The sequence below is a fragment of the Meles meles genome, chromosome 5 (assembly GCF_922984935.1).
Source record: "Meles meles chromosome 5, mMelMel3.1 paternal haplotype, whole genome shotgun sequence".
Lineage (NCBI taxonomy): Eukaryota > Metazoa > Chordata > Mammalia > Carnivora > Mustelidae > Meles > Meles meles.
Genome location: NC_060070.1, coordinates 43205541 through 43277629, shown reverse-complemented (window position 1 = coordinate 43277629; position 72089 = coordinate 43205541). Strand labels below are relative to the sequence as shown.

The 72089-nt window shown below is 39.1% G+C and overlaps 1 protein-coding gene across 1 annotated transcript; it reads right to left on the bottom strand.

The window, feature by feature from the left end:
• Positions 1–23583: 23583 nt before the first annotated feature.
• On the bottom strand, positions 23584–47877 carry CNR1 (cannabinoid receptor 1). Its single transcript, XM_046006620.1, has 2 exons — positions 47314–47877; positions 23584–29644 (listed from the first exon to the last, which is right to left on the bottom strand). The coding sequence occupies exon 2, from the start codon at positions 29579–29581 to the stop codon at positions 28163–28165; it is 1419 nt and encodes a 472-aa protein (XP_045862576.1). The 5' UTR covers positions 29582–29644; positions 47314–47877; the 3' UTR covers positions 23584–28162.
• Between the last annotated feature and the right edge of the window lie 24212 nt (positions 47878–72089).

Sequence of the window (72089 nt, the reverse complement as noted above, 5' to 3'; positions counted from 1 at the left end):
TTCCCAAAGTCCGTCAAAGCCCAGTTTCCAAGAGTCTGTGAGAGTTACCCTTTTGAATCTGCCCAAGTGACAGACAGCCGCCCAGTGACACTGACAAGATTTCCTATCTTCATGGTTCATTTATCAGAAACCCTGTAGCCGATGTCAAAAAGGTTACTGCCTATGTTCTCCTCTAGGATTTTGATAGATTCCTGCCTCACGCTGAGGTCTTTTATCCATTTCGAGTTTATCTTTGTGTATGGTGTGAGAGAATGGTCAAGTTTCATTCTTTTATACATAGCTGTCCAATTTTTCCCCCAGCACCATTTAGTGAAGAGACTATCTTTTCTCCACTGGATAATTCTTCCTGTTTTGTCAAAGATTATTTGACCATAGAGTTGTGGGTCCATGTCTAAGCTCTCTACTCTGTTCCACTGTTTATGATTTGTTTTTATTCCAGTACCACGTTGTCTTGGTGATCACAGCTTTGTAGTAAAGCTTGAAATCAGGCAACGTGATACCCCCAGCTTTGTTTTTCTTTTTCAACATTGCCTTAGCAACTTGGGGTCTTTTCTGGCTTCCTACAAATTTTAAGATTATTTATTCCAGCACTTTGAAAAATGCTGGTGGAATTTTGATCAGGATGGCATTGAAAGTGTAGATTGCTCTGGGCAGTAATCAGAATTCCTGTCCATTTCATTCAGGTGCTGGGCAAAAGGTAGAAAAACTCCATTTTGAAAAATAGCTGTTAACCAGTTCTTCCTGACTCCTTTGGATCCCAATTCACCCCAGAACACAGTCCATGCAGGGCAGCACGTAGAACTGGTATACACATCTGTCATTCTCCAAGGGGGAGGTTTTCAGATCCTTTGAACCAGAAAAACAATCATCTGTATCATTTTTTTAAAAAAATATGGTTCTCAAACATATGTTCCTGTGTAACGTGTATACCTTTTTCATTTGTGATCATTTTACCAGTAGTCAGACCTATCGTAATACACAGTTTTATAGCACCCTCCACTCAGGAATCTCATTGCACTTTATAAACAGTAGCTAATTGGAAAGGGATTGCTGGGTATTTATTTAATAATACAGTTGTATCTCCTGTTTTAACAAAATGTTCAGTTCTTTACTATTTATTGTCAGTGTAATTTCCTCCACATAATACGAATTAATGAGGAGAGAAAAAAGCAAATTTGTTTTTCATTAGTTACTAATTTAAGGATTTCCAAACTGATTAATCAGAGTTCTTCCAGCCCATCCCCCTGGTTCCCATGCACTCAACTGATCAACCATTTTTCTTCCTAACAATCTCGTTTGTAGTTCAGTATTTGTTTTGAGCCCTTAACCCATGCAATTTCCCATTTTATCCATCAGCATTTCTCACAGGTGTCTTTCTCTCCCTCACAACCCATGTGCACAGGACACAAACACGTACACACCCTTTCTCATTTCTCTAGCAACTTCGTCTTCTTTACCATCTGGTCTCTCTAAGTTAGGCCTTTCTTCTTCCACCCCCCCCCCTTTTTTTACTACCTTTGAATTTAACTCTGTGGCCTCAGGGCTATATCTTTCAATTTGGAGTTATTTCCAAATACCCACACAGACAGAGATGATAGCTTTCTGCTGCTGGGGAGATTATTAGCTGCTCATACAACTTTATCACAGAATTTCTTTGTGTCTGACAGTTGCTTATAAAATTTATATTTTTCCCCAAATTCTCAAACAGCATGCCTATCATTGTCCTGTGTCTTCTCCTTTATTGGGCCCACAGGCAAAATCCAATTATTAATTGTAAAATAAGTAGCTCTCCAGCAAAGAGAGACCCTCTTTCCTTTTAGAGGAGCTTCCCAGCAGTGTTGTCGTTATGCGTGTGTGACCTGTGGAGTTGTAAATGGTCTCTTGCTTAGAAGGGTCCTGTGGCTGATTTAATGCTTTGTTATACCAGTTCTTAATAACATTTTAGTAAGGGGACATGCATTTTTATTTTGTGTCAGGCATCATAGTTACGTAGTCAGTCCTATTTCCACAGTATTTGTTTCTTACTTCAATTTATAGGTCCTGGAACCCCATGTAAAGCCAGTGGGGTTGGGCTGGCCCTTTGGCATTTGTTAGTATCAAGGAAGAGGTCACAACAGGCTTCTCTCATGAGTAGGAAATTTCCCCCATCACGTTTATCTCCACTGAGAGAATCTCCTCTGAGTCTCCTAGGTCATGTGGTGACTTTTACCCCAATGAATTCTTCTCCCCTGTCTTAGAGCTCAGTTTTTCTCCTCCTAGGATTCCTTGTCTGAACTTTTTCTCATCCTCTTGAACCTTCATCATGAAGCGATTCATCCTAATCAGGTGACTGGGGGGTGACCCAACTCCATCATTCAATGGCAGAGACACAGAATCTGGTATTTAAGATCCTCTAGACCTGAAGTCTGAGCTCAGATATTCAGCCCATTCTGAAAAGAGGCTTTCCTGATAGTGAGTAAAACGCTATCTAGAAGCAACAACCTACAAAAGGAGGGCTGAAGGGAAAAGAGAGAAATGAGCACTTTGAAAGAAAGGGATGGGAGGACAATAAAAGGACCAATAGGAATAAAAAAAAAAACTGGTTTAAGAAAGAGGTGCAGGTTCATCACTTATGAAGATATATGCAAACAAGATGCAAAATGAAATGAAAGGGGACAAGGAAGGTCTCCCCATGAGTATAAAACTGATTGAAATGTCAGCTATCATATGTACATAAGGGCCTATTGTGAAGGAAAAGCTGAGACTCTGCTGGAAAACAAATCTGACAAGAACTAGAACATGTCTTTCTCTTTTAGACACACACACCACTACCACGACAATGGCAATCATGACAGTATTATTCTATTTTACCTGACTTGTTCCTTTAGGTAGCTGCTCTTAAAGATCAAGGGCTTTATCTTTTTTGCTTTTGCTTAGGCACTGCCATTTGTTAGTATCCAGTAGTTGGTGGGTATTTTCAAAATTCTAGCTCATTTATGGCCCCCCTTTTCAGTGCATTGTGCATTGACAATGACATTCAATGTAGATTCAATAAGATTTGAAGAGTAACAAGCGTAGAACACACTGCTTGGATTCAAATTCCCATCTGGCTGTTGCCAGCTCTGTAGCCTTGGACATAGAGCTAAACTTCTCTGTGCTTCAGTTGCTTTATGTGTAGATGGGTTCTTGAGAGGATTAGATGAGTTAATATACATAAAGCCCTTAGCATGCCTCATACTAAGTACTCAATAAATGTCAGCTATTACTATTGTGGTTGACTTTCCTCTCTGCCTTGTGAGAAAGCAGAGCTGGACTATGCAAAGTTTTTAGTGAGGCTCCACTCTCTGGAGCTCTGGAGCCACATTCCCTGCTCCAGCCAAGGCATAGAATCCTCCCAGGGTTCCATAGCATTCTCATCTCTCATGGAAGAAGCAAGGCTTGATCTGAAAGTACAGCTCAGGGTCTTCTTCCTTCTCTTTCACCTCCTAGGCAAAGATGATATATCCCATGTTTATTTCCTGAAGAAATTTGCCAGAAAGAATGTTTTGATCACATATCTAGAGCAGATCACAGAAATACAGTTGTGCTGTATGGATAATGTCTTTCTAGATACTGATAAAGCTCATGCAATGGTGAATGAGACGGCTAGATGAGGATGATATATCGAATGCATAAGTAAGAACAAAACATATTACACTTGGGGAAAACCTCTCAGCGAAACCAGTGGGACCAAGTAGTAGAAATACTAACATAATGGTTAGGACTATAGCACCTGAAGAAAGGCAGTCACCTTTCTCTCCACATCTCTACAGCCCCTGCAAAGCAATAACATCCGAATAATTATGCAATAAAATATTTAGAATATATTATTTAGTTCAACCTGCAAACACAATGATAGACCTTGGCATTTCCATTGCTTATAGTTTCTTTGTGGAAAGATTTCACCCCATTAGGTGACAGCTGTCCTTGATACTAAAAAAACATTCAATCTTTCTTCTTTTTTTTTTTTTTCCAGATGCAAACGAGGAACATTTGTGACTTGCTTTCATAGTGTCTAAAGCACTTGGGTTTTTAATTGATTATTTTTTAGAACAGTCAAGCTTGCCATTGGAGAATTCTTTGAATTTTCAAACAAAGCCCAATGCCACAGAAACCCTGCAGAGCCCCTGAATAAAGGAACATTATACCCTGAAGAAAGCATTTGATTTCTGGAACAGCCGTGCTAACATTCATCAACATCCTTCACTGCCCCCAGTAGATGCACATAAGTGAACTCCTGGTAGACAAGATTGTCATGTTCTGCAACCTTCTACTTCTGTCTACACAAGTACCAAGTTCTCAGACTGCATCTACTGACCAGAGACAGAGACCCCACAAATAAGTCAAATTATCAGAAGGCAATAGCTCTCTGTACAGGAGCCAAATGATTAGAAAAACAGCCTTTATGTGCCAAGCTGATTTATTTAACATCTTCCAGGTGAAGGATCTATGTGAAAACATTGAGGAGATTATGATGGCAAGATAGAATCATCTAAGTCACCTTTGTCCCTTGAACACAGTGCAATGTCTACAGTTGAATTGCCAATTGCTTAATCTAAGCTTTTTGAGTGCTTTTCACTGGTAAAAATAATAATAATGATAATGGGTTAAAAGAATAGCTTCCTATCCTAACATGTCTTCAGATCTCAGCTGGGTGACCCTTTCATTCTTTTTGGTGCAGCAGCCCATAAGCATGAAAGGACAATAGCGATATAACATGTTAGAAGAATGTCTTTAATCCAGCGTGCTATGACACTAATGGAATACATCTCAGACGTGGTAATATTAAGCTATTTGCATTAACTCTCCCTTGTTGCTGGCAATCACACTGTGACAAGTGTCATCTTCAACAAGAAGATAACCTTAAACATTCCATTTTGGCACAAACATCTTTTACTAGCAATAAGTAATCCCAGAAAAACAAGTGCTTCTACATAAATTTCCCTTGCATACACTGACCTAGGGTAAGGAAACGACAAAGGCTGACTAATTAACAAGATGTTTTGAAGCCAATACTCAAGAGTGCCTACCCTTCTGATTTCCATTTGTAAATATTTTATTTTTGCTTGTAATGAAATTTGGAGCTAGTGAGACTTTTGATTGGCTTTAGTAGGTTTTTTCGGGGGAATGGAGGGGAACAGAATTTCCCTCAATCTAGTATGAGGATCTGACGTTTGCTCTTAATTTATTCAGAAAGTGAAATAAAATGTTTGGTGTAGGACTTATGTATACATTTGCACTATTTATTCTATCAGTATTTCCTTGGTGTTCAAAGACTAAAGGAGTTTGATCTCTCTTCCTGTATGGAAGATGGGACTGGGGCCCTTTGAAATCCAGCTAACAGAGTATTTCTTATTGTCACTTGAGATCTGAGACAAAAAATTTCCAGAACATGCTTCCAAAGGGATTGTCAAACAGGACCAACATAAACAGTCAGAGGCAACTCACTTAATGCAAACAAGTCTAAACAAACAAACAAACAAATAAAAAAGCTAAGCTGCAAAGCCAAACATTTCAGGAACCAAGAAGATTCAGTGAAAGAAAAGATTTGAAGTAGAAGATGGTAGGTGACCCAAGTGATTTCTCTTATTTAAGATTCTGATCCTTATTCTTGCTTTTTTAGGGGGTACATATGGCTCCTGGGCTGGCTGTGTTGGAAGAGGCCAATTCCAAGTGACCATGATTGTTTTCCACGTGCAGGCTTTGTTATTTTAACATGGGACCCAAACATCTCAGAACATACTGAATTTGGAGATAGTTTTCATCCCATGGAGAGCCTACAGTATAATGATACAGGTCAACAAAGACAGACAAGGTACATAATTTTTATAATAGGCATATCATTCTTGTGTAGATCCATAGGTCTTCAAATCATTCTCTTGCAATTTTTTTTTATTTTTTTTTATTTTTTACTTTTATTTATTTATTTGACAGAGAGAGATCACAAGTAGGCAGAGAGGCAGGCAGAGAGAGTGAGAGGGAAGCAGGCTCCCTTCAGAGCAGAGAGCCTGACGTGGGACTCGATCCCAGGACCCTGAGATCATGACCTGAGTCAAAGGCAGCGGCTTAAACCACTGAGCCACCCAGGCGCCCCCCATTCTCTTGCAATTTAAATTTGATCTATCTTCCTACTTTCCTCCATTCACTGGCGGAAGAATGATGTGTGAGCATATAAGGATGGAGTTGAAACAGAAAGATGTATGGTGGAGATGAACATTTCACTGTGATTAGGGAAGGGAGAATGATTCCTATGGACAAAGAATGCTTTGGATAAATTTACAGGTTTGAGAGACAGCTTAGAAGATACCTGAGTTGGAAATATTATTTAGTATATTTGAGAATGGTAGATATCCATAAAAATATTCAGGAGAAATGATGGATGTGGGAGAGAGGAGTGGAGCCCACAAGAAGAGCAAGTTGGTGGTATTCTTAGGACTGCCTGCTAAAAGGCTACCTTTGTCTTTACTAGGTATTGATTTAATTCTTGGACCTTACTATTAGGTTAAAACTAGAAGACCTGAGTTTTTCAAACTGGTGAGACAACTTATTATCTGTGAGTACTTAGGTAAACCTCTTATTTATTTATTTATTTATTTATTTATTTATTTATTTAAATTCAATTAGTTAACGTATAGTACATCCTTAGTTGCTGGTGTAGTGTTCAATGACTTATCAGTTGTGTATAACACCCAGTACTCATTACTATATGTGCCCTCCTTAATGCTCATCATCCAGTTACCACATCCCCCACTCACCTTCCCTTCTGCAACTCTCAGTTTGTTTCCCAGAGTCAAGAGTCTTTCATGGTGTGTCTCCATCTCTGATTTCTTCCCATTTTGTTTTCTCTCCCTTCCCCTATGATCTTCTGCAGTATTTCTTGTTCCACATATGAGTGAAATCATATGATTGTTGTCTTTCTTTGCTTCACTTATTTCATTTAGCATAATACCCTACAGTTCTATCCATGTTGATGTAAATCATAGGTCTGATGGCTGAGTAATATTCTTTGTATACATGAACCAGATCTTCTTTATACAATCATCTGTTGAAGGACATCTTGTCTCCTTCCACAGTTTGGCTGTTGTGGACACTGCTGCTATGAACATTGGGCTTCATGTGCCCTTTCTTTTCACTACATCTGTATCTTTGGAGTAAATACCCAGTAGTGCAATTGCTGGGTTATAGGATAGCTGCTTTTTTTTAACTTCTTGAGGGACCTCCATACTGTTTTCTAGAGTGGCTATACCACCTTGCATTCCCACCAACAGAGTAAGAACATTTCGCTTTTCTCCACATCATCACCCACATTTTTTGTGTCCTGCCTTGTTAATTTTTGACATTCTAACTGGTATAAGGTGATATCTTATTATGGTTTCCCTGGTGACAAGTGATGTGGAGCATTTTTTCATGTGTCTGTTGGCCTTTTGTATGGTTTGTTTGGAGAAATGTCTGTTCATGTCTTCTGTCCATTTCTTGCCTTGATTATTTAGTTTTTTTTGTGTTGAGTTTGAGAAGCTCTTTATAGATCTTGGATACCAGTCCTTTGTCTGATATGTCCTTTGCAAACATCTTCTCCCATTTCATAGGTTGTCTTTTAGTTTTGTTGACTGTTTCCTTGGCTCCAGAAGATTTTTATCTTATGAAGTCCCAATAATTCATTTTTGCTTTTTAATTCATTTTTGCTTTTATTTCCCTTGCCTTTAGAGACATGTCTTGCAAGAAGTTGCTGTGGCCAAGGTCGAAAAGGTTACTGTCTGCATTCTCCTTTAGGGTTTTTGATGGATTCCTATCTCACATTGAGGTCTTTCATCTATTTTGAGTCTATTTTTGTATATGGTATAAGAAAATGGTCTAGTTTCATTCTTCTTCATGTGGCTGTCCAGTTTTCCCAGCATCTTTTATTGAAGAGACTGTCTTTTTTCCTTGGCTATTCTTTCCAGCTTTGTCAAAGATTAGTTGACTATAGAGTTGAGAGTCCATTTCTGGGGTCTCTATTCTGTTCCATTGGTCTATGTGTTTTTGTTTTTGCAGCAGTATCATGCTTTCTTGATAATCACAGCTTTGTAATAGAGCTTGAACTCAGGCATTGTGATGCCCCAGCTTTCGTATTCTTTTCCAACATTCCCCTGGTGATTCAGGGTTTTTTCTGGTTCCATACAAACTTTAGGATTGTTTGTCCTTCTGTGAAAAAAGTTGATGATAGTTTGATAGGGATTGCATTGAATGTATAGATTGCTCTAGGTAGCATAGACATTTTAACAATATTTGTTCTTCCAATTCATGAGCATGGAATGTTTTTCCATCACTTTGTGCCTTCTTGAATTTCTTTCATAAGTATTCTGTAGTTTTTAGAGTACAGATCCTTTGTCTCTTTGATTAAGTTTATTCCCAGGTAGTTTATGGTTTTTGGTGAGATTATAAATGGGATAGATCCTTAATTTCTCTTTCTTCAGTCACATTGTTAGTGTATAGAAATGCAACTGATTACTGTGCATTTATTTTGTATCCTGCCATATTGCTGAATTCCCATATGAGTTCTAGCAATGGGGTGGGAGGGAGCAGAGGGGAGTCTTCTCGGTTTTCCACATAAAGTATCATGTCATCTACAAAGAGTGAGAGTTTGACTTCTTCTTTGTCATTTGAATGTCTTTTATTTATTTTTGTTGTCTGATTGCTGAGGCTGGGACTTACAGTACTATGTTGAACAACAGTGGTGAGAGTGGGCATCCCTGACCATTTCAATCTACAGAGTCCTCTAGTGTGAGAGGGCCTACAGCCTAGCTCATCTTTCCTGGGAGGTTTTAGATGGATCACATGAAAAAAGATATGAAAGCATTCTGAAAATCTGAAGTGGGACTTTTAACCACATGGAAGACTGAGAAGACAAGGATGCAAATTCAAGTACTAAAAAAAAATTTCTCAATCAATTATTTAGTACACACTCAAAGAATGAAAAGCAAATCCAAAATGGCAGAAATGAAGACAGAAACCAAAACCAGAGCAGTAGGTAGGAGCTGATGTCACTTGCCCAAGGATGTTTCAAATCAGGTATGTAGTTAGAGACTAGAGATTGGGGCCCAGAGACATAGCTTTGTATCTGTGTAAGGTTAGAGGCTGAAAAACAACTCTGTGCATAGAGCTTGAAGTATTAAAAAGCAGCCCTATTTGTCAAGAGATCTAGAAAAATTTTTCCTACCAGCTCAGAAAGACAGAAATAAAGCTTACTATTTATCCAAGGCCTCAGGGAAGGGGAAAGAGTTGCTTATGAGAAATTTAAAGCCACATGTGGGTTGTGCCAAATGTAGGTGTAGTCTGAATTTATTCTACTAGGGTGGTACAGAAAACTTAAACCATGAAATTAGCATTAGAAACTGATTTTGGACTATCAAATGACTTGAAATCCCCAGTGAAAACACAACCGAAAGGACTCAAAAGTGTTTTATTTTTTTCTCCCACATTCAGAGCAATCAGGATCTCCAGGGAAAAATAGGCTCTGCAGAAGATGAGTTCACAAATTAAAAAATTACAAACCACATGAGGAAATGAGTCACCATGAAGGAGAATCATGACATAAAAACAAATGAAAACTAGCTACCCAAGTCTTGAACATAATAAATTTTAGATGACAAAGATTTTGAAAGAATTAAATAAAACTTCTGGAAATGAAAGTAGAGATTAAAATTTTTTTTAAGATTTTATTTATTTATTTGACAGACAGAGATCACAAGTAGGCAGAGAGGCAGGCAGAGAGAAAGGAGGAAACAGGCTCCCCGCTGAGCAGAGAGCCTGATGTGGGGCTCGATCCCAGGACCCTGGAATCATGACCTGAGCTTTAACCCACTGAGCCACCCAGGTGCCCATGAGATTAAAAATTTTTAATGCTAAAAAAGAATAAGTATTAATGTGATGAGAGGTTAGATATCAAAAATAGATGTTTTTATTTTATACTGTAATGATAAATATTATGAGAATAAGGGAACTTTATGTAATGTTTATTAATATCCACTATGAAGACTTATATTAAGTTCTGAAGATACCAAAAACAGTTAAGATTCAGTCTTTGACCTTGCAGAGGTCCGATTCTAGGGAAGACCACAACAATGCAGAAAAAGCAATAAAATGTTAGAGATGAATAAGTTACAAAGCGGGTATAAAGGAGGCAGTGCTCAAGTCTATCTGTTGGGTTTGGGCAGTCAGGAAAGTTTTGTAGCATTGGAGATAACTGAGTTGAGTAGCAAAAGACAGATGGATGTTTCCCAGACTCATGAAGAGGGAAAACCACTAAAAGCAAAAGGTGCATGCTAAAACAACATGGCATGTCTGGGTTACTGGGTGTAAAGATAAAGGAAAGGGTAGACAGGTAAACAGAGGAAGATCATGAATAGCATATGGTGATTTTTACAGAAAGTTACGGGGAAAGCACAATGATAAGTAATTGGGAACCTGGAGTCAGACTTCCTGGCTTAAATCTTGGGCATAGAATTTACTGTAATGTAACCTGTCTCAAATTACTTATTATCTCTATATTTCAGTTTCTTCAATTGTAAAATAGGAGAGAATAATGTAAAATCTTCAAATAATCATTGTCATAATTAAATGAGATTATGTATGTCAATACTTGGCACAGTTTGTAGGCTGTTTTAATGGACATTAGTCTTAGTTATTATAATTCCCATCCTTATTAAGATAGGGTTTTGAAAGATAGATGGAAGCAAAAAATAAAGTCATAAATATCATGTCATTTATTCAGTCTATAGATATTTGAGACACTGTGGAATAAACTAGAATTATTGTAATGAACAAGACAGACTTTGCTCCTTCCCTCAAGATAATTACATTCTAAATGGGAGGACAAATATTATAAAGATGCAGAGAGATATTAAAGTATTAAAAGGAGGCAGAAAAAAAATGATCGTCGCAATTAGCATCACCTGGGAACTTGTTATAAATACCATTTTTCAGATTCTATTCCAGACCTACTGAATTGAAAACTCTATGAGTAAATCCCAGCAATCTGCATTTGAACAAATACTCCAGATGACTCTGATGCAAGCTAAAGTTTGAGAATTGCACAAGGCTTTTATTACAAGTTTAATGGAGGGAGTTCTTTAATGCAGTTTAAAACACCCCAACACCACCTGGAATGAAGCCATTGAAAATTACTTGACTCCACATACTCTTACGGTGCCTTCAGCTTTTCATGTTTTTTTTCTGTTGAGTAATGTAGGCTAAAAGACCTTGTTTTTTAAATTGAATCTTGGTAAAATCTTAAGAAAGAAATCAATAGCTAATTACAGTCTGTTTGATTTCTCCTCTTCACTACCCTCAGGGGGATAGACTATGGGCCTTTTGCCTCCAGCAAGCGGTTCCATGTTCATCCAAAGGGGCAAAAAGAGGTCCCTACCCAAAGATCAGGAGTGAGCGCCAACAGTACACACAGGCTGATTCTGCCAAGAATACATTCTGAGGATCGTGCCCACCGTCCAGCTACTTACCTGTACTTAAAGTACTTATACCTACTAAGGAAAGTAGATTCAGTTAATTGCAGAGTATTTAATTTTATGATTAGGTGGGCATACAAATTGATACAATACTACCTGTGGTCTTCTTTTTGTCCATCCCTTCTGAATAATACTCAACTTTTATCTCGAATATATGTTGAAGAAATATTTAATGAAGATTCATTAGAAGGAATGTCAAGGGGCAACTGGGTGGCTAAACATCTGACACTTGCTTTCAGCTCAGGGTCCTGGGATCAAGCCCTGCATCTGCTTGAGGATCATCTCCCTCTCTCACTGCTCCTTCCCCATTCTCTAAAGCAATCTATCAATCAGTCAATCTTTAAAAAAAAAATTTAAGGGATACCAAATGGTTAACTTGCCCAGGGCTACCACAAGTCCAAGTCAGGCCAGATTAAATGGACAATTGTAGGTCACAACTTGCTGACAGACAGACTGGTGATGTGTTCTTGGTCCATCTCTGGGACTGTCCACCTCAAAGGAAAGTCAAGCTGCTGACCTCACTGAAAGTTTAAGCGAGAGTTTCCCATAAACACAGTATCTTTGAGGCTGAATCTAATCTAGAGGTAACCGTCATCCCTATAGTTTGTTCATAAGTTTTTGTTTGGCACTTGGAGGATGTTTTCCTATAGATACCTTGTTATCCGTAGTTATTAGGTAACCAGATCAAACCATGCTGTGCCTGCAGAAGAGCATTAATGGTGCTGCTTTTAACAGACATAATCACTATCTGTAAAGGACAAAGAAGAATGCACTTGGATGCCAAGAATACATCTCTCTTCCTAATAATAAGGTCACTGAAAGCAGCGTTTGGTTACATAGCATTGGACCAGAGGAAGGGTAGAGGAGAAAGGACGATGTATTCCTTCAATAAGGGTGTAGTACTTTTTACACTTCTACCTCTCTATAGTGGATGAAAATGCTTGATATCAAACATCAGAAGGCCTCTCTGAGTGTTCTACACTGGGGACTGCAGGCATTTTGATGGGTGGGCAGAGGTGGAGGAGTAGATCAAGCTCCAGGTCATTTTAAAATCAAGGGGTGGGGGGTGCTGCTTGTTTGGCAGCATTTGAAAGTGGTCCTAAAGTCAATTCCCAAGTGGAGACATTGACCTTTTCTTCAGATGAAGGACAAGAAAGTGACTGACAGCTGGAAAATCTTTTGTACGTATAGCTGGAATGTTGGAAATCAATATGGGATCCCTAATATTCTAATGTAAATTCGGTAGCATGCCTGGAGTTTGTTTTAGAACCAATCCATGATAAAAGTGCTCCCGATGACACTTTGCCATGAGGAATAGAGGATTTCACAGGTCCAAGGTCCCCCTTGGTATCTGACCAAGGTTAGATCATGTAGGGGGAAACAAAGGTAGGGACTGTTTGCTGCAAAGCCAAAAAATACCTCATGACACAGTGGCACTCATTGAGGTAGAAAGCGTCTTTCTCAACAGATGTTTCAGAATGGGAAACTCGTGATTTGAGGGAACAGATGTTGAAGATAATAAGGAAAGATGAGAATGATTAATTTTCAAGCTTCAAATGGTTGACTAATTGCCCTTTATGTATGCTTCCTATGAGCTCTCAAAATGGGACAAATGGAGAAAACTGGAGGCAGAGAGAGATTAAATGACTTGGCCAAGGTACCACAAAGTGGTAGAGCTGGGTTGTGAACCCATGCACTCTGATTCCAGAATCTCTACCCTTAATCAGCTAAACTTCCGTAAGTTTAACTGTCTCTGAGTCTCTGAATTTATGAACAAGAAGACATAGCAGCTTTGTGCAGTCAAACCTCCCGCAGGTGGAGGATGCTCTGTATTCTAAATGTTGCACTTAACCTTGGTTATTTGGCAAAGTCAGATATGCCTGCAGTGAGTTAGAGGGAATTTTTGATGCTTTAGTTTAATTTGGAATAATTCCGTTGGACTCTATTTCTCCTCACTTCTCTCTGCTTATTTTCTCTACCTTACCATCACTGCATCTTTTAAAGAGGATATTAATTCCCAAACCTACTGTGTATTTGTACATGACTTTAAAACGAAAGAATTCTCAGGTGATTCTAGTATCTATGTTTGTAAATGGCAGTATCTACATCTGCGAATGGCAGGTAATGACTATTGCCTGATGGGTTTTTAAAAAGCAATTTGTTTGTAAGTGACTTCTGACTCCTTGGGTCAAAGAATTATATAAATTAAAACAGAAATGAAAGATTCTTCATAACACCAGTTATTACTGGGAAAAAGAAGAACGTGCCTTCAATAAGAACCAGAGAGATCAAAGGGCAAATGCATTCAATTGAGTGAAACTAATAAATTATTGGAAAACACTTCTCAAGTAGAAGAAAATGCCATTACATGAACAACAGCTTTATTACTAACTTTAAAAGAATACAGAACTTCTCATATTGTAGCCTATCAAAATCATCTTTCAACCATTTTTATTTAGAAACAATGACTTACTACAATGTTTATATAGAAACTGAAATTCCCAGGGCAGAATAAGCACTTATTTCATTGATGGAACTCTGGAAGCCTTAAAGGCATTAGATTGAGATGGTGTAAGCAGCTCTTGGCCTTCTCACAAATGAGATCAAGACGTTCCCAGGAGAATTACAAGGAGAACGGATGTCTGATCTGAAGGGGAAGTTGACAATAGATCAGAATCTACATAGTAGACATATATTATTTAAAGCTTGGGCTTTATATAGTATCATAGATTTTAAGCTCTCCTCCCTAAGAACCAGAACCATATGGCTTTTAAATCTGACTAGCGACATCCTAACAATTGGTAAAGAAAAGCCCTCTCATTTCATATTCAGACAGATTAAAAGAATCGAAGACTTCTTGCTACCCTTTGGTTGTTCAAAGCTTTTCACCTTCCTCCAAATACTTCATGCTCCAAAAGTCCCTGTCCTATATAATTACCAAGTTAAATCTCAGCTTCCTGAAGTCAGACATTTCCAGCCAATGTGCCAGAAATAGATTACAAGTATGTTGAATGATTGTTTCTTTCTTCAGTCCTTAGGGTGGCTGGGAAGGGTGTCAGAGCAGTAGTTTCCAACCATGAGTTGCTTTGGCAATCGACTCTAGCATAATTAATATACAAATATTTTCTCTGCATGAAGTGACATTTTCTTTAAGTTGTTAAAGAACTGTCCTGAGTATTGCAGAAAGATGCTCTTATTATGAGGTTATCTAAAACTGATTTAGGAACCTTCTGGAATAGTGCCTTGTACCTAGTAGGTGAAGTAAAAATGCTTATTTTAAAAAAATACATACAATTGAAGCTATTATTTAAAAACGTTTACACTAAGGTATGAATGACTGATAAGTTCAATACAACATGAGGACATTTGCAATCTAATAAAGGATCTTGTTAATCTGAACTCATTTCTAATTGAGAAACCACAGTTTCTCCTCCCCTAGCAACCGCTCATTGCCCCCAGCTATGGGGTCAGCATTCTCCAACCATTCCCTGCCTTGCAAACTAGTCTCACACAATGTGAAATGCACAGAATCAATATTGTTTCTTAGCAGGAAGTCTTGTGTCACTTATACCTCTCTATCCTAACACTGTTCCAAGTGACTTCATATCTCACGGGGCTTGGTAAAAATAGCATTTTTGGAGGGAGAAGTGAATGTTGACAAAAACTTAACAGATATTGTAAATCAAGGAATCATAGATCCATGACTGCAGGGGATTGCTTACGTACCAACAATTATCACAGAAGCACATAACCTCTTAAGGGCTTCGAGTTAGTTTCCCAGCATAGGCAACAGATTTGCACAAGTGTTTGTTGAGTGGATAACATATAAATCAACAAATAATCAAATTCTGGCTGGTTCATGACAACTATTGTTAAGGAACAGAGTAAAACAATTTGGTCTTTGCATAGTGCTCGTGTCTAGCTAAAAAGTTAAAAACAATGTAGCAATCAGCAATTATACCAAAACATCATAATGTGATATTTGAGAGCTGGGAATCATGGTACAGTCCTGTTTTGGAAAGTCAAATGTACAAGTTTTTCAATCTATGTTCTCAAAATGAATTCCCAAAATTAGATCTAAAATTGGTACTGAAATAAATACTAGTATCAGTTACATAGAGAAGTTTCAAGTGTGCCTGTAAATCTACAGAGAATCATCTATATATATATATATTTTTATTTTCAGTGCCTTCAGTTTTTTGCATATATATTATCTCTGGGAAAAAATATCTATAGCAAAGAGTTTGACTTTATATATGAATTCTGTGCACAGATTAGCTGCTCCTGAGTCACCCAGGAGGCTCTGGGGAGAGCTAGGTGGCACTGAATTTGATCATAGACGACAGAGTCATATTTTAAGAAGAATTCTCCCAGCAATGCAGCCACATAGCAGAGGTTTGCCACTTTTCTCTTCAGTGTTGGCTGCAAACAGCACACTCCCCTTCAGGCTGTCAGCGCTCTTGGAGTAAGGTAAGGAAGGTGAAACAGAACAAAGGGATTGGACCCTACCAGATGCTCGTGTAAGACACAGACCCATCTGACATTACTTGCACTGCTAGCTCATTTCTTAAACCCTCCCCCAGACAAGACCTTCTGTGAGTATACCGCTTCACCGACTCCAGGTGTAGCTACAGCGATGATGCCATTTAATCAGAATTCTAAGCCATCGGCCCTACAAGGAGCTGGGAGAGGACTGCCATGGCCTCATACGTGGGGCAGGGAAGAAGTACAGCCAAGGGCAAACTCAGCTGTTACGTCAGGCCTTGCAACTGGCTCGCATCCCTTCCACTGCAGAATGGAGCCCCTCTGAGTCTCTGCAGCTTTGGGGGGCCTCTGTGGGAGGAGGCAGCGCGATGCCCGTGGCCATTCTGGAGAGCTGTGGGAGAGGGTCCGGGGTACCACCCTAGGCCTAGGTGCTTAGTCTTCTTGGCATCCAGTGGACATGGACAAATTCATTGCTAAATGGAAGCAAAATCCCCTCTGGCTTGCTTTTGGCTTGTTTATGGTCTTTCCCTTGTTATTTAGGAGCTAATTAGGCAGTCTGCCCAGTGTCTCTGCTCCCAAGCCGGGTGCTGCCTGCTCTCTGACCATTTCCCTGCCTGCTATTTCTGTCAGCACACAGAGGTCAGCGAGAGAAGGCATCAGACTTTAATAGGCCTCCTCTCCCACTTGTTAGCATCAGTGGAAACATGTTTTCAGAATGTTTCATATTTGGCTATTGAGGATTTGGGCATTTGGGGATTATTTATGGATTTCATTACTCACTTTATTCCATTCACTCTTACTGTGAAGAGCCGGGGCTTGTCTATATCCTGAACACAATTTTAAATTTTTGGCGGGGTCTTCTGCCCTGAAGAACCGCGCACGTTCATCTCATCAATCAATCCGTGGCAAACAATGGTGGGTTACCGAATACAGAAGGAAGCCAAGAAGCGCTTGTGTGGAATGAGAAGGTAGGATGGGTGGAAAAGTGTTAAACTGTAGGAACATCTCCCTCTTAACAATAGAGTTCTATCTGAAAAGTTCTTTCAAATACATTTCTAAACATGCAGTTACGTTCTAAACCCATCAGAGGAGTTGACAACTCAAGGCACACCCTGTTATGGGCTCTTTCCCAGGTGCAAAGTATTTTAGGGAGGAAATAATTCCTTCCCCATTCATCGTTTTTATGAATATGAATTTGAATATATTGAGTTGTCTTCAAACAGCTGTGTAGCTCAGTCTGCCAAGACGCTTTTCATTGACTACCTGGTAGATGAACAGACTCATTCTTAAGATGAGGAGTGCTTATTGTAAATTGGACATGGGTTTTTAATTGGCCACACCTGATTAGGTTCCTACACTTCTTGTACACTCATTCTCTCTATATAGGAAAAAAGCAAATGGGTCTGTTCATACAGCCAGGTTTAGAAGCTTCTGCTTTATGTAATGTTTAATCTATTAGTTATTGTGCTTCTGTATACTTGGGTTGTATTTGTTTTTAAGTCTCTAAATCTAATATCTTTGCAAACACTTTAATCAGTTGCCTACCGAGTTTTCATTTAGACCCAACAAGTTGGAGTAAGCTCATTTTCATTTATAAATTTCCTTCTCTTTTCTGCGGTTTGTACCTCTTCTTTGCTCTTCTATCCCTAGACAAAAGCTAGTGATTTTAGTTCCCATTTTCCAGATGATTGCTCTGTCTCTGTCTTTGCTGTCGTTTGTGCAGATGGCTTCAGATTTCCAGCACAAATGTATAGTACCATGAAAAATAAGCCAAAAAAATAATTGCAAGTGTTTAAGTATCGTAAAGCTGATTTTGCCTACAGTTTTAGTTTCTCTTGGCCCACTGCCTGACATCCATTAGGTATACTCGGAATATTCTAACCCTGGACACAAAGGCAGGGATTTCCTTTTTAGACTGGTTGTAGTATTTACTGTCAGAGATGATAGCAACAAGAAGAATGGCATCAAGCCTGGCCAAGGCTCTTGGTTCATGACTGTTCCCTGGCTTTGGTATTCATTCTTATCCCTCCACCTAAGATGAGAAATCATATCTTGGCTACCTGCCTAATCCCCTTATAAGCAGGCCTGGTTCTTCTCCACCCTTAAGAAGGCTAGCTGTTTGCCCTTTAGAAGAGGAGAGCTGTAGAAGCTGATGCCATTGGTAAGCACTGCCTTTTTTTTTTTTTTTTTAAATTATGTTGAACCTTTGGTAAGCACTGCCTTTTAACCACAGCACTGTCTGTTTCTAGCTTCAGACTACCAAGGGCAGTCTGTTAGCATGCTCACCAAGACTCAAGAATTTTCTGTTCTACTGCAAGCATCTCCTGAGGCCACCTTGTTAAAGGATTTAATTTCATAATCAGTTTCCCAGAATCAATATTTCTTTTCCTATTTCCCTTTGCTTGGACATAATGTGATTAGAATAAAGAGCTCTCATGCTTTGGGACTTAGCAGAATTGTTGCTAAAGAAAACACTGTCCAGCAGTCCTCCTCCCACATGTGAATTCTGCTATTCCCCTTTCCACGTGGGCATCGCAATGGCCATGAGGGCTAGGGACCTCAGCCAAGCAGTCTTGGAATTGGGGCTCTTGGGAACCATACGTGCCCCATGTTCTTGAGGGGCCACTAGAAGGGGCAACATGTACCAGGATCTATGTTGCTCCATATCTTCTGTAACAGGCACATGTCCCATCTTGCTCATCTCTGTGTGGAGACATTCTTTGGGAGATGGTGGCCTTGTGCAGTAGGTGTGACATATTCTGGGTCATTCAAAGAAATATTTGGATTTATCTAATTTCAGTGAAGAGTGCTAAAATTCATCAGGGTTTTCCCTCTGTTAGGAAACAAAGGGCATTCTATAAGGCTTTTCTCTGATTCCTCAATCAGTGGGAAGAGATTAATACTTGAAAATATTTGCATCAGATGACCAAGTAAGACAAATTGCCCATAACCACCCAGGTGAGAAAGATTGGAATTTAACAGACAAGCAATCAGAGGCTGAATTAGATGGCTAAAGGGTCTCCATTCCTTTCTAGAATAATCAGAGATTTGAATGAGGCACAAACCAGAAAAATTATTGTTATAAAAAAGAAAGAAAGAAAAGAAAAAGTATGGCAAGCCATGTGCCCCTTTAAAAAGACACAAAATTTCTTTGTATGGATTTTGTGAATATATGTATTGTAAGATCTTTACAAAAACTATGAAATAAGCAATTAATTTGGGAAATGATTAATGCCAGAATATTTTAGAGCTTTATGCCCTCCCCACAGCATAATTCAAAAACTGTTTTTAGTTCTTTTCCTTCCCTTTATAAACTCAAATTCTTAATTGAAAAGCCATCAGTGTTGCTCAGTATGAATGAGATAATTACACTTGGGTCAGGTGTAGGGTTCGGTTGCTTTGAAAGGTTTTAAAAGATTCTCTGTCTTAGTTCTTATCTATTTGTTCCCTGAAGGATTTCTGTATCTCCTTGGGCAAACCAGGCAGAAGCAGCAGCAATAATCTTATTTACAAAGGGGGCAGGAGGGCAGAAGATTGGAGGCCTCAAGGGCTGGTGTTCAATACCATCTCTGTCATCCTGAGATCAGAGGGTTTGCCCCAGCCCAGGTGAATAATGACCAGCAACACTTTGTGACTGATGACTGCTCTGTTTCGCCAGCTAATTGATATCCCTCAGTTCCTAGTGAATAATGCTCTTTCTAGCAGTGACAGTAATGTCATCGGGAAGGAAAATATGTGGCCAGCTAATGGGGAAACAGGATATTGACCCCCCCACCACCACCATCACTGGGTGCTCTACTGGGCCAAGCATGAAGTGATACTCCTACATACATATACAGAGCTTTGTAAAAAATCTCTTTGAATATGCAGAATTAGGGAGAAGTTTTCCTAAACATTGACCTTTATTGCCTAATATTATAAATCTGTTCAGGCCCCTGAAAATCACAGTGAAGTGCATCAAGAAAAATAAATCTCTTAAGTATTTATGGCCCTTGGTGATTGGGCCCCTGGCCCTCATCCTTATTACTCTCCTATGGGTGCCATGTCCTGGGCACATGAGACTGTGTATCATTCTCTGGACATATCATGTTCTCTTAAATCTCTCACCTGCCTCCCCCACCCCACCACTTTTTCTCTCGTATAACATTCCTTATCTCCATCTTTTCTATAACATTCTTTATCTTGCCCTTCCTCTTTCCCTGGATAGCTCCCACTTTGTCTTCAATATTCAGCTTCAGTATTCAATATTCCTAAGTCAGTTACTTGTGCCCTTTCTGCTTTCCCATAGCCTCCTCTATTTTAGCACTGACCACATTGCATTGAGATTACCTGTTTAAGTGTTCACCTTCTTTCATTAGATGTTAAGTAATTTGATGACTTATCATGAAGGCATAGCATTTTAACCATAGCATTGTTGCTTGAAGTGAACAGAATACATTTACAGTACAGTTTGCTAGATGGAAATTGCCCTGGAACTATCAATTCAGTAATGTAGTAACTGAGCAAATCCGAACTCTACCACTTAATAGTTGGATGACCTTGTGCAGATTGCCGTCTGTCAAATGGGAATCATGATACCTCACAGTCTGGTTAAGAGGTTTAAATGAGGGGCGCCTGGGTGGCTCAGTGGATTAAGCCGCTGCCTTCGGCTCAGGTCATGATCTCAGGGTCCTGAGATCGAGCCCCGCATCGGGCTCTCTGCTCCGCAGGGAGCCTGCTTCCTCCTCTCTCTCTGTCTGCCTCTCTGCCTACTTGTAATCTCTCTCTCTGTCAAATAAATAAATAAAATCTTAAAAAAAAAAAAAAAAGTAACCCTATTAAAAAAAAAAAAAAAAAAAAAAAAAAAAAAGAGGTTTAAATGAGATGATGCACCTCATAATAAGTGGGATACATGCTAACTATTATTATCTGTGCCAGGTTCAAGGTAGGTTCTCAGTAAACACTTGCTACCTTAAAGTTTACAATTTTAACAAGTCACATTTCATTGACTGATAGAGCATTATTTCCTAAATGCCTTGTTCTACATATAAGTTAAAAATAAAGCAAGGGTTTTTTTTTTTTTAATTGAAAGAATTAAAATGAAAACTTTGCTCAAGGAAGTGACCAAAGAGCTAGAGAAATCACTATTGTCAGTGGGATAAGGAATATATTTGTAGCACCCAGATCTGGGGATAAAATAAATCAAACCTCTCCTCAGCTACTGTTTCAGGTTCCCAAAGTGAATGATGAATCTTACTAGGCAAGTAATAAAGAACACAAATTTAATTTATTTTGACATCCCGATTTAAACAAGTTCTTGAATTGCTGCCATCTGGAGAATGAGGAAGGAAAAGGCAAGAGCCACACACTTTATTTCATCCCATGCTCCTTTGCAATGTGGTGAGATGGAAAGATCCAGAATTTAGAACCAAAAGACCTGGGTTTGAGCTCCAGAGAATCAACATGCTACTAACTACCGATTTGAGTTTGAGCAAGATACTTGACTTCCGGGTCCTATGTGTGTGAAAATGCCCTGCAAAACAATAGAACTTTGAGTATTATTTTTACTAAGCATTCTTGTAAGTAATGGTGATGCTCCTCAACTCTGCATTTTCTAGAACATGGGAAGTCTACAATAAATACTTGTGGACTATATGGCTTTAAATGAATAATAAATGAATGATTGGAGTCACTGTGGTCTGATAAAGACACTATGGGCTTTGGAATCAAGAACACCTGGGTTCTAACCTTGGCAATGTGGTATTTGCCTCATTCAGTTTTTATCTCACCTATATTATAAGACTAATAATATATACATCATAAAGTTGCTTGAGGATTAAATAATATGTATATTGTATATATGTATATATATACATAATATATGTGTATGTAGGTACATAAGTGTATTATATATGTGCACATATATATGTAGTGCTAATGTAAAGTGCTAACACAATGGAGCTCTTTTATTCCTGATTTTTAGCTCAAGGACTAGTGTAGACATTAACTGAGTCACTAAGATAAAATGAATGCTCTGAACATGGACTAATGCTAATACTTTATGTTATACTATATACTATATATATACATGTATAGCCTTCACAGTTTTCAAATCTCTTCAAGACATCTGATATCATCGGATGCTACTGATATTTTCAGAGCTGGCATTTTTACTGCTGAGAAAAGCAGATCAGAAATGATAGCTTATCCAAGGCCAAATGACTAGATAGTGACTGATCCAGAACTACATGCTGGGCCTCATAATTTCTTCCCCAGTGTTCTTTGTAGCATAAGAGCTGCTTTGTCAGTCAAAACTGGGTATCTTTGAGATTTGCCAGATTCTCATATCGGTCAAAATGTTGTATACCAGATAAGGAATATTTGAACATTTTCAAATGGATCAAGTTTACCTAAGGATGTTAGGAATTCTAATATTGTAATTATGGAGTGGGTTTTTTTTGTTTGTTTGTTTTTGAGAGAGACACAGAGAGTGGGGAGAGGGGCAGTGGGAGAGAGAGAGAGAGAGAACCCCAAGCAGACTCTATGCCCAGTGCAGAGTCCATCATGGGGCTTCATTCCACAACCCTGAGATCATGACCTAAGCAGAAACCAAGAGTTAGACACTTAACTGTGCCACCCAGGCACCACACTAATATTATTATTCTTAAACAACTGAAGTGCTATGTAAGTCATCTGTTTCTTAGTGGTAAGAGAAAAGTTATTTATTTGCTCTACAAATATTTGAACACCCACGTTCAAAGCAATGAATAAGCTGCTGTGGTCAACACTGGGGAGTCTCAGAATCTCTTTTTTCTATTAATCCAAATCTGCAGCTCTATTATTTTAATTAATTCCTCACTCCATTTCATTCCTTTCTGCCATTCTCTTTTCTTTTGAATAAGTCACAAGGAACCATGTCTCCCATAATCCTATATATCTATTCCTTAATATTATCAGAAACTTCTGAAAAACAGCAGCGCAATGACCTGTACTTCTAGATGTTCATAGACCTATCCTTCTTCACATTTCATCGCCTCCTAAACTAATCAGATATGTACACTCCAAATTTCCCTCACCAGCATTCAGGGACAGGGAATTGAAGAACAATAATAATATGTATTGTCCACTTTCTGTGTTCCAGTGTGGGGCCAAAAACTTCACATGCATCACCTTCAATCCAGGAGAAACTCTTACAGAACATTCTAGAGGTAAGGCTGGAATTTTTCCAGCTGGAACCATCCAAGGGGGCACCGTGGAGCCTCTTGCATACCTCGCTTACTTTTTTGTTCCTGTATCATTCTAAATGCATATTTCACTATCGATGGCAACACTATTATTGATGGGGGATCAGTTTTGAGTTTTGCTACATGAAGATACTGAAATAAGTACCTTATGACAATCAAGTCCCAATGTAAAACTTAAGAACACATGGCATTTGCTTTTTTGGTAGAAGCATTCAGCTTATGCAGTTAACCACAGTGTTTACTAAAACAGACAGAATGATAAATTTTTACTTTGTCATTAAAATAAAAAGATAATCTATTTTCAAATATTTGCCAATTTATTATTTGAAAAATTTAAAATGTTCATTCAAAATTAACTGCAAATGTACTTTCAGATAATAATAATGTGTAAACTTCATTATAATAGCTTTTTTTACTTCATCATAAGATTTCCAAACTATTTTTTCTTCTTCAAATAAAAATTGTGTCTTTATAAGTTATATTGAAAAGTAATTCTCTCTCTCACATAGATCAGAATGTGTTTATGAATTTCTCAGATTTATATATTTTGCTAAATCTGATAAGTTCTGATTTCATTACACATTGTCAACAGTACATTTGTTTTAATTTACTGCAAAATCACTAAACCCCTTAATGAAATAATGTTTTAAAAAAGCATGGCAGGCTTTTGTTCTTTATTATATAAATGATGACTTTATGCATGTTTTTCCTATGTTAAAAATGACTACATTAATCCAATCTGTCCTCATTTCTCAAAGTCCTAAGTGCTTTTTGGGAACAAATCAGTTGTTCAACAATCTTTCAGAACTTAAATCCTGACTGTTTTAATGTTAGACTGTGAAATAAGGCAGAATTCAAAGGCATTTTATGTTCTTCATGAGAATCTAGAATTTTTATTGGATTCCAGGTAACTTTGGACAATAGACATGATGGGATGTTTTCTCTTGGAATAAATAACAATTTAATTATATCATCGAAATAAAATATAGTGTGGGCTTAATACATTGTAAATATTACGAAAGTACTACTTTGCTCTAGTAATTTAATGACTGAAGCTACATTGAATAACAATCTTACTAGTACTTGTGTACAAAGTATTATACATATTACTAACGAAGATATTACGGCGGTTGCAAAGGTGTTACCAGCTCAATGGACATCTAACGATACCATATTCTTCTAAGAGGAAAAGTAATAATGTTAGATTTACAGACAGTAAAGAGTTCTGTTTCCCAGTTGAAACATCGGAAATAAGAATCCAGATAATCTGGCATCTTGATTCATACTATCACAAGAAAAGGTTTCCTCTCTTGGGGACTCGGATCCCCAGCAAGCCTAGTACACTAAGTTTACGTGAAGATAGGTTGTAGGATGCCACAGCAATGTAAAGAAACCCTTCTATCTGAAAAGTACTGATTTGTAGGCCACTGCTTAAATGTCTGACTTTTTTTTTAAACCTATTTACATACATTCAGCCCCAATCAGTAGATAAAATGTTTTGTCTATATTACAATAGGCATTGTTAACATTTCTTCAGAAGGCCAATGCAAGACAATTGTTAATAGCCATTGCCCAGCATTTAGGAGATTTTAAAATATTATACAAATATACAGTTAGATTGTGAGAAATCTAATTTTGCACATGGTATCGGTGGCCTCTTTTACAGATGTGGGATGGCAGAAATGAGTCAACAGGACAGTAACTAGAGTGCTACTCATCCAGGGCCTAATTCTCATCTGATGGTTGGGCCTGGTTCCTGCAACGTGGGTTTAGGCAGCCAAAATTCCTTGACACTTAATGCCAGATAGACTTGACTCAACGTGGTGGGGAGGTTTGGGTATCATCTCAAGTGTAGGTGTATGTCTGCAGCTTCTCCCAGATCCATGTTTCTTTTCCATAAATCTACATAATGGAAAATCAGGGTTTCTTGTAAACAGCCCTCTTTGTCTAAATGAAACTATTGGTGTAGGACTGAAAGATTCATCATTACTCTGAAGAAATTGAATAGGTTAGGAATTTGGCCCTTTCTGAAGACATATGTGATAGTGAAATGCACGGTCAGGACAAATATCTTACCCTCAGAGGAACGTAGGTAAGTCTGAAGTCAGACCTTACAAGACTTATTTGAAATTTAAATTATATTTAAGTTAATGGGCCTAATTAAGGGACTAGGTAATGAATGATACTGATGAATGGTAATTCTAATAAGTATACTCATTAGGGAGAACATTTGAGTCTCTTGGGTTGGGAAATGATATTAAAAGCATCAAAGTGAATCAAACTAATTGAAGAGTTTTAAAATGAAGGTAGTGTAACACATATGTGATGGTATTTCACAGATATTTCTTAGAATATCAATAAGCACCAAGTTTAGTGCCGTCAGCCCCATTGTCCCTTAATTTGTTATATATGATTCAGATCTTTGAAAGCACAACACACTATAAAATCTACATTGCATACACACAGATACAGTTTCAAAAATGAATCCTGGAATTTTTCTACAAATAATGAGAATATCGTCTTCACCAGGTCTTCATAGCTGTGAGCAGAGAGTTGGTGCTGCCTGGTGAGCTCTGAGATGTGTGGATTAATATTTGGGATAATGCGGGACAAAAGAATGGCAGTTCTTCAGTGGAACCAGACCTTGGTGAGTTTTTGGAAACAATCTTTTTTCTTTCTCCTAAAGAGAGCTTATTCATCCTCCAGCACGCTGAGCCCTCCCCTGCATATCACAGAGAGATAAAGTCAGGCAACCAGCAGGCAGATTTGAGCTGTCTGTACAGACAGTTAAATCCATCCCAGCTTAGCCCACAGGCCACATTCAGCTGCAGACCATACACTGCCACAAAAGGACAATGCCCCAATAGACTGCTCATCTATCTAGAGAGCTAGAAATCACGAGATAAATGCTAGCTCTCCACTTTAATTCACGCTAGTCAGGTCCCTGGGTCCTGTAGGAGCCATGCTTTATCTGTATAAGAAGACTATTTGTAAGTAAAATTGGTCAGGGTCAAGTGACTTCTGAAGCAATATTAATGCTTACCGGGAAAAGGGCCTTGTTCTGAGCACCCATGGCACCATTAAGGAGTATGAGGCTGGGGCACAAGGAGAAAGGAAGCCATGCTCAACCTATACTTTAGCAGATCTTGCTTACCAGGAAAAGAGGAGAGGCCTACTTTTTAGCCTAAACCTACCCAATCAAAGCCAGGTCCTGGGCTGTCACCAAGGGCATCTGGGTAAAGCATAGAAGCAGCCGTATGTCATCCAGGCCTCAATCGCAAGGGTGTCTGCTCTTCACTGCCTTTTTCTGTCTCACCCACCTGCTGTCTGCCCGGCCTCCTTAGCCACGAGGACCCGACTGGGTAGTCCTCCTTTAGCAGGCGGGGTCCATTGCTACTTAGACGCAATCACACTGCTCCATGCTCCAACAACAAATGTCATCATGGATTTCTTTAGAACCGCTTCCCTTTTGATGATTTACCTCCCCGTAGACCTGGTAGACCTTAGGTGCTCAGAAACCAAGACACTCATTTCCCAACACTGACATGGCAAATACAGACCTTCACTTGCATGTTTGTCATTGATCATTCCTTGGTAGACACGAGTCTTAAGAAATATCTAAAGGTCAGTTTAGTAGTACTTGACCCAATCCCTTGGCGGGGGGGAGGGGAGGAATTTTATGAATGTTTATGGTATTTTTACCAACCAGCTTTCATAAAGAACTCAATTTTAGAAACTGAATTCATGTGCAAGTATGCAGCAAGTGGTACGATTTACACTTGGTCACAGTTTTCTCACTTTAGGACACGACTGTAACAGTTACAGGATAGAAACACACACACATTTATAGTCACACTCACGCACAGTATAATTTTACTGATCCAGACAATACTTCTTTTCAGTTAAGAAAAAATGAAGACTCATTTGGCCACCCAGGCATGAAATCTACTGAAACCTGGAATATAAGAATGCAGTACTCTTCAAGTAAACAGCAATTGCACAGTGATAACAATATACATTAAGATTGACACATGCTGTCTTAAGAGGTCTAGTAATAGCTAAAGACTAAAGAAAGTCAGAGATGTCAGCCGGAAAAGTCAATATGCCTTCTCTCTTCCATTCTGCTTGTTAATCCATCACCCAACAGAACAGCCATAGTCCAGAAGATAATAAATGTCCATGTATGAAAATGCAGGGCTAACAAATGTTTGTCAGTGAATTCTGCTCAATGCTCTGGATAGTCTTCAGATTCTTCTTGTTGTGTTAACAGAAAAATAAACCTTTATGAGTATCGCAGTGTCAAATTTAAATAGATTGGAAAAAAATATTAAGGTTTTCAAGTCACGGGCAATACTTTTTTTAAAAAAGTGGTCTCACTGGTATATATCCGCCGTTTGTGTCCCATTGTTCTCATGAAAATCTACTTTCCAGTTTTGCTGAACGAGACGAATATAAATAACACACAGTAAACACGGATCCACATGTCACATGACACGACACATTTTACAAAAGAGCTCTACTTTAGTACTGTAACTTGTAAAAATGGACATCTCTGATACTTATGGACAAATACATTTCACATTATAACGAGAGTTGTGGTTACAAAGGCATTACTCATTTGATGGTGTTTTCCTATGGGTCCTTAGACTTCAGACCATGTAGCCGCCTGTGTCTCTTCCATTTCGCTGAGACCCTGAAGAAGCTTCGCTCACATCAGCAGCTGGCTTTCTTCACTCTAAACCCCGGAAGAACTGAGTTTCGGTACCTACACTGTCGAAACGCTACAAAACTAAGAACCGATCCTGGTGACAGTCCCCTTTCACTGAGCATGGTCAACTTAAAAAAATATAACCGATGAGACGACAGACTCTTCTAGATTTTAAGCGTTAAAAAAAAATGAATTTCTTTTCCTGTGCTGCCAGGAAGGTGTCAGGCTCACAGAGCCTCGGCAGACGTGTCTGTGGACACAGACATGGTCACCTTGGCAATCTTGACCGTGCTCTTGATGCAGCTCTCTGCGGCCCTGTGAACACTGGCCGCGTTGTTGGCATGCTTGTGTAGGCAGTCCGAGTCCCCCATGCTGTTGTCAAGAGGCTGAGCGGTGCCTTCACACGAGGGGAACATACTCCGGAAAGCATGTCTCAGGTCCTTGCTCCTCAGAGCGTAGATGATGGGGTTCACGGTGGAATTCAGCAGGCAGAGCATACTGCAGAACGCAAATACTGTCTTAATGAGCTTGTTCATCTTCCCAAAGACGTCGTACACCATAATCGCAAGCAGAGGGCCCCAGCAGATGATCAAGACCACGAGGATCAGGACCAGGGTCTTGGCCAGCCGAATGTCCATGCGGGCTTGGTCGGGCCGTGTCACCTGCACCTTGCCATCCTCGGACGTGTGGATGATGATGCTCTTCTGGGTCCCGCGCTGAATCATGCGGACTGCGTGGCTATGAGCCTTCCAGAGAATATACATGTATGCATACACGATGAACAGCAGCAGCACGCTGGTGACCCCGATCCAGAACATCAGGTAGGTTTCGTCAATCAGCGGGAAAATGTCTGAGCAAACGGACTGCAGCTTCTTGCAGTTCCAGCCCAGGAGAGGCAGCACGGCAATCACAATCGCGATGGTCCACATCAGGCAGAACGCCACCACGGCCTTGGGCCTGGTGACGATCCTCTTATAGGCCAAGGGCCTGTGAATAGATATGTACCTGTCAATGGCCGTGAGGAACAGGCTGCCTACGGAGGCCGTGAAGGAGGCGGTGACCCCACCCAGTTTGAAGAGAAACACATTGGGGCTGTCTTTGCGGTGGAACACGTGGAAGTCAACAAAGCTGTAGACGAAAATGACGCTCCCCAGGAGGTCGGCCACAGCCAGGCTGCCGATGAAGTGGTAAGAGGGCCGGCAGCGGAGGCTGCGAGAATGAAGGATGACACACAGCACCAGCAGATTCTCCAGAACCGTGAAGGTGCCCAGCGTGAGGGACAAGACGGCGATGGCCAATTGCTGGCTGGGGTTCAGAATCATGAAGCACTCCATGTCCATGAAGTTCTCCCCACACTGGATGTTCTCCTCATTCTCCTTGTAGGATGAAAGGGACTTGTTGTAAAATTCGGTAATGTTCACCTGGTCTGCCGGGACCAACTGGGCGTTGTCTCCGGCAGTCATCTTTTCTTGGAAGGGACTTCCCTGAAAGGAAGTTAAAGGAAATTTCTGTGGGAAGTACCCTAATTTGGATGCCATGTCACCTTTGATATCTTCGTAGTGAATGTCATTGGAGCCCACGTAGAGGAGGTCTGTTGTGATGGTGCGGAAGGTGGTATCGGCAAGGCCATCTAGGATAGACTTCATAACCTCCGTCTTGGATCAGGCCAAACTCAAAAGTACTGAGAAAGAGACCCGCAGCAGGGAGTCCTAACAGGAGGGAAAACAAAAAAGCTCAATGGTGAAAAGCCTGGGAGAATCATAATAATGTTTTAAAAACTGACTGTAAACATCCCAAACGTGTACCATCATGGTATTTTATTCCTGTCTCTGAGCCTAGATAAAATCCTTGTCACCTTCAGTCAACAAAATGAGTCAGTCAGTCACAGAAAAGCTACCCAGAGTTGGCGATGTGGAGGCGCCCACTAGAAACACATTTCTTTCATTACTGAAGCTGTCTGGATTTAAGTCACTGTGTGATCCTGCACGGACCTCCAGGGTCTGACAGTCAAGCAGAAGGAAGTGTGTCTTGGGCGTGGCACGCAATTCATAGTTGCGTTAGGAAATGTCTACCACTGGCTTCTACCATCACAGACACACAGCAGCCTAATGCTGGTAGGGACAGGATAGAGCAACATGTCACACAACTACTGCTCTTCAAGACTTTATCACCTTGTCACACAGGTAAGACTGAATGTACAGCACAACCAAAGAATGAGGCGGTATGGAATCAGAGACTGTGTGCAGCCTGTCTGCTGAATGTGAAGGGGGAGGAAGACACTTCTGAGAACCAGAGGAACGGACGGCCATGGGGGAAGATCTGGATGCTGGTCTGTCTCTGTCAGGCAAGTCTCCTTCCCCAGGGGAGACATTTGGACCAACCCATGGCTGAGGTGAACTTTGAACATGTCTACACCAACCAAGAAAAATGTCACGAAGGGTAAACTTGCACTGAGGCTCCTGGGCAGACCAAGATCCTGAACACTGGGAAGCCGTGATGAAGGAGAGCGTTTCCTGACAGTGTCCCTCATGAGCGGTGCGGTGACACAAGCATGCTGGGAGACAGGAAGCAGGCCTCAATGCTGTGTCATCTAGGCTTCCGTGTAGATGGCACCGGAAATAAGGATAACTGAGAAAAGGGGGCCAAATTTTAAGAGCTCTTCAATTCTAAGATAAACAATTTGGTGTTTGTTTCAGAATAAACAGCCAGGCAATTGATTTTACTACTTATAAATTCTTTTTAAAATGCAGCTATTAGGCTCTTTCACTTATAATGGTATTAGAATTACTAAGTGGTACCTATAACAATTTTAAAATAACCATAAAAACTAACATTTTATTTCCTAGTTATATTTTTCTTTTTTAATAATTTTTTTGAAAGATTTTATTTATTTGACAGGCAGAGATCACAAGAAGGCAGAGAAACAGGAGAGTGAGGAGGAAGCAGGTTCCCCGCTGAGCAGAGAGCCCGATGTGGGGCTCGATCCCAGGACCCTGGGAGAATGACCTGAGCCAAAGGCAGCGGCTTTAACCCACTGAAACACCCAGGCGCCCTATTTTTCTTTTTTTAAAAAAAATATTATCACACTGTATGGGGGGGCAGTGGGATAGTTATTATCTTGGAACAAATGAAAATGTTCTGAGTTCTCCTGCTAAAATACAGAAATCCTACCTACCTGAAGTTATGATTCAGTCATTCATTCATTCATTCGACAAATTATGGAGGACCCAGTATGTGCCAGGCTCTGTGGTAGGTAAGCACTAGGGGCTGGGCGTGTACGGTACCAAGCAAGCGTCCCTATCAAATGGAGTACACAGTGTGGCAGAAGACAGACAGCTGACCCCGTAATTATGATGAAGTGTGGTGACAGCTGTGACTGGAGATACACCAGACACTGTTGAGGGCAGCCAGCCTTGGGGGGCTGAAGGAGGCTTCCCCAAGGACAAGATGTCTATGCCAAGAGTATGTAGGATTAGTGAGTGGAGACAGAACATGGAGGCAAAGATGAAAAATTTAAATGAATACCTTAAGTATCACAATGCAGGTTTTTTTTCCCCCTTCTGCTTATTTAGTAACTGGAATAGGGACAAGGTACTGAACGTGGTCCCCCTTTCTATACCCTACTATCCCTGGGTCCAGGCTGTCTTCCGAGTCAACTCCACTCTCTGCAAATTTACATTTGCTAAACAACTCCGTTTACATATGAAAGTTTTCATCCACCATCTGAAGGACACAGGAAATAGCCACAATTTGTGAGAGAGCTATTCATGATCCTGGCATATCCTCACATACAACTTTGGCCTCTCAACTCCCACCGGTACTCCAACATAGAGCTCCCTGGCCCTGCTGTTCTTTGGGTCACACCTGCACACCTTCCTCCTTCCCTCTGAGCCTCGCTCTGTCAGAAATAGGCATTTCCAAGATCTCTGCTCCACTGATCTTCCAAGGCCTGGTGCCAAACTTACCTCCATTTCTGATATCCCCTTGGCCAGCCCTTCCCACCAGGCAGAACTAATTCCCCCAGTTTTCCCCTCTATTACAGGGCTCACTGTATCATTTAATCATGAGCTTACATATTTACTTCAATAACTAAAAAGTGGTTTCCAAGCACAGGAATGGTATCTTTTTTTCTTCTGTGTTTCACCAGCCTGATAACATGATAGCAGAGAAGAAAGAGAGGGCTAGTCTCCCTTAGAAATGTTCACATGAACCTAAGAGGTGGCAGCTGAATTTTATTAACTGGTGCATAAAAGCAGTGATTTAATAATACTTATTTGCCTTTTCTAAAAATCAGAGGAGAGAAACGTAATTAATTCAATGGGTATTTGGCCTGAAAACTGAAACTGGGAGCCAGTCCAGGACCTCCTTCCCAAGTCCGCTTATTTCAAGTAACTAACTTGTCCTTCACATTTCCCAATTAAAAATGAACTTATTTGAAATTTTGATCATTTATATGCATATATTACATCCAAATGATTCCAAATTCAAAAGGAACAGAAGGATATACAGCAAACTCAGTCTCTCCCATCCCCATGTCTCAACCATCCAGTTTTCCTCTCCAGTGGCAAGAAGATCCTTGCTACTCTTTCTAGAGATATTCCATGCATATTCAAACAAATATATGAATTCTTTCTTTATTTTCTTTTTAACAAATACTAATATACCATACGTACTCTTCTGCACCTTGCTTTTCCATTTAAAAGTATGCATGAAGACAATTCCCCATTGGTCCACAAAACCTCTCCTCATTTAGCAGGTGCCTTAAGTATCCGTTAGATGAGTGTGACCAGCCTCCTTCTGGTGCAGGTTTACATTGTTTATCATCTCTTGCTGTTACAAATAGTGCTACAGCAAATTACCTTCAGTCCTGTCTTTTTTCACATTTCTTATGGAATTATGACTAATCATATTAGCTGCCCGATCTCATACTTTGAACGCCCTGAACGCCTCTTCTTTCTTGGCCCCTATAATCAAGCAGACCCCAAAGTCTTCTTGATTTTCCCTTTTTATGCACTAAGGGAGAGCTTATTATGTGTAGGCAGCCTCCTGAGCCTCTTATGTCTATGGAACTGTTTATTTTTCACAATGGCCCTATGAGGTGGGTGCCGCTATTATCCCCATTTCACAGATGAAAGGCACAGGGAGGGTAAGGAATTCACCATTCACACAGCTAGTAGGTAGCCAAGCCAGAACAAACCCAGATGTTCTGGTTCTAGAGCAGTGCTGTCTAATAAAAATGTAAAGCCACATATGCAATTTTAAAGTTTCTGCTACCTAGGTAAAAAAGAAATGGTAAAAAGTGAAATTAATTTTAATGATATATTTTATTTAACTCAGTGTATCCAAAATATTATTAGTTCGACACGTGGTACTAGCCACATTTGAAGTTTTTAATAGCTACATGCTGCTAGTGGCTAACATGCTGGGGTCCAAAGCTGCTTTTAACCTTAACGAGCCATCATCCCTTTAACCTGAGCCAAGGATGCTATTATCTCCCTTCTTTTCCCCACTGATTCCAACCAGTCAAAACACTAGTAATGGGGAAAACATTGGATTAGGAGTTAGCAGACCAAGATTATTATGGGACTTGTACTTGGGCAAGGAGTTAATGTCGATAAGCCTCAGTATTTCATCTGCAAAATGGGGATGAGGAGGAGGATGATATGGCCTAAGTCATACAATTGTTCTAAAAATTAAATGAAAAAAAAAAAAAGCAGATCACGTACTTAACATAGTGTCTGGCACAAAATTAAAGTCTTCAGTAAATATGAGTTGTTCATCATTACCTAGTACTATGATTCTTGCCATATATTGTTTTGAGATAGCACACTGCCTTATTAGATCATAGGCTGCTTATTCAATTTTTATTTTTGTCTCAGCACTTAAAGCATGAAGGAAATAGAAGATGCACCCGTGGGTGCATTTGTGGAGGAGGAAATGTTATGGGAGGTCTATATAGAATGATATAATTCCAGGAGACCAGAGACCTCACACATATTCTATCATCAAATTGTCATGACAACTTTATTAGGTGCTTATTTATTAATCCCCATTTCACAGAAAGGAAATGGAGATCATCAGATGTTAATGCAAATTGTCCAGAAGATGAAGAGTTTGTAGCTGACAGACTCCAGACTCTCAGATTCCAGACTCCAGAATTTTTGCTCTTGGACTTTATGCACGGTTTTAGGAATTAACAGTAACTAGAATAAAGCCATTTTGCTTTCTGTATTATATTCAAGCCTTCTAGCTTCTTACAAATCCAAATTAAGGCATTTTGTCAATAGTAATTAAGAGTAGCTCCTACTAAATCGCTATTTCCTATGCCAGTCCATCTAGGTAAATCTGCCTATTGGTATGGCCTCAAAGATTAAAGTTTTAGTATCTGGAAGAGCTACAAAGCTTCTTCAGTGAAGACAAAGGATCACACATCTTTTTTCAGCAACGCAAACCTATGTGTGCCTGAGATTTATTCTACATTAAGGTTACCACCTCTGTGATCACAGTTTCCCACTTAAATGCAACCAAGCACTTTCATTAAAACAAAGTCACTTGTTAACTCTGAGCTGGAGCATGGTATGGTTATGAAATATAGACTAATTTCTGTTCAGTATCAGCCAACTTTAATTAAGGAATACAGTTTTAAAGTGTACATGGGTTTTGTGCAGTTCAAGGATTTTAGTAATGTCAAAGTACCACGGTGCGTAGGCAATTTTACCAGTTAACAGGATCGTGGCGCGAAAGCAGTCCTCTGCATTTCAGTAATTCTTTCCTTTATTTCTACCTTTGGATTATTACAGTAATTTTCACCTGATTATTTTTTGCACTGAGAGTTTTCTTTGAGAGTTCATTAGTAATACGGTTTAGGCTTTGGGGGATGCAGCTGCCATTAATTTTGTTTTTGTTTGCTACTGGGAAAATCATAATTGGAAATTTCTAGCAAGATGCGTAGATGCACCTATTAAAGAAGCAGTTGGTTTTTATTACTGTTAGAGTAAAACAATGACTGAATGACATTTAAGGGGATTTTCCTAGAATTCTATTTCTAAAAATATAAACAACTTATTCTAGTAATTTAAACTATAAATCATATCTTTAGAAAAATAAAAATATTTTAATGTGTTGAATCTATTATTTAAAAAAAAGAAACTTCAAATTTTTGAAATGATATTACCTGTTTGTCCGTCTCACTAAATGCACAATTGTCTCTCCATTTACTACCCCTAAACTTATATAAATCGCAACTATGGTAACACATCAAAGAAACGTTCTGGGTACATCACCAGCATGAAGCGTTCTAAAGTCACCTAGAGTCAACATCTTTGCTTCTATGACCATTGAGGGTATAATTATTAATTATAATATATATTATATATTATATATATAATATATAATATATATATTTATATATATTATTATTATATATAATATATATATTATTATATATAATTATAATATATATAATTAATATATAATATATATTAATTATAATTATAATAATGATTAAGATGAGCATTGAGTGACAAAACAAGACTTCAAATAAAGTCTTTTCTATATCAATATGATCAACAGCAGGTTATTTTAGTCTTCACTGCCCTACTGAAGACATTCTTTGTTTTAGAGAGATATTTCAGTAAGTTAGATATTTATCACTCTTGTACTGGAGTAAAAATCCTTGCGGTTCTGGACTCTGCAAGCCTCTCTGGGTATCTCTGCAGGATGTCATGACTAGTTGGGCCAAAAACCCTCTAGAAGCCTCAGAAGAATCAGTGCTCCTGATATACTCATAGACTGTCTCAACACCGCTCCCCCGCCCCCCCCACCCCCGGCTCCTTCTGTAATATCTTAAGTGTAGAAATGCTTTAAGGACACAATGCTAAGCTCGTGGTTTCTAAGTTGATAGGAGTCCAAGACCCCATTTAAGCAGGGGTCCCAGGCCCATGAACCCTGTTATTCTCCCTTATTTCTTTGTTGGCTTTGTGTTGTTCTGCTTAGCTAGCTTCATAAGAGTCTTGTGAAGGGTTCAAGAGAATGAAGGTGCTGGTGGATGTATTTGTTATTTTCCATTCATTTCTGGGAACGAGTCTGGTTTCTACTAATTTGATCAAGAAAAAGTAACTTGATAATGTATTTCTCTAAAGTTAGTAGGAAATTTTTAGTTGACCCTTATAATTGCATTATGTCTAAGACATGTCCTCAGTATACACGGCAGATCTCATGGGCCAACACCATAGCTGGATGAATGATGCTTCTGCTATGGCTGAATGAGCAACTGAGTCTTTTCTAAATCTTATATAACCATCAGAGTTTTGGAATTATTAAAGTAGTTTGGTCGCTTTTTTGCATTATCTTCTATAGCAAAGAGAAATAAAGGATTGACTTAATTATCCTGATAATTCAGGCAAAAATACATAATCCTTCTTCTTTGTATTAATGTCAGTTCCTTTTCCCATATATAAAAGAAAATTCCATTATGTAGGTAATGCTCGGTTGGTTCTCAAAGCCTTAGCTTTCCATATATTTTGCAATGTGGAATAGAAGTTACTAAATGCACCATTTTCTCTGGTCTTTGTTAGTAAGAAAATATATTTCATGAAAATATATCAATTAATATGATCTAACTAGACATTAAGGCACTTATAAGGCTATATTTCTATTCAAATTTAACTTGAAGTATGCCTAATTATTTAACATTTAAAAGCTTGTTAAAATTTAAAGAATTTTAGGGCTTAAAAAATGATGGCTTTAAAACTACATCAGATTAAACATTCACTATTAGGTGATGATGCTGTAAGAAAAGTCTATCACAAAGGTAATGATACAAGTGAAATGATTTGTTGACTTTCATAACCAATTCCATTTCTCCATTTACCATTTAATTTTGTTCTACTGTTCTGATGTTTCCTCTTACTAAGTGCCTTTGTCTCTCTTTTTTTAAAGAGGGCTACCTTTTCTATATATCTGTAAAGAAAGTAAATAGATGCAGCTTTCCCTTAAAAACTGCAAAATTTTCAGCTCAATAGAAGCCACAGTCCATATACAAAATACTCCATAAGCTTGTCTTTAGCATGTCTGTGAAGTTTGTTCATTAAAAGCCAGCCCCAAAAACACCTGGAACCCAGGAGATAGGTTATCTGACAGTTCATTGCCAAGGAAGCAATAGTTTAAAGTGTGCTACATGCTGTCCAGTGGTGCAGCATTACTTTCCGTTTCTTCCTTCATCTTTCAACGAGGGAGTACATTCTCTTTGAATCAACGAACACACAAATTAAGCCCAGTGAAAAATTAAGTCTTGTTTCTCTAGGTTCAAATATTAGAGTGATAGAGTGTTTTGGGTGATTAAATAAATGCACAATAGAGAAGATTCCAATTCCCCAATAATGTAATAAGAAACATTAGAATGTTTATGTGACAAGAATATATATTATTTTTTAAATATTTACATGCAGTAGGTGCTATCACGATCCCCGTTCTACACATGAGCAAACTGAGGCTTGGAGTAGTCAAATAACTCTAGGTCTCTCTCTAACTAGAGGAGCAGAACTAGAACTCAGCCCGGGGCTGAGTAATTCTAAGTAACTGCTCTTAACTTTGAGGTCCAGAAACTACCTGAGACCCTTTTCTTGGTTTCTAAGGGGGAAGAATTGATTTTGGGGAAAGGATGTAATAAACAGTAGCTGATCGTTTTACATAGCAAATGACTAAAATCTGAAGGAAAGATCTGTTAACAGCAAAAAGACTGCCCATAGTGCTTGCAAAACATCCTTGCCTTGTGGTCTTCAGGGACAAAGTATGATAATTAACTATAAACTATATTTCCTAACTCTGGATTAGCACTTTATTTTCAGCGACTGTTGGCAAATAATAAAAAAAATCTAACTTGTCTTTGCCACCATTTTTTTTAATTGGATTTTTTCCCCTTCATTTAGTCAATTTTAAGGACTGTGGACAGTAATGACAGTTTCCACAATACCAGCAAAGAAAGGAGAGGACACCTTGTTTAGGGCTGAATGGGGCATGATGGTTGTTAGTAAACAAAAGCTTGAAGCTTTCATTCCCATAAGGAGAAATTCAAACTCAACCTGAAATCACTCAGTTTCCCACCATGAGAAGTGTGGTTTTGCTGGGCCCAGACAGAAGATGACTCTTTGAAGCCCGTTCCTAAGATGCTAGCTGGAATCAAGGCTGAAGAAATTCTGTAAACCTTTGTAAGGCTCCAACAAGGGAGTGCTTGACAGATTCCTGGTGCCCAACGAGCACAAAGCTGTGTCCCCGACAGCCATGTAGCTGATGGATACAAAGTTATATGCCCTCATCTGCTTCATGTATCACATTTTCATTGGGCACATACTCTGTGCCTAGCACAGTAGACATGAAATACACATCCACGTATTACACCCGTGTAAGGGGGACAGGTCAGGGAAGCAAGAGAATGATTTTCCCTCTCCCCTGCCTCTGTCCAATAAAGGCCACCCGTCTGTCCTTCTCCTCCCACAGATGAGAGAATAGAATCGGATATGAAAACATGTCATAGGCCTACCATATTGCATCACCCAACGGCATGGGGTACATAGCCCAATAATTGGGTTGTGTAACCCCCTTCCTATAGATGCTTTGAGTTTTTCTCCCTTGAGAGAGAATAGGAACTGCTGAGTCACCCTGTGTCAGTCTTTCTTGTGTCGAAACCCTTCAAATCGTGAACACCTTGAGAGGAGAGACCTGTCTTCTATGCCTCGTGTGTCCTCTGCCAGGCACAGTGCCCGGCCCGGGGTAGGTACTCAATATCTGGTTACTAAACGGATATAGGTCCTCATCAGCGACGTGGCAGATCTATCCTAGCTAAACGGCATCTAACTGTGGATCGTTTTCCTTGGCATAAAGTCCATCAGTTATAAGGGAATTAAAACTGAGTTTTGGTCTCATACAAACATCCACCTGAAGAAAACAAAAACAAAAACAAAAACAACTTCCCCAATAAAAAGGCATCAACAATTATTCATCCCAGGATCTTTTATCTCATCGTTAACCAGTAGTTATATTGATGGCAAGTGGAAGCCTGAGGCAAAGATTAGGAATATACTTTTTATTCCAATCCTTGTGGAGCCTGGGTGTGTGTTATAAACCTCACTGTTTGGGCACACAGCAATGGTAAACAAAGAGATTTTTGTGACAGCACAGCCTAAATGAATCCTGATTACATGCTGCTGATAGACCTTTAAAGACGATCTATGAGGTAGTGATTATAATGAAGTTTTTCCTTCCCTCGAATGCCTGTTATTATGCATTAATCTTTCCCAAAGGGGTTTCTCCACGTGCAAGTGTGTTTTCAAAACCACTTGTCAAGAGAAGTTATGTGAAAATTCAACCACTAGATGGAGTGGCTTTTATAAGCCCTCAGGAATCAATTTGTTATTCTATTCAGTGGACATAGTTCTTGCTTTGGTTGAGCAACTTCTCCTCCTGCTACAACATTTTATGTATTTTACAACCAAATTAATTAAAACATAAATAAGAAAATATGTTATGGAGGGTTAAAATGGGTTATTATTACTGCCTACAAAAACTACATTTTTAATTGCTTTTCTGGGGCAAAGGGGCATGGAGAAAATTTAATATATTGATAAAATTAATTGTGAATATTTGGAAGTCTGCCTCAAGAAAGTAATTAAGGATGAGTAAAGGAAAGTAGTTCTACTGGAAACAAATAATATGTTTATGCCAAGAGATGTTAAAAGTAAGATGGAAATATCTCAGGAGCCCAAAATCAATTCTAATAACAAACCCAACTCATTTCTATTTTATGAGACATTTGGCTTTCTGATTTTCAAATATGAAATCACAACACAGGCCATAGTTCTGGGATGAAAAAGAATGGAAAATTATTTAGCATTACAGGGGCTACAATGGAATATTTCACAAATGAATATTTGTCCAGATACTCATACAAATCGAGGATATGGTGGCTTTCTAAATAATTCCTTTTCCTTCCTATCATTTTCTCACTGGAATAATTTTAAGAAAGTTTTTATTGTTTAAATCCTTCAAACATGATTTTATAAATTAGGTACTTATGTGCCATCCACTTTAGCTGAAGTTAAAAAAAAATCAGTGTGTACTAACATGCAAGATACAAACATAAAAAATATGCTTTCAAGATGCAAATAATTATACACAAACAGAACTGGAAGAAGTAGGTTTCACTAGGGATGAAACACGTGCTTTAGAAATGTAGTTTCAATTAAGATGGAAGTGTGCAAATTGGATGCAAGTATAGGATTTGATGTCACTGAAACCCTGAGGTGGTTCTGTTGTACTCTTTCAAGTTCAAGCCCTCCCCAGGATTTGTGTGGTGCAATTTTGTGATTATGAACCGAGGGGAGGAACTGCGAATATTCAGAAAGAGTGACGTGAAGGTGAAGAATTAGGAAATAAGATGGGTGAGAACAGGCTGGATATCCAGGGTACACACACCTCAAAGAACAGTCTGAGACGTCTCACAGTGGTCTGTGAGTACATGCAGAGTGATTTTATAGGGCAGTGGTTCCCAAGGGGTGGTCTCCCGAACAGTAGTATCAGCATTACCTGAGAACTTAAAAAAACTGCAAATTCTCAGGTTCACCTAGAACCTATGGAGTCAGAAACAGTGGGGTTTGGGGAACAGGTGTGTTGTGAGAAGTCCCTCCAGGAGATCCTAACACGCTCTGAAGTTTATGGAGACCTTTGAGAAAGACTAAATGCTTGAGGGGGCAGATAAAAATGAACCTTTAGGAACTGAGGATAGGAAAAAAGAATATTCTGTGAGTGTAGGTTGAAATGGATGGTTAAGGGAGCCCACTGATGATAAAGTAGTTTCCCAAAGAAGATGTCTAAAACCAAGGGATTTCTATGGGACCGAAATAGAATTCTGTGGTCTAGCCTGAAAAGAAACATAATCTAACGAGTGGGAACCTCTCAAGGAACCTCTCAACGGTCTACAATTCCGGGCTTCTCTGCACTTTTTCAGGAAACTTACTGTTTTATTTTTGACCAACAGAGAAAAGTGGCTTCAAGATACAATATGTACTTACCCAGCATGCAGACATAAATTAAGAACTCCACAAACCATTTTCTCCTAATTCTATTTACAAGGTCTATGCAAAGCTCTCTAGGTCTGCTAGCCATTTCTTTCCATGCCACTGTGAAAGAACCCATGATGACTGAGAATAAAAGAACGGGAAACCAGGAATGGTAGTTAACATTCAGCTTATTTTTTTAAACTAGAAATGTTTCTGTTTCTGTTCATCTCTTCCTCAAACTGTAAAACAATGTGTCACAGGAGAGGCACCCAAAAAACAACAAACTAAAATGGAAATTTTGCAGTAGGCCCAAGAAATGCAGATCCGCAACAAATTAACTTAGAGAATTAAATTATGCAAACTATTACTGCTTATAGCTGGCATATAGCTTGCAAAAATACCTAAACGTTATAAATACATGGAAATGGATCCCAAAACACCTAAATGTCTGACTTTGGGCAGAGTGTTTCCTTTCTAATTATTTCATCAATAAAAATGGATCTTAGATTACTCATACTTCACTTCCTCCGCTGAGGACTACAATCATCCAAAGGTTTTCCTTTTTCTGGTTGTTGTTTGTAAGAACTTTGCTGGAACTCCCAAAACTAGTTGTCTGTCTTCTAGAGTCAAATTCCCACAAGGGCAAAGACACCGAACTCTCTGGACAATCTTTTGCTTACTTTGGTTATGTATTAAACTGTTTAGCTTTCCTTCTTCTCCACATGCATCCTGCTTGCTCACCACAACTTGTACAAATGCTAGAGAAAACATTTACATATTCTGGTAGCAGTGCATTGAAATGAGTTGGAAATCTGGTCCATTTCACAAGCCACTCTGGAATAAACCAAAATACACAGATCATAGTGGCATTAAATAAAGTCTCTTTTCTAACGAATAAATCAGGCTGATTACTTTTAAATATAGCTGAGTTAAAAGCAAACAAGATGGACAAAGGCATACTGCTTATGGCATTGGTTCGCTTGCTATATTAGCCTCTTGGCCAACTGAAATCAATGTTATAAAATTTCCTAGATGAATATCCAGGAGAAATTTGTTTTTAAAAAAGCATGCTGGAATTTATCACCAATTTAAATGTAAAACTCCTTGCAACTTAATTCGATTTCTAGAACTCAGAGTCCAATTTTCTTCTCTAAATAGATGGTCTGAAAGAACAGATGAAGAAATAATGAGAAAAGAAGGGAACCCTCCCATTTAAACATAAACTTTGAAAAACATTATTTCCTAATTATATTTTATTTTAATTATATTTAAATATACTACTGACATACACAGTTTGTGAAAGCATTTGCCAGTATATTCAACTACCACAACAGATTGCCTGGCACATCTTTGAAAAATGCCTCTGCTTTTCTTTAAAAAGCAATAGCATGGAATTTGCTAGTAGGAATTAAAAAAATAGATATTACATTGTCAAATTTAGGAAACTATACTTCACTTTATCTCTAAAGTAAAAAACTAATTTTAAATGCTTTTCGGAGTAGATAATGATGGTAAAGAATCAGCCAAAGATATCAAATTTCTACTCAATGAATCCAAACTCTACACAATTAAGAATCCAAACTCAAGGGGAAAAAGTAAGAATTAGATAATAAAATATTGTGCTCTTAGGAAAATTGATTTGCCGTCTGTGTTAGGAGAAAAGGGAACTTAAATCCCTTGTTAGATTAAAAAAAAATGCAAAATCTACCTTAGGAAGCTCATTCAAAACTACAGAATATAATGCAATAGCACAATAAGTTTAAAAAAAAAAAAAAGGTTTAGCTAAGAAATATTGATTCCCACCTAACCAGTCTCAACTCACATATTCAAAAATAAAAGAAAAAAAAAAAAAGCAAAATTTTGAAAGCTTTCCTAAAGTGCAGGTGTAAAAATTTCTCCAGCTGGGGCTGCACCAGAATTTATAGTATTCCAGAACAACTGCTCTGACTCTGCCAGGCCCATTTGCTCAGGTTTGGTGAGTAAACAATTCTTCCTTCGAAAACCCATACAAACAAAACAATGAACCTCATGCTCACTAAATTATGAAATTAACCTGTCCAAATGTAACTTTAAATTAGTGGATATCCAGATGTTATTTGTTAATAATCCATATGGAAAATACTTCAAATATATGGAAAATATCAACGAAAACTGGCTCAAGAATATATTTGTAATGGCAACTATGCTAGTTATAATAGTTTTTTTATAATGAAATGTACTTTACTTTCCATGAGGCACCCTTGCAGTGAAGAAATATGACCCAGGAAAGCTTTTAGTAAACATTTTCTGTTAAGTAGAGGTAATCACAGATTACTTTATGTAATGGCTTTGACCTATTATCACTGATAGGTCATAAACATACCTATTATCCATTGAGGCCTGTTTAAGATAGGAGTTTCTCTAATATCAAACTATTTGAGTACTACCAAGAGAGGCACTGGAAAACCGCTAAAAAAACCTTTCCTCTCCCCCCTCACATATTTCCTGCAGTTTAAACTTACTTGTGATGACACTATAATGTGCTATATATTACAAATACACTGGTATTAATATGCATTCTATGATATAATAATAATCTTGTATTTTTTTCTCCCAACTTCCTTTCCAAAAATAATAAACAACTAGTAGGAGTGGTGAAAACTGTATTAAACATATCAATCAGTGTTGATGAGAAAAGTATAATCAAAGATAGTTATGCCCATCCTGGCATCTTTGTAAGATTCTTAGAACACCTGAGATGGGAACAGATCTCCACTGCCCTGGAGAATCAGAACAGTCTTGTTTTGATGCAAGGTGGACACTTCTTTTGCCTTGAGTCTTCTGTGTCCAGCTGCATAGCTGCCTTGAATTTGGACATTTTCCCAAATTTGTAGTATTTATTTAAAATCTGAATTATATATTCAGATATATAAAGACAATGGGTCTAAATTTTTATGTCAGGCATGACACACACCTATGAAAAAGTTTGTTCATATACATGTATACGAGTGTGTTTATACATCCCAATCATCTAAAATTATGCGGGATATAATTTGATGTTATATATTTTTCCGGATGACATTTATTCTTTCTTTTAGGCTAAAACATATCTGGGAGAAATCCGAGTTGACCTGTAATATGTTACATAGTTAAACCCAATCTAATCTAAGAAGATACAGATCAGTGAATTAAATAATTATCAAAAACATTAAGTAACAATTCAGTGGCAAAGTGTAGTTATCCCCCCAAAACCTCAGAAACAGCATTCACGCAGTTATAATAGAAAGTGAACATTGCTATAAGAAGAGAATTAAGAAAGCGCTGGAGATGGGGTGTATGAAGTTAAAATTTTGCCAATACAAAGTGTACCAATTGGTTTTTATTTCCTCTTATTCTTTAGGTTCTCTACCAAATCTTCAATCAAGAAAAGAAAAACCAGCAGAGCTTCTGGTCCCTCAAAATAAAGATATGCAATATGTAAACTTGGCTCCAGCAGTTTTTCAAACAATGTTAGGTCCAGGTCTTTTCAGAGGCAAAAGCAGAATTATAAATAATTTAAACCCAAAGGCTGGTTTCCCTCTAACTCATTTGTCAGTTCAATTAGAAAATGATGAATACAAAAACAGAAGAGACAGATTACACTGAAGACACAGCATCCTTTTCTTTTCTTTTCTTTTTTTTTTTTTTTTTTTTTTTTGCAGAAATGAAAGCTCTCATCTGTGTTCTTCAGGCAACTGAACTAACATAATTACCCCAAGAAAAACAGTCAGCAACCTCAAGGACAGGCTCCATCTGACTAACCCAATTCAAGACGCTATCACTAAATCTCGTTTTACTCATCACGTGTTGTTAGGTATCTCCAAATTCAATTTATTACTCTTTTTTTTTTTTTTGCAGCATTCCTGGAGAGCTAATTATGGGAAATAACCCCTTTTCTTATTAGGCCAACTGTTTTCTGGGCAGAAACATTTGGTAAGCGTGGTGAACTACCAACAGCTATTCTAAGTTCCGTTTCATCATACTTTATTCTTCAACAGCCAAGTATTTCAATTCTACTTCCAAACACTAACACGCGAGACAACCAAGGAGCCTGTCTCAATTTCCTGGTAGTTCATGTTAATCCTGAGTCAAAGCAAAGAAGAATGTCATAAGATTGTTTTGAAAGAGTTTTTCAGGCTTTGCCTTAGTAATTAATAAGCTGACACTGCATACTAAATACTTATCACCACAATCAATGGGGCTGCTTCCTTCTTGAGAAAAGAGGTAGGACTGAATCAAGGAGTTTTCTTTTGGAATAGACTGTAATATGCCACAGATAGAGTGGTTCTTCCAGAGAATTTCATTCCCAGCAGTTTCATCTTGTTAACATTTAACAATTTCACTATTTTAACATTTTGAAATGCCAAAAAGAACACACTGATCCTGCAGCTAGGCTTATTAGAGAGGCACGATCTCACAGGCGACAGGGAGGCACAGAGTCCACTGGGAAAAGGGTAACAGAAAAAGACAGAAAACAGTGGATAACAAACAAAGCCAAGCACTACTCCAATGTGAAATCAGATTTGCACCAAAATGTAAAACTTTACATGCCACACTAAATAAGATCATCTGTTTTTTAAGGGACCAGGCATAACGTTCTTTTCATAGGCATCTATATCGAAGCTTTCTATTGAAATTGGGGGGCGTGAATATCTAATTTGCCTTCCTAACAATGAGTGTGCAAGCATAGTAATTTTATTTTTGAAAGATCAGAACTGAGCATTCCCCCCCTGGGGCCTCACGTTACCTCCATGGAGACTCAGGAACACAATGAGACCTTTCCCCATCAGACACTTGATACGTACCTCAGCCAGGATTGCTCCTTGCCTGGAGTGGGAGACATCTTTGGAACAAAAAGAATCTGTTTACAGTAAGTTCTGTTGGTAACCTAAAATGGATTAGTTTTTAAAAACCACGTCCATCCTCTTGCCTCTTGCCCAACTACAGCAACTGCTATGGTGCCTACAAGTAACCGCTTGCAGTATGCAACATTTAAAAATCTGGAGGTAGTGGATTCTGTTCATATATGGATATAACCAGAAAATTATTTGTCTCACTTAAGAAACTATGTGTGGCCTTTTATTTTGATAAAATTGCTTTTAACTGAGTTAGAAGTGGTGGGAGGGAGAAGGAGTACCAGGGGGAGAAAAGGGAAAGAGAAAAATCAATCAGTATATCTTCCCTTGCAAACTGTCAGTAGGGTGGGATTAGAAAAGCAACACTTTAAATCAGACAAAGTCCTATGGGAACCTTAAAGGTTAGTTGCTCTGAGCTTCTCAATATTCTGCAAAATAGATTGATGGCAGTAGTCACCCCACTGATACTCAATGTTTACTGAGTTTACGCTAAGAAATTGCATTTCCCCCATTGTTGAAATGATATTAACTTGGTAATAAAAATGAGGAGAAGTTATGGGACCCACAGAGATATCTTTCAACACCTTTAAAACCATTAAATCTGTTCCAATCTCTTATTAAATGCCCAAGGATGTTTAATGTATCAAGAAGCAACAACAAAGACAAGAATGGCACTTAATTTGAAAGGAAATAAAGAAGATGGGAGGCAAAATGATGAACAGATTACCATTTTTTTTCTCATTTGTTCAATTTAAAACTAAAATTAGAAGCATGCATGTTGCTTTCAAACTTTCAAATGACCAAATGACAGTTTCTCCTGTCTGTCACTGCAAACATTTCCACTGGAGAGGCGATCCATTTATGATCATGAGCCTTACTGAGAAATGTCTTTCAAAAACACAGCAACTTTTTTCATCTAATGGCTTGTTCTGGGTTAAATGGTTCCATCAACATTTAAATTTAGATGTTAAACCTACGTTTACTTTTCCTTAAAAAGAGTGGCTCCTGCAGCTATTTTCTCTACACCAAAAGTTTATTATCTGACATACATTTCTTTATATGACATTTAATATTTTAGGCAGTTTCTAGGTTTGGTGCAGAGATCGATGTATTTGGGAACACTTAGTTGCTGATACGGTTTATAGACATTCAGCACCAACTCAAGCGCCTATTTTTTCAAACATGCACAATTACACGTTTCCTACAAACACACATCAGTGTACACAGAGGTGCACACACATTCAATAAGTAGTAAATGGTAGAAAGCTCCAGAAGTAGCCCAGACCACAGTTTACAAGCTGGGGCTGTACAGCTAAGTAAACATCAACGCAAGATTCGCTCACACGGAATAAGAACTCCACGAAGGACACTTGGGGACTACACTGGTCAGTACCCGAGGGGGCGGGAGGCGGAAAAAGTATTTCCAAACGCAACCCTGCCAGGTCTTACCCTTCGCATCCCCCGGTCCTCGGGGAGAAGCTCCCTCGCACCTCTCGCCCAGCGCAGGGGCTGCTGCTCTGCTAGAACGAAACGTTCCTCCCGACTCTACGGAGCTCTGCGGGAGCCGAGGCGCCCAGCCCGGGCCAGGGGAAGGCACTGGCGCCGCCGGAGCCAAGAAGAGGCGGAGGCGGAAAAGAAGTGCAAAAGGAAGGGGTGGCCGAGCTAGTAGCCGGAGGGAGGCGGCGCCGGCGCGGGGATGCGGGCGAGGCGGGGTGGGGTGGGGTGGAGCGGGGTGTGCCTCCGTCTGTCGGTCAGTAAGTCAGTCGGTCCACGCTGCCCGCGCGCCGGCGTCCCCTGCCTCCAGCGCCCGCCCGCGACAGCGACAGCGACTGGCGACCCCTCCTCTCCCGCCGCCCGCGAGCCTCGCCCCTTCCCCGGGCTCTTCAGTGGGTGCTCCCGCTCGCCCCGCCTGGCTCGGCTTGGGGCCGCAGGTCTCCGCCAGCACTGGCGCCCGTCGCCTCGCCACGCTCGTGCGGTCCCTGCCTCTTCCTCCGCTGGCGCTCTGTCTCTGGCTCCCTCTCGCTCCAGTCCCATTTATGAAGCGCGGTCCCATCACGTGTTAATGAGCCTTTGTCCTGCCCTGGCAGCGGCGGCGGCACAGACCCCACCGAGGGAACTGCGCGGGGAGGGACCTGTGCACCGCGCAGCGCTGCACCCGTGGCTCCAAACTTTGCCGACGCGGGGCACCTGCCGTGGAGCCGGCCCTGGGGCCGGAGGGGACAAGCCTCTCCGGCCCGCTTCACCTACTTCTCTTCCTCATCCTCCTCCTTCTTCTGCGCCGCCGCCGCCGCGGTCCCGGGGGCTCCCACTGCCAGGACCTGGCTCTCCTCCCGGATACCCTCACACCCCGGCTGAGCCAAGAAGGGGCTCGTGCCTGCACCGTCCCCGACCTCAGGGCCATTAATCACGCGCCGCCCCGGCTGCGCGCAGCGCCAACACCTTGCGCGGGGGTCACGTCTGGGGCAGCCGGAAGGGAGAGGGGAGCAGGAGGCGAGAGGCCGAGGAGCCGCGGGCCGGGGGTGCGGCCACCGGCCGTTCAGCTTGCCCCAAGTCGCCCCCGCGATGGGCAATAGTGAGCCAGGCCGGGGGCGGGCGAAGCATTGGGACCGCGCTGCGCAGCCCCCGAGCAGTTTGCTACCTGGCGGTGGCCACGCAACCACCTGTCCTCCGCCCTCGGGGCACCGGCTGGCTTCGAGCTGGGAGCCTTCTCCATCCCCCGCCGCCCCCGTCGCCGCCGTCGCCGCCGCCCCCGTCGCCCCCGCCCGGCGCGGACCACTGGGGTGCGCCCCACCCGCACGCCCGGGCTACAAACAGTTGGGCTCCGTAGGCGGCTGGTTCTGCGCCTCCCTGTCCGGCGCGCCCCCTCCCCAGCCACTGGGGGTCCCGGCTCCCCGTCCCTCCCGCAAGAGGAGGACGCCCCCCGGCAGGGCCCGGCCGGAGGCGCACGGGGGCTCTGGGACAGCCGCCGCTGGCGCCTGGGGAACCGCGGTACGCCCGGTGGCCGCGACAGGAATTAGGGTACATGCTCGTTAATTGGTTCCACTATCAGCCGCCGTCTGCCTCCCGTGTGCACGGATCAAACCTTAATTGGTCTTTACATTTATCATGGTGAATTGCGAACCTACAAACAAGCCCGAGTCGCTGGTTCAGCAGAAAAGGCGCTCCCCCTCCCTCCAGGGCCCAAGCAGAGTTGTGGCGGCGGCGCTGGTGGTTGATTAGACATCTTTATCTCTCGTGAGTTGGGTCGGGGGAGAACTGCACGGTTTCCACCTGATGGAGGGAGCCACGTCTCTCTGGGCCCCAAGAACCCCGCCGAAGGCACTTGGTTCGCTTCCCAGTCCTCCTCTCCGTGGTTGCCACAGCGTTCATTTTATGACACCTCGCCAGTGATCTAGCAAATTCCGCCCCAGTCCTCATTCCGGACGCCCTCGGGTAGCGACTTCCACATTCCTCTCGCCCCAGGCCAGAGCCCAGCAGCATTAGTAACATCTGGATCCATATTTGGACTACTGGAGAGAATCTGAAAAAGCCAGCCTCTGAAGGAAGAGGGGAAATTGTTGGGGAGGAAGCTGGAGGGTGGCGAGTTCAGAAACTTGGAAGCAGTAAGTGCCTTTTGGCAACAGGCGAGTCATAGACAGGTTTCCTGCAGAGTGCTAGTTCTGTGTTCGAAAATCTCCCCAGATTGCTTTAGGTTAAAAGAAGTGTTTCCCATTTACCCCATCAGAGAAATAGCCATTTAAGAACCCACAACTGAAATGGTCGTTTTCTACTAGGTAGGTAGATGGAATAGGTTATAAATGAAGATCTGACTGACCCATCAATAGATGAAGGAATAACTGACAGGTGGGTAGATGTGGGATGAGCGCCGGGTATTAAACGCGATGCCTGGTACCCGCTCTACCCACAGCAGAGGAAAGCATCTTCAGGCCTACCTCCACGGGGGAGACAGCGTCATCTAATGATGTAAAAGGCTGGTAGGGAAGCTTCAGCATCTGTTGTTTCGGTTTTCTTTTGGGGTCATTGATGTTAGATTTCTACCTTCACCTACACCCTCGGCAGGAGGACATAGGCACAGTTTTGCCCTCCTTGTGACCCCCCAGACTCTAATTTCCCAAGTAAGTTGGTGACTTGACACCAACTTCAAAGTGCTGCCACTTCCCATGTAGCCCAGGTTCAAGTGATTGCGTCAAAAGAAAGGATCAAGGCAGGTCTTCTTGCTGGGATGAGCACCTCTTTCAGGTGACAGGAAAACTGGAGAGCTCATGGAAGGCTTTCCAGCAACAGGATTCACATGGGCGCAACCATTCTTCCCTGTGGGATGGTCATCTGTGCTCTTGGGGTGGCCCATGGGTTAAGGATCCCTGGCGTCCACAATTCTGACACACCCCACGGGTAACCCTGATAGGACATTCTCCCACTCATCAACCTACACCTTGGTGTTCAATATCAGATCTGAGGGTGAACACCATTTGCAGCCTACAAAAGGTACTCCATGGAACCATCATATCTCAACCCATTCACACCAACTTCTGCTTTTTCACAAAGAGGAGCAATCTAATTACCTTAAGGGTCTCTGAGTCATCCTGAATCTTTGGGTTGATGGTAGATTTTTAAATTTTTTTTCACTGAATTCTACGAAATTCCAAGCAGAATCCTGGGATCCAAATAGCTTGAAGTCTATTTGTTGAGTGACGGGTTGAAGTGACCTGTGGACAGAGTCAATCATTAAGAGTCTAATCAAATAGTGACTCCAGCAGCTATAACTATTTCGTCTGTGATTCTGTTGTTGTTCAGGCTGGGCGAAGGCTGGAGCCTGACAGCTGGTGAATTGTACTGACTTTCCATTTAGAGCTCAAGGATAATGCTCAGTAATGGAGTCAAAATTTGACTTGTGACCTGGCATTTTATCACCACATGTGAAAGCTTTGTTGAAACTGAGAGAGTTATTTTGTTGTTTGAAAAATGCAGTTCTTGTGGGCATGCTTGAACATGTTTAAAATTTAAAGTCTGTCCTGGACCCATCAGGATGTTAGATGCCCCCCACCCACCCACCCCACTCCCCAGTCAAAAGGCTGATTCACTTTTCCTTCAGAGCTGGAAGAAGAGCAGACAGCAAATAGCGTGAAAGCAAGAGGCTTTTTAGTGCCTCAGAGTTCACTCAGTGCAAGGATCACCTCTAAATGGGTGGAAACAACTTAGTCTCCCTACGTGGCTGGCCAGCCACTATAATCCTGAGAAAGTCAGCAAGAGTGACAAATGCAGGCTGTCAGCATCCCTATTAGGAACCTTATGTGGAGGGCACACATGCATTCAACACAAGACATTGGATGGCTCTTGGTCACCACCACCCAGGTTGAATTTGAACCCATGACTGTCTGGGGACCGAGTATGACAGTCCTTTATCAGGCTTATGCTGGTCCCTGCACTGCTCCATGGGAGGCTGTCTCGTTTTCTAGTTCTTTATCCTTTTAAAATTAGAACAGGGCTATGATGAGCCAATTTACTGTCGTTCTGTGTAATTTAGGTTATTCACTCAGTGAAATGTAGAGGATGAGAGCACAGTTAAGGCTGCGTATTTCAACTTCAAAGAAAGATCTCAATTTATTTCTGCCAAAATGTTAATAGTTTTACTGGACACAGAACATTAGAGAAGCATGTCCTGCTTTCTGAGATAGCTGTTGATCCTCAGGGAGCTGTGCTTCGAGGTTTCTTTTTTTTTTTTTTTTTTTTTTCTTTAACCTATGGTTGGCCTTGCCCCTCTCTCCCACTCCCCACAGGAGCAGTCTTTTGGGACTGATGCGTTAATGATTCTCTGGTTTGGGAACTGATGAGCAAAAACATCACTCCCTCTCAGAGTTTTGAAAGCTCTATCCAAGTTTGACCCTCGTGTTCTCTTTGGTATTTTCAGTGTGAGGCTCACACCGCAGGACTGGAATGCTCACTGATTAAAGACATTTTGGGGAATGATATTATGACTGCACGATTTCATTCTAATTCGGAGCATTGCTGTAGAGTTTCGACAGCTATTATTGGCTCTCCTTTGAAGCATTAAAGCATTTTGTTTTTCTGTGCTGGATGGGAATTTGCTTCCTCACTCCCAGTCTAAAGGGTAAGTGTCGGCAAGCCTGCAGATGGACGCGGCCAGGGCTCTGTCATCTCAGGCTTGAGATGGGAAATGCTTGCTCACAACATGCTCTGCCAGTGATGCAGGTAACCCAAAGAACGTCCTGCGCCACTTTTGCATGTTTCGCAAGAGCTACAAGCCGGAGATGGAAAATGACATTCTTTGTAACTCCACTATCAAAAAGAAAGGAAGGAAGGAAGGAAGGAAGGAAGGAAGGAAGGAAGAAAGAAAGAAAGAAAGAAAGAAAGAAAGAAAGAAAGAAAGAAAGGAAGAAAGAAAGAAAGAAAGAAAGAGGAAATCTGGTTTAGGTGGAGAAGGGGGTTGCCAGGGTAAGGAATGAATAGGTGAGGAAGGAGGATGGGCTTCCTCGACCTTGGGGGACACGGCGTTATGTCAGGCACAAAGAAATCACTGCTGCTTCTCCGTGATCTTCCCATATAACTAAACACATGCTCATTAGGGCGGTTTTTTTCACCTTCTCACCTTCTTTCATTAAACCCCACTCTTTAACAGCCCAGCTGAGCAGCAGCAAAGAAGGCTGAGAAATGACAGGAAGGCATTTTTCCTTTGTTCATATGTTTTGTTTTGTTTTTCATCACCAAGCAGAGGATCCGTAATGAGGAGACAGATCATCCTTTCACATCAAACCATATGAGGAGTATGTGCTAACTGATAATAAACAAACACATAGTGCAAATAAAGAGAGTGAGGAAACAGGTTAATAAAGCTTTTGTTCCTCCCTTGATTAAACTCTTGCAAAATAACTATCAAAAGTTCATAATTAAAAAGGCTACAAACATTCCATGTCTAAATATTTCACTTCTTTGAAAAATCGGGCAAGCAGCAGTATGAGAATGTCAAAATATGGCAAATAATGAAAAAAATAGTATTAAAAGACAGGTACTTCTTAAATAGTCACTTGGCCTGCCTTCTGAGTGAATTCTTTTCCTGGCATCTTTCCTGGTTTTCTCAACTTCAGGTGGGAGCTTAAAAAGGAAAATATCTACCCATCTCTGATTGTAAGGATTCAACGCCTTCATAAAGTAAAACTTCCAGCCTGGTGCCTGGAACTTCCGCTCTCTGTAATTGAGAGTTGTTTTTCTTTCTCCGCCACGACTGCTACATTGTAGCTGTGTCTGTATGAACTATCTGGAAAGGATGGCAGTATGGCCAGAGGATCTTTCATTCTTAAAGGAGAGGGCAGGGGCTGATTTGTAAACACAGTGCTCATGTTTTGCTGGTTTCTTGGGGGCTCAGCTGTGACTTCTTTGCTGTGGCTCCCATTCTAAACAGATGCCGTCGATTATCTGCTTTACACAGGGGTCTGGATGTACTGATACCTTAAGAAGTCCGCATTATCTACTCCCTGCAGTTCACCAGCTTTTCCTTGAAATGCAGCTGCCAGTAAAAATGAGAATTGGCAAAAGCCAATGGGGTACATGATTAGTCTGTGGGTTTGTTCCCTTATCTGTTGTATCCAAAACATGTTAAAGAAACAAGTACAGCTCAGACTTCATTGTTTCAACAGCATGGAAGGATTGAGAGTATCATATTGTTTTTGAATTTGTGTTTAAAGAATTATCAGTTTAGACAGGTCATGAGATTTGGGAGCAAAACGCCAGCTAAGGCACCAGTGACACAGGCTGTAACTTACCATTTCTAGACCTCACTTTTCTATTCTGTGAGATGGGAATAACACCAATCTCTCTCTCTCTTTTTTTAATACAGTCTTTGAGCCTGTCTAAAAATATAGCAAAGGTAGAAATACATTGGAAACCTTCAAGAAAAATTTGGTGAAGGATTTTATTACCATTAATAATTTATCTGGTGTAATGGTCCACTGATTTCTCAGTCGTATCAAATTACGTGGAAATCTGGAAAATATTCTATTTATTATTCCTTTAAAAATATCCTTTCCCGAACCAAGATGCCCTTCAACGGATGAATGGATAAGGAAGATGTGGTACATATACACAATGGAGTATTATGCCTCCATCAGAAATGATGAATACCCAACTTTTGTAGCAACATGGACGGGGCTGGAAGAAATTATGCTGAGTGAAATAAGTCAAGCAGAGAGAGTCAAGTATCATATGGTCTCACTTATTTGTGGAGCATAACAAATAACATGGAGGACATGGGGAGATGGAGAGGAGAGGGAACTGAGGGAAACTGGAAGGGGAGATGAACCATGAGAGACTATGGACTCTGAAAAACAACCAGAGGGTTTTGAAGGGGCGGGGGGGTGGGAGGTTGAGGAACCAGGTAGTGGGTAATAGGGAGGGCACGTACTGCATGGAGCACTGGGTGTGATGCCAAAACAATGAACACTGTTATGCTGTAAATAAACAAACAAACAAAAAAAATATCCTTTCCCTCAGGGTGCCTGGGTGACTTCGGACTCTTGGTTTCAGCTCGGGTCATAATCTCAGAGTCATGAGACTGAGCCCTGCATCATGCTCTGAGCTCAGCATGGAGTCTGCTTGAGATTCCCTCTCCCTGTTCCTTGGCCTCTCCCCCTGCTCTCTCTCTCTCTAAAATAATTAAATGAAATCTTTAAGAAAATTTAAACAACTTAAGTTCTGAAACTTTCTATCATGATCTATTATAAGGAGAATCCTAATGTCAAAACCACAACTCCAACTGGTAAAATATTCTCTCTTTCATCACCTTCTGGAGGAAGCCCGCTTCCTCCTCTCTCTCTCTGCCTGCCTCTCTGCCTACTTGTGATCTCTGTCTGTCAAATGAATAAATAAAATCTTTAAAAAAAAAAAAAAGGGGGGGTGTATGGGTATCTCAGTGGGTTAAAGCCTCTGCCTTCGGCTCAGGTCATGATCCCAGGGTCCTGGAATCGAGCCCCGCATCGGACTCTCTGCTCAGCGAGGAGCCTGCTTCCTCCTCTCTCTCTGCCAGCCTCTCTACGTACTTGTGATCTCTCTCTCTGTGAAATAAATAAAACTTTAAAAAAAAAAGTAGCAAATGCTTATTATAAAAAATTTGGAGTGTTGGAAAGCATGGATAATAAAACTAAAAGTATTTAAAATCTTACTACCCAGAAATGATTATTAATATTTGGTGTCTATTTATCCAGACTGGTTATTCTACCTCTCTATAATTATATATATATATATGTATTCTACAAGTGTGGGTAATATACAATCTGATTTCACTTTAAAGGAAATATATCACCTAAAAATACATCCTGGATATTCATGTAATTGTAATTGTCAGTGATTCTAATGCTACAGTGTTAGTTTTTCCTTTATTATTGCTTCAAGTCCATCTCACATTTATCATTTAATCATTATTTAACCATGATTTTCTACTAATTTCTCTAATAGCACATTTTTATTGCAGAGAAAATTCCTTTTGATTTGTTACACTCCACTAGAACAGAAGTTTTCATATGATGGTAGGAATCTTGTAACCTTGAATCCTAGACTAGAACTTGCTAGATTGGTGCTCAATAAAAGTAAATGGATTAATACATGTATCTATCTATACCCCCAATATAAGATATTACATGTATTACATAGAAACATAAGGAAATGTTTTTTCTTTTATTTCATATAAGAAAAAACTTTTGGATGGCCCTAAACAAATTCATATTGTCTGGAACTGGTTAGGATTCCATCAGAGAGAGATAAAAAACATGATGTGGAAAGGAGACTGGACATTCAAGGTGGTAACACCTTGGATGGCTGTAATGATAAGACACACCATCGTGTCATTGCGTCCTTTGATCTGGATCTTCTAACAGATGCTGTCTTATGGTAACCAAACTCACGAGACACTGAGGTACATAAGCTGAAATGGTGATGAAGGGTGAGTGCTGTACACTTGTGATTCTTCTCATCAGCACAATCTGTCTGTGCATAGTAAGTTAAATTACTACTAGAAGGAAGTTGGTAGGCATGGGAATGAGAAGGAAGGTTGATGACCTTACCAGCAGCTGTCGTGAAGCTGTCATGAAGCTAAGCCATCTCCATCACAAGGACCTACTGAGGGAGTGGAGAAGCCCTAACAGCTGATCGGGGCACCCCTCCCCTGAACCACAGTGACAGAACCAGTCCTCCTGTACTTACCCCGCATGCTGGTAACAGAAAAAGCATACATAAAAGTAAATTATGAAACGTTAATAAAATGAAGACTCATGAACATTCTTGCCCAACCTAAGAGTCAGTAAATTTCTAATATTTAAAAAAATGCCTATTTATACTCGTCTGTCCTATACACTATCTCCCCATCAGAATAACTGACCTCCTGAAATTTGTATGACATTGCCTTGCTTTTTTTTCCCACATAAATTTTATCACCTATTGATCACCAAAATACTGTTTTTAGTGTTTATAAAAATGATGTTGTACTGTAGATTGCTTATTTCACTTAGCTTTTTGTAGATAAGGTTCATTCAATTTTTTTATTAGTTATATTTATTTTCACTTCTAAATGGTCTATCTTCATGTGCATATATGCAGGATGCTTGTTGCTATACACATTCTCTTGGCTGTCTCTAGATCAGAGACATGTGTTGCTAATGGATAAACATGCCTATGAATGGAAATGCTGGGTTACACTGTATGAGCGTATGTGACGCAGGTTTATAATGCCATTATTTCCAAAAATGCCTGTACACTTTATTCTCCTGTCTTTAGTGAAGAATACTTCTGCTTGCTTCACATCACCATCAAAATTTCATGTTGTCAAACTTTCCACTTTCTTTCTAATTTACTAGGTATAAAGTTGTATCTCATTTTGAGGCAAAACTGTCTGGGCTTGGTGTTTCCTATGTAGGAAGATTTTAAATGGTTACAGACATTCCTAGCTTTCTCTTTCTTCTTCCTGTGGGTTGGTTAAGTTGTATTCTTGCAGGAATTTGTCAATATCAAACAATTACCAAATATATTGGCATAAACTTTCCACACACTCTTGATCCTTGAAATTTCTAGCATATTTGCATAAAGTCTGCCTGTTATTTCCTATCATTATTTATTTATGCCCGATTTCTTTTTTCCTTGATCATTCCTGCAAGAGGTTCATTTGAGAGCTATTCAGAGGCCAGGAATTTTTAGATATTCCACAAAGAGCACCAATGTGCCGAATCATTGACATTTGCTTTGGTGTGGTTATTTTTATCCAAGAATTTTCAACTAGTCAACCAAATTATTATTACACAATATGCTTGTGCTACAAACAGAAAACCTGTTATATTTTCGTTTGTTCTTCCTCTTTTTTTTTCCCCATTCTTCTTTGTCTTCCTTTTTCTTCTTCTCCTTTTGATAGAAAAGAAATCTTTGCTATTGGATAAAATCACATTTGGATTTTTTAATTGTGAAAGAAATATAGAACATGGAAATATAGTGGTGTATAAAATGAAAAATCAAAATCTTCCTCCATGTCCTGGACCCACTATCTCTAAAACAATCGTTTGTTGTCTTTTGTTTCCCTTTAAAGACTTATTATACATCTTAGTTTTTATGTAACCTTGATCATATTATTAATGTGATTCTTCACCATGCTTTTTACTTAATAACATATCATAGAAATTTTTCCTTATCAGCAATTGTAATTCTATTTTTGTGTCTATTTAAATAATCTCACTAACGTCTGCTTTTACCTGCATTATATCTTCTTATCTACTTGACTTTGTTTTTCAACTTCTTTAAAGTAGATGCTTACCTTCTAAATTTTCAGTCTTTTATTTCTAATAAAAGCCCTTTAAAGCTGTACATGTCTTTTGAAATACATGTTCAGTGTATCCCATAGGTATTGCTATATTAAATATTCATTTTTTATTATTTCATGTTTTTTAAATTATTTTTTCTTTTTCTTTTTTTAACACCTTAATTTTTTTTCAGTGTGTTTTAAAATAAATCTACATTTTTGTTTCCTTTTTTGCACTGTGAATTTTTAGAACATTGTTTCCTGACCAAATACCTGTGTGAAGACTTTTTACAGTGATCTTTTTGTTATGGATGTCTAACTTAATTGCACTGTGGTCAGAGAATATGATTACGTGATGCAAATCCTTTGAAATTTGCTAAAACTTGTCCTGTGGCTGAGGACACACTTGTCATTTGTAAATGTAGTAAATGATGGGTGCATTGTATTGTATAAGTCCAAGAGACCACGCTTGTTAATTTTGTTGTCCAAATTTTCCATAGCTTTACTAATTTTTTGTCAGCTTGCCCTATTAATAATTGAGAGGGAGTTGAATTTTCCACTATGATGATAGATATACAGTTTTTCCTTAAAGTTCTCTAAATTTTAAAAAAAATTACTGTAGTCAGAACTTAACATGAAATGTACCCTGCTAATAGATTTTTTCAGTACATAATACAGTATTTATTGCTAACTATAGGCACAATGTTATACAGCAGATCTCTAGTACTTACTCATCTTACATAACTGAAACTTTATACCTCTTGGTTAGCAACTCCCTTTTTCTCCTTTCTGGGCTCCTGGCAACTACCTTTCTCCTCTCTGCTTCTATTAGTTTCACTATTTTAGATATCTTATTTAAATGGAATCATACAGTATTTGTCCTTCTGTGACTAGCTTATTTCATTCACATAATATCTTCCAGGTTTATTCATGTTGTCATATATGGCAGGATTTCCTTCTTTTTAAATGCTGAATAATATGACATTTTCTTTGTCTAGTCATCTATCACTGGACGTTGAGCTTGAGTCAGTGATGCTACAATGAACATGGGAGTCCCGTTATCTCTTTGGGATCCTAATTTCAATTATTTTGGATAAATACCCAGAAGTGGATTGATGGATCGAGTGATAGTTCTATTTTTAATTCCTTAAGGACCTCTCTCCTACAGGTTTCCATAGTAGCTATTCCATTTTTCATTCCCACCACCAGTTTTTATAAGGATTCTGACTTTTCACATTCTTTCCAACTCTTATTGTCTTTTTTTTTTTTTTAGTAATAGTTACCAACAGTCAAGAGGTGATATTTCATTGTGTTTCACTTTGCATTTTCGTAATGATTAGTGACATGGAACATCTTTGCATATAATTGATGGCCATTTGTGTGTCTTCTCTTGAGAAATGTCTTCAGGTCCTTAGCTCATTGTTTTTTTTTAACATTTTATTTATTTGTTTCATTGACAGAAAGAGACAGCAAGAGAAGGAACACAAGCAGAGGGAGTGGGAGAGGAAAAAGCAGGCTTCCCATCCAGCAGGGAGCCCAACTCAGGGCTTGATTCCAGGCCCCAGGGATCATGACCCAAACCAAAGGCAAGGCAGATGCTTAACAACTGAGCCAGCCAGGAGCCCCCTCATCTCATTTTTTAATACCTTTTTTTGTTGCTGTTGAATTGTAGGAGTTACTTACCTATTTTGCAAATTAGCTTATGATTAGATATAGGGCATGCAAATATTTTCTCATACTTTGTAAGTTGCCTTTTCACTCTGTCAGTTGTTTCCTTTGCTGTGAAGAAGCTTTTCTATTTGATATAGTCACCCTTGTCTATTTTAGCTTTGGTTGTATGTGTTTTTGATGCCATATCCATGAATTCATTGCCAAGATCAATGTCATGAAGCTTTTCCCTACATTTTCTTATAGGAGTATTATAGTTTCAGATCTTACGTTTAAGCTTATACTCCATTTTGAGTTGACTTCTGCATACGGTGTAAAATAAGGGTCCAATTTTATTCTTTTGCACGTCAATATCCAGTTCCCAACACCATTTGTTGAAGAAACTATCCTTTCTCATTGTGTATTCTTCACAGTCTCATTGAAATTAGTTGACTGTGTATGTGTGGATTTATTTCTGGGCTCTCCATTCTGTTGACATCGGTCTTTATGTCTGTCTCTGTGCCAGTAAATACTGTTTTAATTACTGTAGCTTTGTAATCAGGGAGTGTGTTGACTTCAGCTTTCTTTTTCTTATAATTGTTTTGACTATTTGGGGTTCCTTTTGGTTCCATGTGAATTGGAGAAGTGGTTTTTCTATTTCTGTAAAAATGCTATTGGAATTTTGATAGGATTACATTGAATCTGTAGATCATTTTGGATAGTGTGGACATTTTAACAATATTGTCTTCCAATCAGTGTACATGAGACGTCTTTCCATTTGTATCTTCTTTTATTCCTTTCATCATGTTTTGTAGTTTTCAATATATGTCTTTCACCTCCTTAGTTAAGTTTATTCCTATTTTATTCTTTTTGATGCTATTATAAATTGAATTATTTCACTATTTTCCTTTTCAGATAATTCATTGTTACTATATAGAAATGAACCTGATTTTTGTGTGATTTTGAATCCTACAATTTTACTGAGATTGTTTATTACTTCTAACAGTTTGTGTGTATATGTGTGTGTGTGTGTGTGTGTGTGTGTGTGTGTATAATCTTTAGGGAACATATATATAAAACCCTATCATCTGCAAACAGGGACAGTTTTACTTCTTCCTTTCCAATTTGGATGCATTTTTTTTTCGTGCCTAATTGCCATGGGCAAAACTTCCAGTACTATGTTGAATTGAAGTGATGAGAGTAGGAAACCTTGCCTTGTGTCTGATATTGGAAGAAAACCTTTCAGTATTTCACCATTTAGTATGAGATTAGCTGTGAGCTTTTCATATATGGACTTTATTGTGTCAAGCTAATTTTCCTATATTCCCAGTTTATGAAAATTTGTATCACGAAAAGGTGTTGAATTTTATCAAACATTTTTTCTGAGATGATCATGTGGTTTTTTTCCCTTCATCTCTTAATGTGGTTTATTACATTAATTGCTTTTTGTGTGATGAACCAGGCTTGCTTTCCAGGGATACATCCTGTTTGGTCATGGCGTATGATCCTTTCACTGTGTTGCTGAATTCAGTTTGCTAATATTCTGTTGAGGATTTTGTATCTATATTCGTCGGGAACATTGGCTTATAGTTTTCTTTTCCTGTAGTATTTTTATCTGGCTTTGGTATCAGGGTAGTTCTGGCCTTATAAAGTAATTTTGGGAGTATTCCTTCCTCTTCAATTTTTGGAATAGTTTGAAAGGATAGGTGTTAATTCTTTTTTAAATGTTTGGCAGAATTCAAAAGTAAGCCATCTAGTTTGAGGCTTGTTTTTGTTGGGAGACTTGGGATTACTTCTTCAGTCTCCTTGCTATTGGTCTGTTTAGACTTCCCAGTTCTTCTTGATTCAGCCTTGGCAAGCCATATGTTTCTAGGAATTTATTCATTTCCTCTAGGTCATTCAGTTAGTTGGCATATAATTGTTCATTGTGGTTTTTTATGGTCTTTTTTTCCCCCTGTGGCATCTGTTATAATGTCTCCTCTTTCATTTCTGACTATTAATTTGAATATTCTTTTTTTTCCTTGTCTATTTAGAGGCTTATCGATTTTATTTACATTTTTAAAATGACAACTCCTACTTTTGCTGACTTAAAAAATATTTTTGTTCTGTATTTGATTTATTTCTGCTCTAATCTTTATTATTTCCTCCCTTCTGCTCACTTAGGCTTAGTTTGTTCTTTTTATCAAGTTCATTAAGGTGTATAGTTTTGTTGTGTACTTGAGATCTTCTTTTTTTAATGTAAGAATTTATTGCTCTAAACTTCCTTTACAACTGTTTATGCTACATCCCAAAAGTTCTGAAATATTACGTTTTTGTTTTCACTTGTCTCAAGATATTTCATAATTTCTCCTTCAATTTCTTCTTTGATCCATTGGCTACTCAAAAGCATATTGTTTAATTTCCACATATTTTTCAACTTTCTAGTGTTCCCTATGCTATTGCTTTCTAGATTCATTATGCTCAGAAAAGTTGTTTGTTAAGATTTAAGTCTTCTTAAATTTGTTACCACTTGTTTTGTGACCTATGCACCTAGGTAGAATGTATATTCTGCTACTATTGGATGGAATGTTCTGTATATGTCTATTAGGTCTACTTGGGATATAATGTTGCTCAAGTTCACTGTTTATTTGTTAATTTTCTGTCTGGTTGTTCTCTCTATTATCAAAAGAGGGGTATTAAAGTCTCCTACTTCATTATTATATTGCTCTCTATTTCTCCCTTCAGCTTTGCCAATGTTTGCTTTATATGTTAGGTGTTTGATGTTGGGTACAATTATAATTATAATTGTTGTATTTTTCTGGTCAATTGACCCTTTTATCATCATATTATATCCTTCTTTATCTCTTGTGACAATTTTTGACTTAAAGTCTATTTTGTCTGATATAAGTATAGCCACTGTGGCTCTCTTTTGGCTACCATTTACACAGAATATTTTTTCCATCTCTCCACTTGCAGCCTATTTGTGTCCTTAAATCTAAAGTGAGTCTCTTTTAAATAGCATATAGTTGGATCTTATTTTTTTTAAATCCACTCAGCCATTCTACGTCTTTAGTCATAAGCAGCAGGCTTTTTCAGAAATCACGCACACCACTCTAACATCTATTCTTAAATTAACAAAGTCTAAAGTTAATTCATTTCTTACTATCATCTTGACAAATACATAGACGTTAGAACAATTTATACTTAGAACATAGACTTAGAACACTACTCCCTTTGAATTTATATGCAGTTTTTATCCATTTTACATGGTTTTTAACTCCACAGATTAGCATAATTATTAGTATTACCATTTTATACAGACAGCATTTGTTTATATATACCAATATATTTACTGATTCCTTTTTCCACTATTTGTTCTTGAATCTCAGACCTTTCTGGTAATATTTTCTTCTGTCCTGAAATGCAACTTCATTAGACTTTTACTTAGACTGAGTTCAAACCCTGGAGTTGCTATTTACTAGCTGTGTGACCTTGGACCTTAACCTCTCAGTAAAATGTGGATAATGATAGTGCCTACCACATAGAATTACTTTGAGGATAATTAGCTAATAAATACAAGGAACCTGGCATGTAGTGAGCACTACTTAAGTGTTAAATAGATTTTTGAAGTTTAAAAGTTCCTTTACTGAAAGTCCGCTAGTGATAACTTTCTCAGTTTTTGTTTTTCTGGAAATATATTTATTTTACTTTCATTTTTGAAAGACAGTTTTTTTGAGAGATAATTTAGTTGAGTACACAATTTGCTTTAAAGGTAAATTATACTGTCACTGGCTACCATTATTGCTGTTAAACAGGGTGCTTTGTCTAGTTGTCATTCTCTTTTAAATGGTTTATCAGATTTATCTCTTCTCGCAGGTTACTCTTAAGATTACCTATTTTTCCTTGATATTTGTGTTAGTCAGAGTTCTCCAGAGAATGCAGAACCATATATATACAAAATAGGAATTGGCTCACATGATTATGGAGGCTGAGAAGTCCCACAATCTGTCATCTGCAAGCTGGAGAACCAGGAAATCTAGTGGTGTAATTCAGTCTGAGTCCAAAGCCTGAGAACCAGGGGGTGGAGGGTGGTGATGGTGTAAGTACCGGTCCAAATCTGAAGGCTTACCAAACAGGAGCACAAACGTCTGAGGGCAGAAGAAAATAGATGTTCCAGTTCAAAGAGAGAGAGTGATTACCCCTTCCTCCACCTTTTTGATCCGTTCAGGTCCTCAGTGGATTGGATGCTGTCCAACCACCCTGAGGAGGGCCATCTGCTTTACTTAGTTCATGAATTCAAATGGTAATTTCTTCAGGAAAGATACTCATAGATATACTCAGAAATAATATTTTTGCCAGTTATCTGGACATACTTTAACCTGTTAAGTTGACACATAAAATTAATCATCACAATATGCTACAACTTCATGACAATTCCTCTAAGTATGGATTTATTTATTTATTTATTTATTTATTTATTTATTCATGAATCATGCATTCTCTTTTTGTGGATTCATGTCTTTCATCAAATCTGGAAGTTTCTCCAACATTCTCACTTTGGATATTGCCTGTTTTCTATGACATCTGTTTTCTCTACCTCTGTGAGATTCTAATTGGATGCAACTTGGACTTTCTATTCTATCCTCCAAGTCTCTTAACTTCCCTTTTGTATTTTCTAGCTCCTTTTTCTCTGAGCTCCATTCTGAGTAAATGGCACAGATCTATATTTGTGTTCACTCATGTTCTCTTTAGCTGTGTCTAATTGATGTTCTTCCCATTCAAATTTGTGTTTTTAATTATAATTTTCATTTCTATGCATTATATTTAGTTCTTTAAATGTACCTGGATTTGGGGATGGTCTCTTGTTCTTTGCTCCCTTTTTATTCCACTTCTATTACTTAAACATATTAAGTATAATTATTTTACATCTGATATCTAATAATTCTAATACTGAAGTTTTCAATGGTTGATGATCTTTTTTTTTTTTTTTTTTAAGATTTATTTATTTGACAGAGAGAAATCACAAGAGAGGCAGGCAGAGAGAGAGGAAGGGAAGCAGGCTCTCCGCTGAGCAGAGAGCCCGATGTGGGACTCGATCCCAGGACCCCGAGATCATGACCTGAGCTGAAGGCAGCGGCTTAACCCACTGAGCCACCCAGGCGCCCCTGGTTGATGATCTTTTATGCATGGTTTTGTTCACTTTTACTCATTGTACTTTGTTTCCTATGGTTTGGGGAATTTTGATGGGGAGCTTATATTTGGTAGAACTTAATCTGAAGAATCTCACAGAGAGAGAGCAAGAACAGACGCCATAGAAAACAGGCAATATTCGAAATGATAATGTTGGAGAAACTTCCAGATTTGATGAAAGACATAATTCCACCAAAAAAGAAGGCATAATTCATAAATAAATAAATAAATACATACTTAGAGGCATTGTCATGAAAGTGTAGCATATTGTGATGATTAATTTCATGTGTCAACTTAATGGGTTAAAGTATGTCCAGATAACTGGTAAAAACATTATTTCTGAGTATATCTATGAGGATGTTTCCTGAAGAAACTGCCATTTGAATTCATGAACTAAGTAAAGCAGATGGCCCTCCTCAGTGTGGTTGGGGGAAGCTACTGATTTAGATCTATTTAATCCTCTTCTAAGGTCCTGGCTTCATGTGGAAATCTTGGATGCTGCTTTCTCACCTCACAGGATGTCAATGTCTCAGTCTTCAGATATAAATGTATATCCTCATGTATAAATGTATATGTCATATATATGTATGTATGTATGCATATGTTTTTCTTCAACCTATGCTGCGTAACTGCTGATTTTTGTCATTTTAGGTATGGAAGGATAGTGCAAGTGCAAGATATAATTAGTTTACTATACAATGTGCTAACCATAGCTCAGGCTCTCATAATTTCAGAATGAATCTAACTCTTGTGTTAAATGACACAATTAAAATTTTATTCAGTTGTGCTTTAAATAGTTTTCAGTCTCTTGTTCTCTTAAGATGATTTATTACTGTTCTCCGACTTTCATTCTGCATAATGTCAAAATCCTTTCTTCAAAATGTTGACTATCTATAGTATTTCCAGAAGACCTTGAAATTTTAAAAAAAGTAAAAGGAATTAAGAAATCTGTATTCATCCCCAACATGTCGACTCCATCCTCCAGAATTCAAGTTCTATAAATGCAGGGTTCTGTATGTTTTGTTCATCTTTTTCATACAGCACCTTGAATACTTAATATATTCTTAGTAACATTTATTGAATTAACGAATTAATACGTTCTATGAAGAGTGAATTCCTTGAGATTATAGAGAGATATGCCAGATATAATTCTTATTTCACCATACAATTACACATAAGTTTCAAAGGTCAGAAATGTTTTTGACAGAGAGAGAGATCACAAGTAGGCAGAGAGGCAGGCAGAGAGAGAGGAGGAAGCAGGCTCCCTGCGGAGCAGAGAGCCCGATGCGGGGCTCGATCCCAGGACCCTGAGATCATGACCTGAGCCGAAGGCAGCAGCTTAATCCACTGAGCCACCCAGGCGCCCCTCAGAAATGTTTTCATACAACTCTTCTTATTTAACCCTAATCTACAAATCTAATGGTCACGAAGAACTAGTATTCTGCTGGATCACTGTTACATAGGAATATCTCACAGAGCTATGCATGTTTTTCTAAGTGAGTATAGTCTAGGAATCGTGAAATCCCTCTTATGGCACTTCATTCTCGATACTGATTTTATGTATTTATTTATTTATATATATTTATGTATACTATGTATTTACATATGTATTTATTATATATACATAAATATATCAAATCTGTTGCTCTTGGGTCTCTTCTAAAGCAATGTGAAAAATGGAGTGTTCCTTCTGTTTGTTGACACGGATAATATCACAGCCCTGGGGTTTTGGTCCACCAGTTTTGTCACTTGGGTTCAAGATTTGCTCTACCCTAGAGTGTGTCAGGCAATTCATCAGCCTATGTTATAACTGGTGCTTTTTACACTTGTAGGTATGTAAGGAGTTGGCAAGTAGCAATAGAAGGATTAGCTAGACAGTGTTCCAGGCTACTCTGCTTTGTCAAAGATACATGTTTGAGAGACTGGTTCTCATCCCTATGATTGGTAACTTACCCAATCAGAAAGGTCCACATAACAGTATTGTTTCAAGAAGAAATGGAAAGTAAAAGGCACTTTTCCTGTGTTACTTTATTTATTTAACCTCCTTAAGGGGATGTCCATTGAAAATTATGTATTCTCAAAACCTTTTCTTAAATCATAATCTTGAGATAATCATCACTTTAAGAACTGAGGTAGATCCAAAAATTAATGAGATGGAGCCCCTGGCCTTGAAGATCTTACAGTGTAGCAGGGAAAACAGACATGGATACATAAACTTATATGCAATAGAAGTCCTAGAATTGGGGCGCCTGGGTGGCTCAGTGGGTTAAGCCGCTGCCTTCAGCTCAGGTCATGATCTCAGGGTCCTGGGATCGAGTCCCACATTGGGATCTCTGCTCAGCGGAGAGCCTGCTTCCCTTCCTCTCTCTCTGCCTGCCTCTCTTGTGATTTCTCTCTGTCAAATAAATAAATAAAATCTTAAAAAAAAAAAAAAAAGAAGTCCTAGAATTGGATATAGAGTGGCCGTGAAGTATAAAAGTCAGTGCAAGAGACATTCTAATCATAGAAAACAGCTTACATAAGGCTCAGAAGTATAAATAAGGATGACATGTCTCCCAAATGGAAGGTTTAAAGTACCTAGAGAGAGGAGTGTGGAAGTAAGGAAATCTAAAAAGAGAATTTGGGGAACATTTCTTAAAAGCTATTGTATGTCAATCTTAAGAAATTTGGACTTAAGGACTTATCAGATTCATCATATGTAAGATAATAGAGTGGAGGAAAGATAGGCTGAAGACATGAAGACCAGTTAAAATGCTTTGGGGGAAGCTTAGAAGGAGCAATAGCAAAGTCTTCAGCTTGGACCTTGGCCTTCAGTTGAGTTGAAAACCTCAAAAGCCTTGAGGGCTCTGCAGGTAGTTTGAATGAGTAAGCGGTAGGGTATGAGACAACAGAAGGTTGTGAAGACAGAAAGACTATTCAAATTCAATGTAAAAAGTAACAACAACAACAACATCTTTGTTGGTCAAATCAAGCTCATTCATAGCACAGATTTGTCCCGAAGTTGTCACTTTGCCACACCTTGGTCAACATAGAATGACCTATTTATTCTTTTTGATTTTTTTTTTTTTGAAGAGAGAGCTACCTTGATCTTCTCTGGTAGATTGGGCTGTGTTCAGTCATTCTGAAAGGCAAGGGTTTTATGACTCTCAATTCTGCTTTTCACTGAAATAAATCTCCTTTGGTTCTACTTCCTTGGCAACCACAGATCAGTTAGGTTTTTTTCTCCCATTCTTGAAGTTTTGGGTATTCTTTACCTTCTAACTCAGACAACATTTTGTTTACAATCTTTATAGTACATGAAATTATAATAATAAGTACAACTGAGATTTGCATAGTACCCATAGTTAAAATACACTTTTGTCCCCTTTTGAGATAAATGAAACAGATTTTTCAGATAAGAAATCCAAGACTTTGTTTAAGTGACACACCCAAGTCATATGGCTGGAATAGTGAAAATGGGACTTTGGTCTACTCTCACAAATCAGTTTGCTCTTTTCTTGACACCACGTGCCTTGCATGGCCTATTTGCAAGTCGGATGATTCATCTGCATATTTGTTCTCTCCAAGTACAGAGAGAAAGACTATTGATTCAGGACTTAGTAAACAATGGCATTTAAATAAAAATGACACTTTGGGACTTAAAAACATTAAATTAATTTCTTCTTTAAACTCACAATTTGTTGAGCTGACAGTGTGTTAAAATAATGAATATTTAAAAGTTTGATTATTTTTAGTATGTAAATTTCTTCCAGAGACTACTTTAAAAACTCTTGAACTTTGAACTCATTCATTTGTTCATCCATCCATCAAAACTTTTTTTTTTTTTTTTGTAATGCCAAATATTGTGCTAGGAATACAAAGAATAAAGCATGGTTACTGGCAACAACTCAAGCTCCACGTGGTTTCTGACTCACCCCACAGGCTTCTGCTGATATCTTCTGAAGTCTTTTCCCCTTACTTCTTTAACCCTGACTCAGATACCCCTCTGAATTAAGGGTTTGGACAGAAACTCACAACCAATCTCTGACAGAAACTAAGTCAAGTTTTACTGAATTGTAAACAAAACCTGAGAAGGATATAGCACCCTCTGAATGATGGGCAAAGACAAACATTATATTGCCTACAAATGTATTTTTAAACCAAAGAAAAATAGGGGAGTAATCCAACTCAGAGAACTGTGATTTTCAGTAAACTGCTTTGAAAAATATCTGATTTGTTTTCTCATTAAGATTCAAGAGAGAACTGCATTTATATAACTTGAATAAACAATTATGAAAATTTGAAATAATGAAGGATTGCTTGAATTTGAAAAACACGACTGCCAAGTTTAAAAGAGATGGAAATAGCCAATAGAAGGAGAATATTGTAGAAAATCAATTAGTGAATAGAATTTGCAAAACTCTCTTAGAACACAGAAGAAACAGATAAAAGATTAACGTGATGAGGGAGATAATTTAAAAAGAATGAAAGAATTAAAGTGATGAGGGAGATAATTTAAAAAGAATGAAAGAATATAGAATTCCCAAAGGAAAAAATAGAATAGATGGACCAGAAACAAAGATCAAAGAGTTAATGGAAGAATAATTGGATAATCCAAAGAAAATCAATCTAGAATTCTGAACATCAAAGCATGAATAATATTCCTAGGCAAATGCCATAACAAAACAACAATATTCAATAATATTTGGCCATTTTCAGTTATTAAGGTTATGTAAAAACCCCAGCATTTTTGACACTCCCACTCTCCTTCCCACTTTCCCCTACAAAATAAAACCAACAACACATCAAGTTATTTACTGCGTCAGTTATGATCCCTGCAGGAAACAGGAACCACTTCTATGATTCTGTGAAGAGATTTTAATAAAGGCATCAATTACAGAGAGGGTTCAAAGTCCAAAAAAGGAAGGTTAGGTACCCAGAAACTATAGTAGTAATTGCTACAGTAGTAGCAATGGGAAATTATTGATACCTGTTGGGCTGAAGGAGTGAGGAGACAAAGTGGAGTTAGCAGAATCCAATAATCTAGAACCTGGAAGGAGGGGCCCTGTGTGGGTTCCAAAATTGCAAAATTGCACTACTACTAGAGATGCTGCCCTGAGAGGGGGAAATGCAGAAAATGCGAATTTAACCTCTCTGTCCCTCCTCCTGCTCTCTGATCTCCTGCTGGTACTTCCCATTGGCCAAACTCAACCAGGAGTCAGCCAACCAGACTACCAAGGTAGGAAAAAAGACCTGTCAGTTTCCTAGTGGTTAGTGAAAGGTAGGAAAACATGGCATGGATCTGGAGGGTAGGATAAGGATGTGGATAAGAAGAATAATTGGGGGCGCCTGGGTGGCTCAGTGGGTTAAGCCTCTGTCTTCAGCTCAGGTCATAATCTTAGGGTCCTCGGATGGAGCCCCGCGTGGGGCTCTCTGCTCAGCAGGGAGCCTGCTTCCCCCTCTCTTTCTCTACCTACTTGTGGTCTCTGTCTGTCAAATAAATAAATAAAATGTTTAAAAAAAGGAAGAAGAAGAATGGGTATATTCAGCAAGGATCAAATAGCTAGTTCAATTAAGAAATATCCAGTTAGCTTTGGGGGAAAAAGACTATTATACATGATTTCCAATTCCAGTAACTTTGTTGTTCTGGTGCAGAAGGAATGAAATAATGGTCAAGGATAAGCATCTGCTTAGAGAACAGTGAGTATAAGACAGACTCAATCTCTGCTTTCAGAGAGTTTATAGTTATGTTAAAATCAGTTTGTAATGAACAGTAAAATGTGTTTGGAGGAAAATTTCTCTACCAACTTAGGTTAGACTGGTCAGGGGCCTGCAAAATAACTGAAATAGAAAGATTAACAGGAGGAAAAATACTATAGAGATAGCAGCACCTGGGGCAAATGTTTTTATACCAGCTTAATAAAGGCTGGAAGGGAGAGTGACTTTTAAGGGTTTCAAAGGATAGACGATTCTGATGAGAATTATTTACACTTTTTTTTTTTTTTTTTTTTTGGCCAAGTTCAGTGCATTCCTGAGTAGAGACCTGAGGTGGGGGGCAGACTTATGGCCACTGACTCTCATCAAGTTCTGTTCCAGTCAGATAAGGGAAGTCCAGGTAAGAATTCCTTCTATATCTTCTGTAACTCAGAGGCATTCACTTTGAAGTAATCTCAGTAGTGGTTTGGTGGGTTGTTGGTCTCCCACTTGGCTCTGGAAGTAGGAGAACAGGGTACTATGGGAACACCTTGGAGGGGAGCAACCTATTTTAGGATGACCAGGGAGATTCCTGATCTTAGTTGAGACTTCAGGTTCGTTGAGACAGCAGGATGAGTAAATGTTTATGAAGCAAAGCCACTCAGAAAAAAATACCATCAGATTGGCCCTTAGTAGGTATTAAGCAACCATGATACAAGAATTAATTTAAATAGCCAAATTAAAAGTCCTAAGAAGATTTACATAGATAACTATTTAGTTTGTGCAGATTGTTAGAACAAGATACCAGAGACTGGGTGATTTAGAAGCAACAAACATTTATTTCTCAGAGTTCTGGAGGCTGGGAACTCCAACGTCATGGCACCGGTGGGTTTGGTGGCTGGCTGGAATCCAATCCTCAGGCGGCCATCTTTTCTCTGTAACCGCTCATGGCAGAAGAGGTAAGCTAGGTATCTGGGGCACTGATATGAGTCTGGAGGATTCCACCCTCGTGCCCTAATCCCCTCCAAACCATTCCTCCCACCTCCAACATACATACCTAACACCATCGCACTGAGCATTAGATTTTAACATATGACTGTGGGGGAGAAACCATTATTCGGGCCACAGCAGGCACTGATGTCATATCTATATTTAAGAATTTACTGATCACCCATTAAAGAGCTGGCATTGGGGACACAAAAAAAGAGTAAGATACATTCAATCCCAGGCTTTTGACCAAGCAATACCAGAGGGAATTGGTAAGCCTAACACTGAAGTTCCCGGGTAAGAGCTGTCTGTATGTTGAAGGCAGCATGGGAGAGAGCTGGTGCTGGGAGGTGCCTCATCTTTTCACTGCCTGGCTGGCAAGAGGTTTGCTCTAGGTTTGCTGCATTTGGCCCCCAAATCATCTTGCCCTCAAAACTTGGTGTCATGTTTAGAAGGACTCTAAATAAAGTGGTAAATTTCATTTTAATATCATCCTTGCCAATCAGGATCGTATTTCTGAAGGTGTGTCAGCAAGTTGACAATACTAACTCTACTGTCTCCACTTTTTCTTCTCTTTTCCCCGCTGAGATTTATCCCAGTTTAAGAGCAGTACAGCAACTAGCAGTAAGCTCCCCAGAAACTTGAGTATGTTACCGAGAGAATGTCTCATCAAAAGATCTTTTCTTTTAAACCATTTATTTGCATGAAAAAAAATGGAGAGTTCTTCAAATAATTCTACATAAAAAGTATATCATGTATTGGCACACATTTTTGTAGACATTCTTAGTAAATCCTTAAGGGACATACAAATCAAAAAAGCACAAAGAAAGCAAATAATCACAGAAATATACTTGGTAATAAACCATATTACCTGAAATTTAGACCGGTAACTAATTAGAACTGTTCAACGTTATTTCACCCATGGAAAACAAGACTTTTATTAGATTTATAATTAAATTTA

Excerpts from the sequence above, each read along its gene's own strand:
- CNR1 (XM_046006620.1), bottom strand. The coding sequence starts at position 29,581 with ATGAAGTCTATCCTAGATGGCCTTGCCGATACCACCTTCCGCACCATC.